The sequence below is a fragment of the Elaeis guineensis genome, chromosome 9 (assembly GCF_000442705.2).
Source record: "Elaeis guineensis isolate ETL-2024a chromosome 9, EG11, whole genome shotgun sequence".
In the NCBI taxonomy this organism is placed as follows: domain Eukaryota; kingdom Viridiplantae; phylum Streptophyta; class Magnoliopsida; order Arecales; family Arecaceae; genus Elaeis; species Elaeis guineensis.
This window is the reverse complement of record NC_026001.2, coordinates 5,352,579-5,424,667: the sequence shown is the minus strand read 5'-3', so window position 1 is coordinate 5,424,667 and position 72,089 is coordinate 5,352,579. Positions and strand designations below refer to the sequence as shown.

Sequence of the window (72,089 nt, the reverse complement as noted above, 5' to 3'; positions counted from 1 at the left end):
GATTGTGCCGTGCCTGGCCTACAGGCCGTGCTGTGCCTAGCCCATGGGCAGTGCCGTGCTTGGCCCATGGGCTATGCCACCGTAGGCCCTTATGGGCCGTGCTAGTCCTAGACCGCGGGCCGCAAACCCCAGCCCAGTCCGGCCCCTTCTAATAGGCCATGCTTGGCACGGCCCATTTCGTGTCGGACCGAGCCGTGTAAAGGGCGGCCTGGCTCGTTGCCTATGTCTATCCGCAGCCAAGTAAGTAGCTCTTTTCAGTATCCGGTGAGCAAGAACCACCTTGTTTTGGAAGACTAAGTTATTCCTGGAAAGCTACATCTAATAAGCGATGTAAACCATCCGACTCTCCTAAATAGAGGTCGTCATCTCAGTCATACTCTATTGAACCAAGCTCAGAAAGGGCTTCAGCCAAGAATCAACCCTCGCCTCCCAAAGTTCCCCGCTTGCACGCCTCCAGATCAGCCTCGCTCTAGAGTAGTATAGAATGGCATGCGCCGTGGACTTATCCTCCAGCCCCTACGCCTCCAAATCAGTCTCGCTCTAGAATGATTGATGCTTGGACTAACATTATATTAGGAGCTAGTGACATAAAGTGGCAGATACATAGATCAAGAAGAATTAATGATGCAAAGCCCCTGACAACCTGAGAAAATTAGCAAGCAAGCCCGATGATAAAGTCTATAAAGTCTTTTCTCCCCAAGTATATGGATCTATTTTGGAAGAAACCACAATCTACCTACTCGATATAGCACCAAATTGAGCATGTTTGGTTGGGGAAAGTTGTATTCTGGAATGAAAATGAAAATTAATGATCTCCATACTGACCATTTGGTTTAGAGAAGTATTTGATTCTAATGGGATCAGAACAGTAATTTTAATCACGAACCAAACATATAAGAGCAAATGATCAATTCCAATTTTCATACCAATTTATTTCGATTTTTATTCTAATTTCAATTTTAATCATGAACCAAATATACTTTTAATGTGATCCAAACACTCAAGTGAGGAAGTGCTTTTAAGCTACTATGAGATCTAAGTGCAGAGCGAGAGTAGTAGGTTTTTTTTAGTAGCCAGCAAAACAGATAATATATTTCAACCGATCAAAATTAGACTTGTTATGGACCTTGATCTTGAATATGGCCGAGATGAACAAGAATCGGCTACAACTAATCTGGAGGAACTTAGGGAGGGTGGTCCTAGATTTAGCAAGCCATTTCGATGCAGCGAAATGATTATTTTGAAAAAATAATCTCTCCCGTGACCATAGAAGGGTCCGTTAAAAAAATCTTAATCGTCAGAATTAGATTACACTCCAAATGACAACCGTTGGCTAACTTTGCATCATAAGCATGAAAATGCAATCCACACTAGCATGATCCGTATGCATGTTTTGTGACCGATTAGTCCTCCGATATATACGACCCTTTCTTTTTCTCTATAAATAGAAAGAAAAAAGGAATCTCTCAAAAGATCTCAGGATGATCCACTAATCTATCTTACTGTTCTCTAATTTTCAACTGACTGACTCACGCATCGAGAGATTCTCGCTAGAAAATCTTTCGATCATGAACCTTTTGTAAGTCTGACTCCCAGCACCCAAAGTCATCCTTTTCAATTTCTCATCTCTACCCGAGGATCCTTCTTTCTCATCTCAATCTTGAATATGGCCGAGATGAATAAGAATCGGCTACAACTGATCTGGAGGAATTTAAGGAGAGTGGTTCTAGATTTAGCAAGCCATCTCGGTGCAGCGAAATAATTATTTTGAAAAAATAATCTCTCCCGTGGCCATAGAAGGGTCCGTTAAGAAAATTTTAATCGTCAGAATTCGATTACACTCCAAATGACAACTGTTGGCTAACTCTGCGTCATAAATATGAAAATGCAATCCACACTAGCATGATCCGTATGCATGTTTTGAGACCGATTAGGTCTTTCAGTATATATGACTCTTACTTTTTCTCTATAAATAAAAAAAAAAAAAATCTCTCAAAAGACTTCAGGATGATCCACTAATCTATCTTACTGTTCTCTAATTTCCAACTTACTAACTCGTGCATCGAAAGATTCTCACTAAAAAATTTTCCGATGATGAACTTTTTGTAAGTCCGACTCCCAACACCCAAAGTCATCCTTTTCAATTTCTCATCTCTACCCGAGGATCCTTCTTTCTCATTTTCTTTTGAGGAGTCTTCGGCCAAGTAGTCCATCGTCCAGCTTTCGTCCAATAAGATTAGCTCTGACCTCCAACAAACTCAACCATGTCATAACGTTTTGCTGAGATGCGCCAGAAGCTAAATTTAATGACCAGGTGCATCTTAAATCTGATTCAAACATCTCCCAAAGGGCCTTAGACGGCATCTCCAGCCGCCGACTACTTGTTTAATATTTTAAAAACCAGAGATGAACGGCAGATCTAAATGGTCCGGGGACACGTGACCCTGCCATTTTACCGAGTCCGCTGTCCGCGTTGCCCAACCGCTGATCCAGAAGCCGTGAACGCCTATCTCAAGTTACAAGGAAAAATGTTATAAAATGGAGCATGCCAGGAGGAACGCTGTTGGGAAATGGATTTAGTGTTTTTCTACCTTACCTTCTCCAACACTCACCGTGATCTTAGATGCTAAGAAAACTGCTAGATTGTCTCCTTGTGGCTCGGAACCAGACATATTGATTCGTCTTCTTCTCCTTCCGCCGAATTTATTACGGCAAGTTGATTTTGTGCAAGACAGTCAACCTGACATATAAGAAAACTTAACCAGCAATGTCTCTCTCTTTTTTTTTTGTTCTTATATGTCGCTAAAAAGTATGCGACAGATACAAGACTTATCTTAAATCTTGGACTTGCTTATAGGCGTGAACAAAATGCAAGCTGGCTAGCATGTAAAATGCTATTTGGATGCTAAAACTTATGTGTATAATATTAAGAAAAGGACCCAAAGCTTGGAGAAATCTTGACTCATTATTATTTTTTATTTTTCTTCCCTTTTTTTGTTTTTTTCTTTTTTTTTTAATTTTTTTAATATTTTTTTTAATAAAATTATGAGGCAGCATCTGGCTACATCCATTCCCTCAAGAGAGAGAGAGAGAGAGAGAGAGAGAGAGAGAGGATATGTACGGTGCTAATTATTTCTGCCGCTATTCTAGCATGTCACACTTTCTGATCCCAATAGCGGGTCTTTGTTTTGTGCACCACGGAATAAGACTACTTCGTACGGTAATCTATTCATAGGCTACTCTGGAACGAGAGCAGCCATCTAATTAAGGTAGAACCGGATTTTCGGTGCCACAGATGCTGTTCATATTTTAAAATATTTATTCAAAAAATAATTATATCATATTTATCTAAATTATTTAAATATTTTTAAATTTATTATTTTTTTAATATTTTAATATACGCGCAGTCATCTATTTTTTTATAGATATCTCCTAAGCATGCACAGCATCCTGTGGTATTTTTTAAGTACCACAGAGGATCCATTTTTAATTAAGATATAAAATATCCCGCAGATCGGACATGCATAACTCCTCCTATCTCTAGATCCAGTCTTTGGAGTACTCTACGATAAATAATGCAATCCAGTTTGCTGCACTATTGACCTCCACGATAAATAATGCAATCCACTGCCAAGCAGGTAGCTCTCTCCAGTATTCGATGAGCAGGAACCACCTTGTTTTGGAAAACTAAGCTGTTTTTGAAAAGATAGATTTGTTAAGCGATATAAACCATCCGACTCCCTCAAATAAAGGTCATCCTCTTAGTCATACCCTGTTTGAACCAAACTCAGAAAAGGCTTCAGCCAAGACACCCCTTGTCTCCCAAGATTGTCCGCCTGCGTGCCTCCAGATCAGCCTCGCTCTAGGACAGTGCAGAAGGGTATGCATCATGAACTCATCCTCCAGCCCTTATGCCTCTAGATCAGTCTCACTCTAGGATGACCGATGCTTGGACTAACATTATATTAGGAGATAATGACATAAAGTAGCAAATACATAGATCAAGAAAAATTAATGGCATAAATCCCCTGACAACCTGAGAAAATTAGCAAACAAGCCCGATGATAAAGCCTATAAAGTCTTTTTTTCCCAAGCATATGGATCTATTTTGGAAGAAACCACGTAATCTCCCTACTCGGTATGGCACCAAATTGAGCATGTTTGGTTGGGGAAACTTGTATTCTAGGATGAAAATGAAAATTAATGATCTCCATACTCTCCGTTTGGTTTAGAGAAGTCATTTGATTCTAATGGGATCAAGATAGTAATTTTAATCACGAACCAAACATATAAGAGAAAATAATCAATTCTAATTTTTATATCAATTTATTTTGATTTTTATTTTAATTTCGATTTTAATCATGAATCAAATATACTCTTAACGTGATTCAAACACTCAAGTGAGGAAGTGCTTTTAAGCTACTATGAGATCTAAATGCAGGGCGAGAGCAGTAGTTTTTTTCTAATAGCTAGCAAAATAGATAACATGTTTCAACCGATTAAAGTTAGACTTATTATGGACCTCGACCTTAGATATAGCCCGGATGAATAAGGAACGGCTACAACTGATCTGGAGGAACCTAGGGAGGCTGTTCCTGGATTTGGCAAGCCTTCTCGATGCAGCGAAATGATTATTTTGAAAAAATAATCCCTTCCGTGACCATAGAAGGGCCAGATAAAAAAATCTTAATCATCAGAATTCGATTACACTCCAAATGACAACTGTTGGCTAACTCCGCATTGTAAACTTAGAAATGCAATCCACACTAGCACGATCCGTCTGCATGTTTTGAGACCGATTAGTCTTCTGACGTATACGATTTTTATTTTTTCTTTATAAATAGAAAGAAAAAAATAAATCTCCCGAAAGGTCTCAAGATGATCCATTAATCCATCTTATTGTTCTCTAATTTTCAGCTGATTTATGCATGAAAAAGTCTCCACTAAAAAATCTTCCTGTTGCGGCCAATCGCCTCGTCGTCTGATCGTCAGGAAGCGTGCACCTGCAAAATGAAGTCCGCACTGACCGGAGGCGGCTCCGACGGGGACCCTCCGACGGTCAAGTCAGAGAGGTGACTGGGCAACAGTGAAATGTAGACAGAGGGCTCTTATCGAGAGAGAGAGAGAGAGAGGAGCGAGCCTGTGTTTTTGGAAGAGACGGAGCGGATCGATCCCTCGCATTGTTGCCTTCCTCGGTTTAAATAGTGGAGCACGATATGGCGCCGTCATTAATGGCGCGGACAAGTGAGGAACTGTCAACTCACTGTGGACTGTCAGAGTTGCCGTGAAAATGTCACGTCGCCGTGCGGCTGTCAAATCACCAGGGTTGACAATGCCCTCGGCGGGACAATGCCCCTAGGTAGCCGTGCCGTATGTTGCCGTCAGAGCTGACAAGGTCTGGCGGCTGTACGGCGGTCGGAGGAGTCGGCCGACCCTAGGTCGGTGGCCAACTGAGTGGCGTCGGGCACCTCCGTTGGTCGGTGAGCCTTTCGTGAGTCGGCCATCGGACCTCCAGGTTCAGTCGGTCGGGGAAAGGTGCGCCCGACGTATCTTCAGTCGGTCGTGAGCCGATAATTAGCCGGTGATGGCATCCGTCAGTCGGTCGCCCCGACCGACGATCGGTCGGTCGGAGTCGTCCGTCGGTCGGGCTGCCAGTCGGTCGGGCCGCCAGTCGGTCGGGCCGCCAGTCGGTCGGTCGGGCCGTTAGTCGGTCGGTCGGGCCGCCAGTCGGTCGGGCCGCCAGTCGGTCGGTGGGTATCCCCCAACAGTTGCCCCCCTCCACTCCTAAGTCGGGTGGTGAGCTGGCCGATGCTTTCGTTCGGGCAGCAATCCCGGACGACTGGGAGTGGATTCGTCGTATGCATAGATCCGACCGTACTCCTGGCTGATCCGATGTCAGACGCCTCATAAATGCCGAGCGATCCGGACGTCTAGTCGGTGTCAGAAGTCATGTCGGCGTCAGACGTCAGACGTCGCGTCTTGTCGTCGTCAGACGTTACGTCGGTGTCAGAAGATCGGGCGCCGGACGATACGGCGTCAGACGACCGAATATTCGGCACCGATCGCGGGAGTATGGGCCGCTGTCTGGCATCCCATCGAGAACGTGAATCGGTGCAGGCGCATAAATGCGGAACCGCACCCCTGCGTGCCGCGTGTCGAGGGTAGTTGGCCGGCGCCCCCCGCATTTAATGTGGGCGGTGCGGCCGTCCCGGGACGGGGCGTGCCGAATCTTCCGCCAACCGACGGGCGCCACGCGTCGTGAATCTGCGGGTCTTCGGTCGGCGCGGAAGCATCTCGGCCGTCGGTCGGCCCTATATATATAGGACCTCCCGGACCCATGACCCACATTTGCCATTTTGCTGGAGAAACTCTGTCCGGGCGATTTCTCAGTCGTCGCGGGCAGAGCTTTCTTGTTTCCGGAGAGATTCATCTGGTTCGTGGTCCCATCTTCTTCTTCTTCCTCTTCTTCTCTTCATTCGGTTCCGGTGCAATGACCAGGAAACTGACTCAGGAGCTCGGTCGGGGAATCCGACCGACGACTCCCGATCGGCTCCGGAAGATGAGGCCTCCTCGCTTTCGGGGCCGAATGTCGATCGGCTTCGGGAGCAATATCGCATCCCGGAGCAGTTTCGGCTCTCTGCTCCAGGGGCCGGCGGTCGGGTTAACAGCCCTCCGCCCGGCGATCTGGCGCTGTATGTCGAAGACCTTCGCGCGGGTCTTCGGCTTCCAATTTCGGAGTTTGTCCGGAATTTATTAGATTATTACGGACTCTGTCCGGCGCAACTGGCGCCGAACTCTGTCCGTCTGATCATCTCCTTCGCGTTGTTGTGTCAGCTCTTGCCGACCAACCCTCGCATTTCACTCTTCCGGGCATTCTTTGTGCTCCGACCCCACCCTAAAGCCCGAGGGTGGTGGCTCTTCAACCCCCGGAAGGGTCTTGCCTTCATCACCGATCTTCCATCATCCATTCATAGGTGGAAGAATCAGTTCTTTTTTGTTTCCTCCTCATCTCCTTGGGGCTTCCCTTCCCGCTGGGGTGTGCCCCGAACCAAAGCCAACGACAACAGCCGGGTGGAAGCGGACGACCGGGAGGACTTCCACCGACTGAAAGACATGTCGGTCCCGAAGCAGAGGGAGCTTGTTACCGAACAAGCTCTCTATGATGCCGGCTTGAGTCTGGTCCCCCGAATAGGTATCGCTCGATCCCCCGGTCTTTCTTTTTGTTCGGCTCTTGGTCCGGTCCTTAACATTTTTGTCGGTATTGCAGGGACACCACCAAGGATGCGACCGACAGACGTCGAGATTCGGCGGTTCGCGATGAGGAAGAGGCCAGCATCGGGGGCCGGTCCTTCGCGCCCCCCGAAGAAACCTGCTCCAGCCGCACCGACCGTCGAGGCATCGGTGACCGACCAGTCGGAGCCGGTAATAGCCCTCGCGGCTCCGATGGTCCACATGGAGGAGAGGCCGACTGAGGAGGCGGTCGAGGGAACATCGGCGGCTTCGCCGGTGCGGGTGGAGCCGGATGACGTTCGGGAAACCGAGCATTGTCCGGCGGCGTCCGTTGGCGCAACGAGGGGCGCTGGGTCGAACTCAAGCGTCCCCTCGCTGCCGGTGCCGTCGATCGGGGCAGTCGATCGGGGGAAAGCCCCGATGGAGCCCGCGGAGGAGGATAGATCGGGGAGCCGCTCAGTGCCTCCCAGCGCACATTACCCCGAGGGTGCGTCGGCGTTGGCCGACCACAACCTTGCGAGGAGGTTGTGCCAGGGGATCCTCCTCTCAGCCGACGTAGAGTCGTTGAGGTCTCGGCAGGTGATCGAGATGCTGTCGCGGTTCTACCCGACCATGGTGGAGGTAAGCTTCGCATCATCTTTTCTTTCCCTTAGAAAATTTTTCTTGTTATGTGATCCTGACGAAGCTTTTTCCATCGGCAGCTGATCTTCACGATGTCAGAACTGGAGGCCGGGTACCGAAGGTTTGGCAATGTCCGGCCAGCCTTCAAGGAGAGGTCGGCGGCGGCCGAAGCCGAGAGGGCGATGCTGGCCGACCAGCTTCAACAATCGGCCGATCGGGAGGCCAAGTTAGTTGATGAGGTCTCCCGGCTTGGGTCCGAACTTTGGTCGGCCAAGAAGGAGGCCAGACATAAGGGTCGGGCCGTGCGTCGTCTTCGACGCGAACGGGACGGCGCCACCGCCGAACTCCAAGGGGAACGCGAGCAACTTCGGATCAGCCTGGAGAAGCTCGCCGAAGCCGAAGAGGAGCTATCCATCGCCCAGATCGACGCCGAAATGGCGAAGGTTGAGGCGGAGTCGGCGAGGGAGTCGCTCGCCCGTGCGGAGGACGAGGCAAGGTCGGCGAAAGAGTCGGCCGATCGGGCGGTGGAAGACTTCCGGGCCTCCGACCAATACCGGGAGGAGATGCTCGAGTCGGGCTTCGCCTCATACCGGGTCGGGTTCGAGGACGGTCGGGACGCCGTCCATGCCTTGTACCCGGAGCTGGACGTCAGCCGCGTCGTCCCGCCGTTAGCCGAGGAGGAAGGAGCCGAAGGGGAAGGAACCGAGGAGATGGCCGACCAGCCGTCGGGAGGCGTCATCGTGGCAGAGGAAACCGTCCCGGAGCAGGCGCCGACCGATATCCCCTCGCCGACCGAAGCCCCTCGTTCAGCCGCCGGCCCAGCACCGCTTATGGCCGACACACCGGTCATCCCCGATCCTCCGTCGGTCGAGGAGATCGACTAAGACAGATGATCGGGCCCTGCCGACTACCTTCGCTGTACTTTTTTGTTTTCTGAAAATATATGTAATCGGGCTTCGACCCAACTTTGTACACTCCAAATGAAAACTTTGAATGAAAGTTTCTTCTACTTTCCCTTTGTCTCCTTCTTTCAGTTGAATGCCTCAGTGAGTAACTAACTTGTGTAAGTCGCTAACTCACGTAAGTCGGCAGGATGTTTGGCAACTTGTGCCGACCCGAAGGTAGGGTAGATCCGACTCTAGATCGGCTTCTGATAGCCAATGCTGATCGTCGGGCGCGTATGTTAAGTCGGGAGCCACGAAGGTAGAGTAAGTCCCGACTTAAGATCGGATTTTGATGGTCGAGATCTTCGGTCGGGCGTCCGCTAAGTCGGGATCCGACCGACCGTGATTATGGTTCGGCAGCCGGGTCCTCTGACTTGTTCAGTCGAAAGTCGCCCGGCGCATTCAGTCGGGGGAGCGCCGATAAGTCGGGCCTCGATACCCTTGTGTCGGGTACACCTCCACGCCTCGCGATATACGGTGGTAAGCCGCATATCCTCCGGCCGACTGTGGCTCGGTCGGCAAGTCGTAGCTGCGACTAAGGTCGCGTCGTGTGATAGACGGTGGTAAGCCGAATATCCCTCGACCGGCCGTAGCCTGGTCGGAAGTCGCGACGTCGGTCGCGTGGGCGTTTCGCCTTTCCTTGGTCGGGGCACGATCGGCACGTTAGCCGATGGTCTGGCCCGAGAGTTCGACCGTAGAAGGAGTTTTAACTCCCGTAATTGTAGATGCATCGGTCCTTGTCAGGGTCCGATGCGTTACCGACGATGAGGTCGTTGGTTTTAGGTGGATGCTAGGTCCACGTCAATACGTCGGGGCTTGACCTTGATGAGGACCGATCGCCAGTCGAAGAGTTAAAACTCCAAACTTTCAAACTGAACTTGTATTCCGACTGTTGAATTACAAAATTCACTGGTAATACAGCTTCAAGTTGTCGGCGTTCCAAGTCCGGAGAATGGGCTTCCCCTCAAGGGTCTCCAGCCGATAGGCCCTCGGCCCGTAGGTGTCTGCAACCTTGTAGGATCCTTCCCAGTTGGGAGCCAGCTTCCCTTGGTCCAAGGGCTTCGACACTTCTGCCTTCCTCAAGACCAGGTCGCCAGGCCTGAAAAGCTTCGGTCTGACCTTGGCGTTGTAATACCGGGCGACCCTCTGTCGGTATGAAGCCATTCGGATTTGAGCCTCGTCTCGTAGTTCGGGGAGGAGGTCTAGGTCGGCCCTCCGACTCTCGAAATTGTCCGACTCTTGGTACCGCTCGACCCTTGAAGATGGTAGGCCAATCTCGAGCGGGATCATGGCCTCTGTCCCGTAGGCCAACCTGAACGGCGACTCCCCGGTCGGGACGCGGGGGGTCGTTCGGTAAGCCCATAGAACAGAGCCCAGCTCATCGGCCCAGAGATCTTTGGCTTTGTTTAGTCGGGTCTTGAGTCCGTGGAGCAAGGTTCGGTTGGTCACCTCGACCTCGCCGTTGGACTGAGGGTGCCCGACCGAAGTCAATCGGTGCCGGATATGGAACCTGGCGCAGAAGTCTTTGAAGTCTTGGTTGTCGAATTGCCGTCCGTTGTCGGTAACGATGATGTGCGGCAATCCGAACCTGAAGATGATGAACTTTTGGATGAAGTCCTCCATCTTTCGCTCGGTGATCTGCGCCAAGGGCTCGGCCTCGACCCACTTCGTGAAGTAGTCGATGGCGACAACGATGAACTTCCTCTGGCCCGACGCTGGTGGGAACAGACCGAGAATGTCGACTCCCCACTGGGCGAAGGGCCACGGAGCGACAATGGGAGCGATTTGGCTGGCCGGTTGGTGCTGAATATTGGTATACTTTTGGCATGGCTCGTACCTCCGGACCAACTCTGCCGCATCCTTCTTCATGGTTGGCCAGTAGTAGCCTTGTCGCAGGACTTTGAAGGCTAGGGACTTGCCCCCCAAGTGGTTCCCGCAAATTCCTTCGTGAACCTCTCGGAGGGCGTAGTCGGCGTCGGTCGGCCCCAAACACCTGAGCAGGGGAAGGGAGAACGACCTCTTGTAGAGTCGGCCGTCCATGATCACGTATTGCGAGGCCGACCATCGGAGTCGTTTGGCCTCCGCGGGATCTTCGGGACTGATTCCGTCGGTCAGGTACCGGACGATCGGGTCCATCCAACTTGGTTCGGACGTTAACTGTTGCACTTCTTCGACCTGATCGATGCTCGGCTGCTGGAGGTTCTCCACGAACGTCCGACCCAAAGAGTCGTAGGCCGACGTTGCCAACCTGGAGAGTACGTCGGCGCGGGCGTTCTCCGACCTAGGGATGTGAGAAATTTCAAAATACTCGAGGCGTGCCATGAGGTCCTTCACTTTCTGAAGGTACTTGATCATGGTCGGATCTCGCACCTCGAATTCGCCCCTGACCTGTCCCACGATCAGCTGAGAGTCGGAGAATGTCCGGAGGCTGTCGATGCCCAGCTCCTTCGCCATCCTCAAGCCAGCGAGGAGTACCTCGTATTCGGCTTGATTGTTGGAGGCCTTGAAGTCGAACCGGAGGGCGTATTCGGTGACCACCCCATCCGAATTCGTGAGCAGGAGCCCGGCCCCGCTTCCCTGAGCGTTTGAGGCTCCGTCGATGTGGAGTACCCAGGTGGAGATCGGGTCTGGCTCGGAGACCACATCTCGTCCTGGGCCTTCAGCTCCCGACCCATGGTCGGTTGTCGGGCACTCGGCGATGAAGTCGGCCAAGACCTGAGCCTTCAGGGCAGGCCTCGGTCGGTACTGAATGTCGAACTCGCTGAGCTTCATCGCCCACTTGGCCAGTCATCCGGACGTGTCCGGTCGGTGCAAAATTGCCCTCAGGGGCTGGCTGGAGAGCACCACTATGGCATGGGCCTGGAAGTATGGTCGAAGTCGTTGCGCGGAGATGGTCAGGGCGAAAATCATCTTTTTCATTTTCGAGTATCTGGCTTCGGCCCCGTGGAGCACCTTGCTGGTGTAGTAGATGGGCTGATGAGTTCGGCACTCATTTTTCTGAACGAGCACCGAACTGATCGCCTCGGGAGATGTGGCCAAGTAGAGATACAAGGTCTCCCCGACCTGCGGCTTCACGAGCAACGGTGGGGAAGCCAAGTACTTTTTCAGGTCTTCGAAGGCCTGCTGGCACTCATCCGACCAAGAGAAACCGTTCGCTTGACGCAGAATCTTGAAGAACGGGAGGCACCTTTCAGCTGAACGAGAGATGAATCGGCTAAGAGCGACGATTCTTCCGTTCAGCTGTTGGACCTCCTTCTTGGTGTTCAGATGACGCATGTCGAGGATTGCCTTTATTTTCTCAGGGTTGGCCTCGATCCCTCTCTGAGAAACGAGGAATCCGAGGAACTTCCCTGTGGTCACCCCAAAAGCACACTTGGTCGGGTTGAGCTTCATTCGGTGTCGTCGAAGGGTGCAAAAGGTCTCTTCGAGATCCTGAACGTGGTCCGGGATCTGTGTGCTTTTCACCAGCATGTCGTCCACGTACACTTCCATGTTGCGCCCGATCTGGTCTTTGAAGACCTTATTGACGAGTCGCTGGTAGGTGGCGCCGGCGTTCTTCAGTCCGAAGGGCATCACCCGATAACAGTAGAGACCCTTGGGAGTCACGAACGCGGTGTGCTCCTCGTCTTCAGGCGCCATCCGGATCTGGTTGTACCCGGCGAAGGCATCCATGAAGCTGAGCAGTCGAAATCCGGACGTCGCATCCACCAGCTGGTCGATCTTCGGAAGTGGGAAGCTATCTTTTGGGCAGGCTCGGTTTAGGTCGGTATAGTCGATGCAGATCCTCCACTTCCCGTTGGCTTTCTTGACCATGACAACATTGGCGAGCCAATCGGGATACGTGGATTCTTGGATGAAGCCTGCTTCGAGTAGTTTGTCCACTTCTTCGTCGATGGCCCTCTGCCTCTCTGGGGCGAAGGACCTTTTCTTCTGCCTCACCGGCTTCATCGTCGGGTCGATGTTGAGTCGGTGGTTATTGTTTCTGGGGGGATGCCCGACATATCTGCTGCCGACCAAGCAAATATGTCGGCATTGGCCGTCAGCAGCTCCGTCAGTCGGCGTCGTTCGGTGTCGGACAATTGAGACCCGACCCAAACTTTCCTGTCGGGATTTTCTCCTATCGGGATCGCCTCGAGCTGCTCGGCCGGCGAACCTCGTTCTTCCTCCTCCCGCTGGTCCAGCTTGTCGATCGTCAGAGATCCCCTCGACTCGTCGTCCTGAGCGGAGATTTGGAAGCATCGTTGAGCGAGCTGTTGATCTCCGTGCATCTTCCCGATTCCGCTTTTGGTCGGGAACCGAACAAGGAGATGATACGTCGAGACGATCGCCTTGAGGGCATTCAGTCCGGATCGTCCAAGTATGGCATTGTAGGCCGAAGGAACTTGGACGACCGCGAAGGTGAGGGAGACCGTGCTTTGCCGTGGTTCGGTGCCGACCATCACGGGCAGGGTGATTTCTCCTTCTGTCGTGACGGCGTCTCCGGCAAAGCCGATCAAGGGCATGGAGACCCTCTTAAGTCGGTCAGTTGACAGTCGCATTCGGGAGAAGGTCGAGTAAAACAAAACATTTATCGAATTTCCATTATCAACGAAAATTCGTTTTACATCATAATTCGCTATTGTCGCCAACACAACAACAGCATCGTCGTGGAGAGTTTGGATGCCCCGAACGTCGTCCTCCGTGAAGGTGATTATGTCGTCCGGGCGCGGCCTTTTCATCGGCTCCCCTCCTGCAGACGTCCCCGAGCCCAGCCGCTTGGAGATCATGTTGATGACTCCGACCGTCGGCTGGTTGGTCGCCGCCTCTTCAGTCGGCTGGGGGCGTCGATCGGTAACTGGTTGGGTCGGCGGACCCTTCCAGAATTTGCCGAGGTACCCCCGTCGGATGAGAGCTTCAATCTCATCCCTCAACTGGATGCACCGCTCGGTGTCGTGGCCGTGGCTTCGGTGGAACCGGCAGTACTTCCGACAGTCGAGGCCTTTTGCCTTCAGAGGCGGAGGCCGTCGCAGGTATTCCTCCCCTCGATCTCCATCAGATCTGCGCACGGAGAGCGGAGAGAGGAGTGTAGGAGTCGTACCTGGGGCGTGCCGGCCTCGGAGTCTGCTGCCGGGTGGCTTTTGGATTTGTCGGGTTGGAGAGATCCGACTATGGGTCGGGGGCCTGCTTGGTTCGGCGGGCTCCCGACCCTTCCTCCGCTTCTCTTTCGGGCCTCTGGGCTCGGCCAAGCGTCGGTCGGACGCTCCTTCGTCCGCGCGCATATACTTGTATGCGCGCTCCAGTAGCTCGGCATAAGTTCGGGGGAGGGTCTTGTCCAGAGAATAGGTGAATCGGGACGCCCTCAGGCCCCGCTTCATGGCTGAGACAGCCATGTCTTTTTGAGGTCCCGGACCTCGAGCGTGGCCGCGTTGAATCGCGCCACGAAGTGTCGGAGCATCTCGTTTTCCCCTGCTTGAGGGAGAAAAGGCTGTCCGACGTTCGCGGCGGCTTTCGGCTGGTGCTGAAATGGGCCACGAACGAGTGCTCGAGCTGCCCAAAGAGTGGATACTTCCCGATCGGAGATCGGAGTACCAGGCCCTGGCAGCCTTGCGGAGTGTGGCGGGGAAGCCGATGCAAAAAAGAGCATCGGTTGCCCCTTGGATCGTCGTGAGAGCTTTATAGCTCTCGAGGTGGTCGACTGGGTCGGTGGAGCCGTCGTATGGCTCCACATGCGGCATTTTGAACCGACTGGGAATCGGCTCGTCGAGACCAGTCGGGAAGAGGTTGGGCGGTCTGGAAGTCGACGTCGTTGAAGACTTCTGGCCGTCCAGCTGCAACTGGGCGAGTCGGCGGTCGATTTCCTCAAACCGTTGCTCGTAGTCGCCCGCTCGTCGACGCTGGGAGACCCCAGGGTGGAGTCTCCGGAAGATTCTGAAAGGGAGGCCGACGGCGTGCGCGGCCGTTTCTCCTTCCTCGTCCGTTCCAACGGGGAAGGGAGGGCCGCTGGGACCGTCGTCGTCGGCCATGGTCGTCCTCCTCTTCTCCGTGGGAGCGCTGTTGGGGGTGCTCGCATGGAGGCGACAGGATCGGCGCGGACGTCGGCGGCTGCTCCTGGAAGGCATAGGTCGGGCCGCCGGTTGCTGCTGGAGGCTTTGACTGCGTCGGTCAGTACGGTCATCTGCCGTACGATGGCCGCAATCTGGGCCTCCGTGGTCACTGCAGGGCCGGAGAGCTAGGCTCCGCCGCCGGTGGGGGCGGGGAGGCCTCTTCCCGGTGGGAAGAGCCCTCACCGACCCAGTGATTCTCGATCGTTGAGCTCTTGTCTTTGTCATGCTGTCCCCTTCCTGGCGCGCCAATCTGTGGCGGCCAATCGCCTCGTCGTCCGATCGCCGGGGAGCGTGCACCTGCAAAATGAAGTCCGCACTGACCGAAGGCGGCTCCGACGGGGACCCTCCGACGGTCAAGTCAGAGAGGTGACTAGGCAACAGTGAAATGTAGACAGAGAGCTCTGAGAGAGAGAGAGAGAGAGGGAGGCGAGCCTGCGTTTTTGGGAGAGACGGAGCGGATCGATTGCACTGTTGCCTTCCCCGGTTTATATAGTGGAGCACGGTATGGCGCCGTCATTAATGGCGCGGACAAGTGAGGAACTGTCAACTCACTGTGGACTGGCAGGGTCGCCGTGAAAATGTCAGTCGCCGTGTGGCTGTCCAATCACCAGGGTTGACAATGCCCTCGGCGGGACAATGCCCCTAGGTAACCGCGCCGCATGTCCTGTCAGAGCTGACAAGGTCTGGCGGCTGTACGGCGGTTGGAGGAACCGACCGACCCAAAGTCGGTAGCCAGCTGAGTGGCGTCGGGCCCCTCCGTTGGTCGGCGAGCCTTCCATGAGTCGGCCATCGGACCTCTGGGTTCAGTCGGTCGGGGAAAGGTGCGCCCGACGTATCCTCAGTCGGTCATGAGCCGATAATTAGCCGGTGATGGCGTCCGTCAGTCGGTCGCCCCGACCGACGATCGGTCGGTCGGGCCGCCAGTCGGTCGGTCGATGGGTATCCCCCAACAAGTAGTTATGGGCTCTATAAATTTTGAAAGAATTTCGAGATATTTTTATATGATGTCTTATTTCTTACATACATGTATTCAAGTACATCTAATTTGAAATATATATATATATATATAGAGAGAGAGAGAGAGAGGAGGAGGAGGAGGGTGGGGAGAGATTAAAATATAATATAATATAATATTATATTATATTTTAATTTATTAAATTAATAATATATATTATAAATAAAAATATAATATTATTAAAAATATATATATATTGAATTAGATCGATGATTTTTGGATCCGAGTATTTTACTATCCTAGTTTAACTCAAAAAAATATCCTATAACAATTAAATTGGATTAGTTTACGCAATACGTACATCAAATATCACACACCCATGTTAATCGAGTGTTTGGTTGGATGACATCAAACCTTAATCCGCGTGAAAGGGTGAGCGCAGGGTGGTAGCCAGGAGATGCATATCAGCCTAATGTTAAAATAAAAGAGAAAAGGTTTTGAAAAAAAAAAAAAATTATCACAACGGAAAATCCGAACTGGCGGTCGGCAGCCGGTAATGTCATGACTCACGAGTCAGGGTGACGAATCAGATGACCGTCTCCTTTTTCTTTTTCGTGGCGGCAGATGAATGGGGCACCTGGGAGCCTTCTCTTTCCCTTTCTCTCTTCCTCGCTCTCGCCGTTTCTCTCTCGCCCAACTCTTCTCAGTCTGTCGCTCGCTGTATATAAAAATAACCAGATGATCCTCGACTCCGAATTTGGCCTTCTCATCAGAGCCGACTGAAGCATCAACCCTCTTTCGGCCCCAGTACATATTTAATTCCCCTTTCCCTCAATGGTTTCTATGATATCGGTTATTCGTTATCCTTTTTGTGCCCTATATAACTGTTACCGAAGCTTCTTTTTATTGATCTATTTCTTGCTATGAGGTTGTTCAAATTTTTTTTTTTGAAGTTCAAATTTTGTTCGAAATTAAGGGAGAGGTTGTACAAATACAATTCTTTCCTTTTCTGAAATCTTTACTTGGGGTAATAGAGTTTTTTATCGAGGATTTTGTACTCTCTTGCAAAATTTTTATATGAATAAGGGCTAAAGAGTAGCATCTATAGTCCCACCAAAACAAGAAATTCGCCAACCCATCAGACAATACTTCACACTCATGCCACTGCATCTCATGAATATCCATCTTGCAAAATTTTTAAACCAATAAAGGCTAAAGATGAGCATCTTAGTCCCACCGGAACAAGAAATTTGCAACCCATCATATGTAATTCACACACGTCATTGGACATGAATATCAATCTTTAGGGCTGGTTCTATGGATCCCTTTTTTCTGAGTGTTTCATTTTGAGGGCAACAACCAATTTTCATGTATTTTTTTAACCTTTATAACTTCCATCTATGTTCTTTTTAAGTATTCCTTTCTCTTTTGAAACTTCACGAATTTGAGCCCTATCCAATGGTGTAGCAAGTTAATCAATTTGCTAAACATTATTTTGTTGATGCAACTTCTAATCTTTTCAATGTCCTCATTTTGGGGTGTGTTTGGTTGGAGGGTGTTGGGCTCTAGAATGGGAATATGAATGAATGACTCCCACTCTAGCTTTGTGGTTGGAGGGAGTCCCATTCCCATTCTCATTGCCATTCCAGGGAGGAATGAGAATGCCCCAATCCTCAATGCTCAGTCCTGGCTCTCCTTCCGGCATTCAATCCCCCTCTACTAGGTTTAGTTAAAAATTTGATTTTTTCAAAAATACAATTGATTTTCTAAAAATTTACTTAAAAATAGATCATTCTGATCCTAATTCTGGTCACAAACCACACATGTCGGGGAATACAGCTATTCCAATTCTCATTCCAATCAATTCCAATTCCGATTCCAATTTTGGTCATGAACCAAATGCATCCTCGAAGGTTTCTCTTATCTACTATTATTATGTGTTCCTGCTCAACATTCTTGTGTCTTTTAAGTACATCTTATGTGCATGGCCCGTGTTATCTACAAAACTTTGACAAGCATGTACCCACTTTATCCACCCTTTTTTTTTGCATTCTATAGGATGCTTTTGCAACTGATGTGAAAAAAAAAAAATAATCATGTTCCGTATCTATTGTCACTTATCAGTATGGCATTGGCCTCCTTATGATGGTTGAGAATATTGTTATTTTTGTACAATAGCATGTTTCCAATATTTCCAGATCAAATCAATTGATGGTGCACTATTCATAAAAGTCTAAAGGCATTATATAATGCGTGTGTTTCTGGTTATTACTAGTGCAAAGAGGTTTAAGGCTAATTTCTAGACTGCTTCCAACGTTTTCCCTCTTATGTGTAGTGATTGCAATGCGTCTCTTTCCCTATTAATGCCACTAAACTCATTTGCAACTGGGAGATTAGGGAAAGTTTTGGCATGTAATCTTCAAAGATGGCATGCTAAGCATACATGCTAAGCATCAAATTATTTAAACTGTGCTTATATTACATATTTAAAATGCTGCTTTTTTTAAATAAGGTAATCCTGCACATTACATAAATTTATTTACAGGACACATAAACTTACTTATAGGACTTCTGATTATAATTTAATAACATTCTTCATTCATTTATCAACTGACAGTGGCAGCTATGAGTGATGACCCAATTCGTGCATGGATTCTCACAGAAGGAAAGGCCACACAGATTACGAGAATTAGTCCCATTGGGGGTGGCTGTGTCAGTCATGCAAGCCGATATGATACAGATTCTGGTCCTTTCTTTGTTAAGACAAACAGGCATGTGAAGTTTTATATATTCACTTAAAATATTTATTTACATTTCCTTCTTTTTTTTGTTAGGTAGGTGAAACTATAATCAAGCTCCCGGGAAAGAAAGTTTTGAAGTTATCAATTTGTGACCGTGCTGTTATTGTTGGTCCAAGATACTAGTTATAAATTCACCATCAATAGAAAATCAAATATATTGTGTGATACTTGGAAGAAATAAGGCTTTGTAAGTTGTCATATTTGTAGAGACAATTACAAACCCAATGTGCTATTTATATACCTTGAAAGTGAATTTTTAATGTTGAATGGACAGAACTTGGAGTCATATTTAGATATTGCAGGCTAATTCTCCTATAGCTGAACTTTGTAATTAGGCAAAATGCTTGTTTTTTCTTCCTTTTTTTTTGGGGGGGGGGGGGGGGGAGATGTTGAAAGTTAACATATTAAGAAGAGAAAGCATATTGGATACTGGAGAGTCTTGGTAGAATAGCAGAATTCAACAAATTCAAGAGTTCATGATGTCCTGTGAAACAGTAGTAATTTATTGTATATCCATTCAGAAAGTCATCCTTTTGATGGGAAATCTGATAGTAATAACATGAAGAATCGAGACTTATGTTAAAATGGATGGGAAAGACTGGTTGTATCATTATTTTCGTTTTATTTTTAAGGACTTATATCAAAGAAGCCAAAAGAGTATAATACAGAACAAGTGGAATGGGAATTATCTGAAATTCATGAGGCAGCCCACTTGGATTCAGTCTTGTCCTGTAAATTGCTCCATTTTTAGGTCATCTTTGGTATTGTTTAAGAAAAATGCGTTAGTGACTTATAAAGCAAAAAAAAGCACCTCTTAAGAAAAATAAGTGTTTAGCAGTATTATTTGAAAAATGCTTTTCCGAGAAGAAAAGTTCACAAGAGAACATACTTTTGGGAGAAACCAAAAACCTAAAAAGACTGGCTTTTATCATTATTTTTGTTTTATTTTTAATGACTTATGTCAAAGAAGCCAAAAGTTTATAATATAGAACAAGTGGAATGGGGATTATCAGAAATTCATGAGGCAGCCCATCCTGTAAATTGTTCTATTTTTATGGCATCTTGGGTATTGTTTAAGAAAAGTGCTTTTTTGACTTATAAAGCAAAGAAAGCCCTTCTTAAGAAAAATAAGTGTTTGGTAGTATTATTTGAAAAAAATGCTTTTACAAGAAGAAAACTTCAAATGAGAAAATACTTTTTGGAGAAGCCAAAAAACATAACTTCTGGCTTCTCCTCTTTTTAGATGGTAGAAGCAACACCAAGCATGTTTTTTGTGTGCATACAGCTACAAACTCATAATCTATTCACAACATTTCAAATGTTATCATTCATGTTTTTTCCTTGTTATTTTCTTTTCTTTAACCTTCCTAAAACTCAGATTAATGCTGTTCTCAAAGAATTCTCCTAGTGTTTCCATCAAAATAAAAGAGAATTCTTCTAGTGTTGAATGAGATGGGTATAGTTATATTTGTACATTCTAGGACATACATCCAACTTGCTCTAATACAGATCTGTTATCTCTCCCTAACCAGCTTATTATCCCATTTCTTTATGCTTGCCTAAATGATCATCACATGCTCATTATCCAAGATTGAGTTTTTAAATACAGTGGGTCAATAGTGAGTTATGGGTGTTTTGGATGCCATTCTATAGGCAACCATATATATGTGAAAACATTGCAAACATTCGTCAACTTTTTATGCTGTTAACTAGTATTTATTACCACATAATGTGTTTACTTCATGGCCCTTTCACTGGTATTTTGTTACATCAATCAATCTAACCAAGCCTCTTAAACTAAAATGAGGTTAATCTAGCAAAACTCAAAGGTGAGAACTCTCCATGAATGGATTGAGCAAATTATCTTATATAAACCTGAAAAAATTAAGATAGATTTTGCTTTGCTGATAAAATTTGTGGACTCGATTTGTTACTCTGGGTATCCCTAATTTGTTCACTAATAGTAACATTTGAATATGAACAAGCAAGGGGTAAAAAGAACAATTAAGTGTTGTAAACCATATTTAACAATATCCATAAAACCATAAGTTTTTGTACATCTGCATGCAAAATTAAGGCTTTCTGTTCTAAATATAATATCAGTTAATGGTTATTGAAGTTTCCGTGCTCTGAGTCTGAAATTATGGTTCCTCTGATAATTTTGTTGTGCTGGTTTATACATTAACAAGACCAGCTCAGTTTGACATATGAAACTTCAATCATATGTATTTTATACAGCCATATATACTTATTTATGACTAAAGCAATTCTTATTCAGCGAGCTGAGAAAGACCTCAGTTACGTTGCATTTTTGACTCAGAAAAATTGGACCATCAATGTTTGAAGGAGAGGCTCTTGGTTTAAATGTGATGTATGCCACCAAATCAATTCGTGTCCCAAAGCCGTATAAGGTAATTACACAATATCCAATTCTTGTTTCAGCACGCTCAGTTTCTTTCCCTGAAAGGCCTCTATCTGTAAAAGAAGTAACTTATTATGATTTGAACTTGCAGGTTGGACCTTTACCAACTGGTGGCTCCTATATTATCATGGAATTTATCAAGTTTGGATCTTCCAGGGGAAGTCAGGTGACACTAATTCATTATATTTAGAAGCTAGCATTGAAGATTGACTTTGTGTAATGACATATCTGTCCTCAGTCGGTTCTAGGAAGAAATCTTGCTGAAATGCATAAAGCTGGGAAGTCGGAGAAGGGCTTTGGGTTTGCTGTTGATAATACAATTGGCAGGTGAAACTTCTCTTGAACATTGTTTTCAACTGTTGTTCTTCCAATTCTCTGAAGATCTTGCCATTTGCATGCATAAAAATATCCCTTCATTAGCCTGCTTATTGTCAAAAAAGCTTACAAGTGGTCATGGACTGGTATTCTTCTTCTTGTCCTATAGAATATTGTGGTTTTGCATTCTCTTTTATACTTGGACTCTCTTACTTGTCTGCTTATACGCTTCCTCTGCCCAACGTGTTTAGCCTGCATGCAAAGTGGTTTTGCATGGTTCTTTTATCATATTTGTATCTAATCACAAGACCAATCATATTTTGTTAAATTTTGTTACCATGCTCTGACACCTTCAATTTTCTTGCTGCAGTACTCCCCAGATAAACACTTGGTCTTCAGATTGGATTGAGTTTTTTGCTGAGCACAGATTGGGCTATCAATTAAAGTTGGCACTGAAGCAATATGGGGATTCCAGTATGCATGAAAAAGGTGCTTCAGTTTTTGAGGCAACTTGCTTTTTCTTTTTTGTTTATTTTGGGTTTTTGTTAATAGTGATATGGTACATTATAAACACCTTGTTGGTATCCAAATATGTAGAAGACTTGTTTATGTTCTCTTCAATGAACCCCCTCCAATATCTATGTGTGGTAGACATGCTTTGGAAGTTTTACAAGTTAAATCCACAATGCACCCGCACATCCCAAATCCCATGATCCCCCAAGGCCATCACCCTACATAACCCTTTTGTTTTTAAGTAAAAACCGAACTGCGTATAAAAAAATAAAGAACTATCAACTATATTGGATCTAGGCACCATTTGTTTTCCAACTGGATTGACCCAGGTGGCCCATTAGATGTGGGGGCTATGCCCAAAGCCGCTGATTTGTAGTCGGGTTGATTTTGTGTTGACTGAGAATCAACCTGACTTTATGAAGACCCAAATGAAACCTATTTATTGCAGGTGGGTTTATGTGGGTTGGCAGGTACAAGTCAAATTTTGCCATCCATAGGATTTGCACAGGCAACTTCTTGAATAAGCCTGGCCCAAGTTGTTTCTTTTTGAACTTCATTTTGATATTTTTAGGTAGACTTTTTGATGTATTCTCTTTCAATTGCACTTTGACAGGTCAGAGGTTGATAAAGAATATGCGACAACTTTTTGAAGGTGTTGTGATTGAACCGTGCTTACTTCATGGAGACTTATGGAGTGGGAACATCGGTTGTGATGAGAATGGTGATCCCGTTATATTAGATCCAGCATGTTACTGTAAGTCTGAATCAAATATGTTCATACTACATGATGGTGGAACGTTTAGTTCTTTTATCTGATGATGAACTAAGTAGTAAATTAAGAGCTCCTATTTGAGAATTTTTTATCATAATTTTTTAAAAGAAATTGAATAATGGACTGTCAAAATGCGAAAAGAAATTTGTGTTGAAAGAAATATATTCAATTATAAACAATAATGGTGAATATATGTTAATTTTGTTATGGTCAGTGGTACATAACGCACACATGTATGCATACATGCATAGCAAGAGTATATAGAAGGACTTGCAATGATCCTACATAATCCCTACGTACAAATTGTTTTACTGGACTACCTTGCTGATGTTGAAATTTGGAGCCATTAAACTAACAAAATTATAGGCTGCATGCAAGGAAATATGGTTTGGAAGGATTTAGTTTCTTTTTACAATCTCAACTTTGTCATTGTATACAGATGGGCACAATGAGGCAGAATTTGGAATGTCATGGTGCGCTGGATTTGGTGGATCGTTTTATAATTCCTATTTTGAGGTATCATTCTCTGTTTCCTTTATGTATAAATCTTAGTAAAAAAAAAAACGACTTGGTGATTCCTTGAAAATGGAACTGGTACAGTGAAGTTTTATATAGGAATCAGGTGAGAACGTGTAAAGTTGACCGTGAATAATTGGGATCTGGCTTGTTGATTGTAAATTTGTCAGTAATATAAATTTTCAAGATAAATAAATAGGTGATGCTTCTTTAGTGTTCTTATATGCAAGATTCCCTTGGGGAGCCATTTTATGCAAGTCAGTAGGCTTAGATTTTTATAGTTATAGAAATTCTTAATTTGCCAGAGGGATGAACACAACAGTGGAATCCTTTCATTTTAAAAATAGTAGGAGCATGTGTATTATCATGTTGATGATTTTAACAAGTTAGAATGTATGCTGTCACCTGGAGATGCACAATCTTCACTTCGTACACCAATTAAAACCTGCATGTTTTAATATTTTTTTTTTTTCCTTTCCCACATGTGCTTTGCTTGCGAGCCTCCTATGTGCAATCATTTACACTTTTTTCTGGAGTTTAACTAACGTCTTTTCCGGGGTAATTTCTTTTTTCCTTTAATACAGGTTATGCCAAAACAACCTGGTTTTGAGAATAGGAGGGACTTGTACAAGCTGTATCATTACCTGAATCACTATAATTTATTTGGGTCAGGATATCGGTCCTCGGCTATGTCCATCATTAATGGCTACCTGCAGATGCTAAAAGCTTAGACATCCTCTATGATGTAAAAAAATCCTCACTCCATGTAAATTCTCTTGCAATCGTTGCATATCCCTTGTGGTAAACTTTCACCTTGTTGCCTGTATACCCGTGTATTGAACTCTATTGGCTTGGACAATGTACAAGTTAGATATGAAGCTTCTCACTGTGTTGGGATGTGATCTTCAGTCATATGGAAGAAGGTAAGTAAAGATAGGGTTGTTGAATGGTCGGAACACCTGAAAAGATCAAATACAGACCCAGAAAAGCTGGTAGAATATCTTAGTTTTGATCTGAATTCTGAATGTAGATTTCAAACTTGAATCATTAATGCAGGTGCCGAGATTTGTTTCCGCTTTCATATCCCTTCTTGGAGTTGGAAGTCAATGTCACAAATTGTATTGGATATGGGATCACACATCGTCTGTCCAGACTTACGGTCAGTGCAATTATTCCATTATTTCTCAAGTTGCTAGGTAATGCATTGGTCATCTAAAGCAGGTTGGGTTTGGGTGTCGAAAAACGGTTTTCTAAAAAAGATCACATTGGATTCATGGAGTGGGCTGTCTGTTTGAGTAGGTCTCTATCAATCCAATACTTTTCCAGTCTAAATCCTACGGGAGGGAAAAAAAAAAGAAAAGGGAAAAGGAGATTTTAGAAGAATATTTATTAGGCGGATCAACAGATTTGATTCCTGTAGAAATTTTTGTTTAATCTTATCGAATTTCCCAAATAGATCCTCTGTAAAAAGGATATTTAGGAAAGATTTCAGGTGCGAGCTCCTGAGAAGATTCGGAAGCGGCTTCGTTATCTCCTACCAACGAGGGAGGGGCTCATCATCCTAAATGAAATAGTGGGTTAGTGCATGAGTTATTAGGAGTCTTAAGGGCGCTGGCACGGCCATTTTGGGGTTTTAGTTCCTGTAGGCTTTAGAGGCAACAAGCTTGAAAGGTAGGTGGCCTCTCATAGAACTGGTTTCGATGACTAGTGGTGGCGATCGCCATGCTTCCCCACCGACCAAATGGTATGCCCGAGAGCCCATCGCGACAGGTGGCGGGGCAAACTGTTGCTTTCTTTGGGTTTTTAAGTTTGTGAATGCTTAAAAGCTTCCTTCTTCAGGAGGATATGGCACTATCCCTTCGCTGCTGTCCCTTTTATCCCTGCTACCCTGGATAACTCCATTTTTCAGCCTCACTCAATTTGATTGGATCGGATTCGATTTACGCTCATAGTAATTGCCGATCACATTGGTTTAGTTAGATTCTTATTCAACCTTTGTTTGTAATTCGCATCCTATCAGAGAGAGTTGTGGATCTCTAAACTTTTTGAATTTAACGTTCTCTTCACCCCATGCCCACCCACTATTGTAACAGAGAAAGAGCTGTCACCATCCGTTGGCGACATGCTTTACGCATCACTTTATTTTCGTCAAAAAGAAAATATTTTGTTCAACTTTGCTTAAAGGAACCAATAAGAGGAGCAGACCAGCTAAAAATAGGACGACATTTCTTGTTTTTTGCTATGCTTCCATGATGATTTGCTTGCAATCCAAGCTTTGCTCATTGCAGGCTTGCTCAAGCCAATCTACTGCAACTCCATCTTAAACTAATTTTGGTTGCGTGGTTGTTTGATAAGAAGTAGCTATGTTTGTTTGTTTGACATAAGGCCTTCACTTGATTGAATTGGGTGGGTTAAGGGGTAGCCCAAGGCCCATTCAACTCGTCAATGTCAGAACTCGGGCCGACCTTGAGTTCGTATGTCTAAACCAACCCAATGCAAGCGTATCTAAACTAAATTTGTTTTCAAGTTGGATGAGTGATAGTCCAAACTAGATTGTGTTGGATTAATCGGACTAGGGTAGGTTGTATAATTAATTTTAAGATTCAGACAAGATTCATTTTTTGGGCTAGCATGGCATTAGTTATGCAGCTCTATAACTACTAGTTTAAATATAACTAAGGTTGTTTCTGGATGCTGAAAACTCATTTATCCCTTGAATACATTCAACCTTTGGTATCAACTCCCTAATCAACCAAACAAAGAATGGTTAGTGCAACCAATTAACCATCTTTTTGGTTCTTTGACTAAATAAGTTTATCCACCCACCACATTTTAGATAGTGTTTGGCCGGTCATCGGAATATCTTTATATTATCCACCTTTTAACCAGCAGCCAAACGTGACCTAAATGAAACAAACAAACATCAGTCAGGTGAGGCCAAGTTGGGTTGGGTTTGTTCTCTATTCTAACTCAACTCGAGACCAGATGGTTATTTTGAAGCTAAAGCCCAACCCGAGTTCAGCCTGACCAGGGAGAACGGGTTGGCTTGTCTTTATTTGGATGAAACCCAACGTGAGGTGACACTTAATGCTCGCAGGGAGAGTGTACCGCTGGGCCGATTACGCTGGCCCCAGCCTTCTGTCATGCTTGCGTGCATACGGTAAGCAAGTCGACCTTTTTCCCTCTACTGTGCCCATTTGGACTCGCGTAGTACGGAAGTCGTCTCCGATTGCGGGCCAATCAACGCGGACTGGTGTGGGGCTCCCGCTGGAATCTACGTTCGAGCTCCGACCCGATGTCGGGGATTTGGACGTGCTAGCTGCCTCTTCGAGTGTTTCGGTTGCGGCCAGGACGAGAGCGAGTCTATGTGATGTGAAATGGGAAAGCAGACGTAAAGCCAATATTCAGGAATGGATTTAACTCGTGGCCCACATGGTTCTCTCGGTGATGTGTCCTAATTTAAGCTGACGCTAAACAAGGTGCTGCATATACCGTGGTCTCTCGATTACATGATATATATCATTTAATAAAAAAAAAAAAAAACCCCTTCTTGTAAGATTTTTCTTTCACATCTCCGTCCCATGTTTCATTTATTGGAAAATGTTTTCTTCATAGCATCTGCTCGACTCTTTCTTAAGATCGTCACTTCCTCGCCTCAAAATGGAGGCAAGTTGCAAGTAACAGGCTATGACAAATTGGTTTCCCCGTCACTATGACCGATACCAAGGGCACATGATGGACTGGTGATTATAGTTTGCTCTTTGTAATCTATAAGTGGAACAAGCCATGGCTATATATATTTATTGGGATAGATTCTCATCATTTAGCCAATCTCATAAAGTCATCTAGAGACCAACTTCATCAAAAGACCGATCTCACAAAGAGACCAACCTCACGAAGACATCCGGAGGTCGATCTCACGAGGAGGCCAACCTCACGAAGTCATCCGAAGGCCGACATCATGAGGAGGCCGAACATCATCACGAAAAGGCTGACATCATCACGAGGATGAAGTTATTCGGAGGCCGATTTCATCAAGAAGCCGAAGCCGATCTAATTAGAAGTCATTCGGAGGCTGACTTCATCAGGAACCTCACGAAGTCATTCGGAGGCTGACTTCATCAGGAAGCCGAAGCCGATCTAATCAGAAATCATTCAGAGGCCAACTTCATCTAGAGGTCGAGACTGACTTCATCAAGAGGCCGAGGCCGATCTAATCGAAGTCATCAGGAGGTCGTTCATCAGGAGGTCGAGGCCGACTTCATCAGAAATCATCCAGAGACCAACTTCATTAGGAGGCCGACCTCATGAGAAGATCGACATTATCATAAGGAGGTCGACCTCATAAGGAGGCCAATCTCACGAAATCATTCGGAGGTTGATCTTCCGAAAAGACTGACATCATCACGAGAAGGCCGACCTCACAAGAAGGCCAACCTCACGAAGTCATCTGGAGGCCGACTTCACGAGAAGGCCGACATCATCACGAGAAGGCTGACATCATCATGAAAAGGCTGACTTCACAAGGAGGCCAACCTTACGAAGTCATCAGGAGGTTGATCTAAAGAAATCATTCGGAGGCCGACTTCATTGAGAGGCCGAGGCCAACTTCATGAAGAGTTCGAGGCCGACCTCATCAGAAGTCATCAGAAGGCCAACTTTTTTCTCAGTGCCTTACCGATTACCCAAACTGATAACTGGGTCGCACCACTCAATAGACTTTTTCAACCAATTTTCTGACACGAGCATCAGCCAAATGATTGAACAACAGGCGTGGCCATCACGCCATCCTGATAGACCATATCGAGTCATGTCGCTCAGAAATCATATCCTAACCGTCTGGCTACGCACCATAATGAGATGTTATAAGGTCATTAATTATGCCGCATACATGATAAGGCTCATCGCTACGGCCGCCTGCGTGCCGAATAGAAGGCACACCCGCTGTCAGAGCCAAACGTTTATGCGGCGCCATACGACTGACAGGACATAATTGACGTGATCATCTGTCCTCTCATCATTCACTTTGCTCTCTCTATGAAAGAGGTAAGTGGAGACCCCTCTAGGTATGTTGGCCATCACAGTGCTAAAATTCTACTGTTCTTTTTATTATATTGAGTCACCTCGCTGACTTGAACGTCGGAAGGTCCTCGTCGGAACCATCTCCAATGGGACTTCCTTTGCAAGTCTTTCTTCCAGCATCGAGTGAAGACCACCACCATTGTTCACCAGCAACCTCTCGCTCTCGCCTTCAACCTTAACTGTGTGCACCTTCTCCAGTGATGGCACACCATCTCCCGACATCCCATCGGTCCACATTCAGGTGGAGCACCTAGCTGGCTCTAAGCCGACTACCCCCACCAAAGAAAGGCCACAATAGTTTGGCGCGTCAGGTAGGGGGGCAATCGAGCAGAAAAAAAAAATTTTCTCTCAAGAATCTCCATGGCCAAGATGAGAGCACAAAATGCCTCCATAATCTTTGCTCAATGCTCATCGCGGTGTGGTCCGGCGACTCACAGAGAGCCAAGCACTTCACGACTACCAATGACAGCAGACCACCAGCAGTTCGCTGCTCTCATGCAGTAGGTGAAAAATCTGATGGAGGTGTCCAAGGTCTCCAGCAACAGCAGCACCGATCGGAGGAGATCGCACTGCATAATGTGCCTTCCTGACACAGCCGCCAGACCTGATCTCCGACCCACTATTTGACTCAAGGCTCCCGTTCGATGAGTTCTTGACCCACCTGACGGTTACTACATCCTAACAACTGGTGCGCTCCATGTACTGGCTTCAGTGATTGCCAGTCTTCTTCTCCTCGACGAGCTTTACGAGAAGGCTGACTTCACGAGGAGGCCGACGTGGACTTCAATCGGAGGCCAACCTCATTAGGTCATCCAAAAATCAAAGTCATCTAGAGGATGACCTCATCAGGACATCCGAAAGCCGACTTCATATAGAAGTCGAGGAGAAAATCTGAGAAAAAACTCCGACAAGACCGGCAAATCTGAGGAGGAAATTCGACAAAATCCACCTTACCAGGAGGCCCCTATAAAATGGCTAAGCATCGAGACTCTGGAAGGTAGATGACTCAAAAAATCTATAAGATAACCATTTCGTCGTCGGCTAGTATTCGATGAAGCGTTAGTCGGCTGACACCCGATTGACGAAACTGGGGTGGGTCCATCAACCACGAGTGCGCCCCCAAGGGGCCACAACATCAGGTTGAACGTGAATGGGTCCGTCGATCGTAAGAGCATCTGCTAAGGCTCAAGGCCGCAGCGCCAGGTTGCATATGAGGCTTAGACGAAACAGAGCCGTGAGACACACGCGTGCGCCCATGCTGGTGGCTACAGCCCCACATGCGGCCAAGCCTATGTTGTCTAAGTGGACAATTTCTCGTATAAGAATGGGGCCGCACACGGTTTGTCCCGCTCGTTTCCTAAGCCACCATGATAAAACCCTAAGGCCCCCACAGCGGCGAGATGCTGTTCGCTCTATGCATGGCTAATCTCCTGTGCGTGTGGCTAGAGGGGACAATTCCTCCCTAGCGATGTTCTTTTTTTTCAAAGGGCAAAGCTGTGTGGCCCCATGTTGGCAATGCTGTTCGCATTTATGCATGGCTAAATCTCGTGCGGTGCCAAATCAGATAATGCCTCGACCTCAGGAAGGAGCTGGATCCGACCTCATGAGGTCGGGATTAACCCAACCCCGACCTCTGATGGTCGTCAAAATCCACCTTCAAATGATAAATCAATGATTCGGAAAGCTCCTCCAAATGATGATTATGTTCCAGCTCAACGGAACAACCTACAGCGAACAACTCGACCAAGTTCGTCTACAAAAATCGACTACATGACTTAGAAAGTTTTCCTAAAGTCTATACGTTCGGTTATCCTATACTTGATTTGCAACTTCCTAACCGACTACTTTACTTAGTCTTGCCGACTTCACTACTTAGTCATTTTTTTAGAAAGATAAGTAAGCAAGCGGAGAAAGAAAGCATACAAATAAATAAATCAGAAAAAAGAAGACAAGTAGGAAAAAGTGACTCAAAACAACACAATGATGAACTCCCTTCGTCCAATTAAAGCTATGCAATCGGGCTCGGGAGTTGGGAGGCAAGTGTTAGGATAGATCCTCATCACTTAGCCAACCTCATGAAGTCATCCAGAGGCCGACTTCATCAGGAGACCGACCTCACAAAGTCATCCGAAGGCCGACCTCATAAGGATGTTGATATCATCATAGGGAGGTCAACCTCACAAAGTCATCCGGAGGCCGACTTCATTAGGAGACCGAGGCCGACTTAATCAGAAGTCATCGAGAGACCGACTTCATCGGGAGGCCAAGACTGACTTTATTAGGAGGCCGAGGCCAACCTCATTAGAAGTCAGCTGGAGGTCGACTTCATCAGGAGATCGACCTCACAAGGAGGCCGATATCATCACGAGGAGGCCAACCTCATGAAGCTATCCGTAGGCCGACCTCACGAGGAGACCGACATCATCACGAGGAGGCCGACCTCACAAAGAGGCCAACCTCACAAAGTCATCTGAAGGCCGACTTTACGAGGAGGCTGATATCATCACGAGGAGGCCGATCTCGTAAAGAGACCAACCTCATGAAGTCATCCAAAGGCCGACCTCACGAAGTCATCCAGAGGTCGACCTCACAAGGAGGCCAACCTCACGAAGTCATCAGAAGTCATCCAGAGGCCGACTTCATCGAGAGGCCGAGACCGACTTCATCAGGAGATCGAGGCCGACTTCATCAGGAGTCATCAGAAGGCTGACTTCTTTCTCGATACCTTATCGATTATCCAAACTGATGACTGGATCGCACCATTCAATGGGCTCCTTCAACCGACTTTCTGATACAGACGTCAGCTGAACGGCCGAACGATAGGCATGGTGTCACGCCATTCTGACATGCCACATCAGGTCACATCGCTCAGACGTCATATCCTGACCATCTAGCTGCGCGCCATGATGGGATGTTACGAGGTCATTAATTACGCTGCACATGTGATAAGGCCCACCACCACGGCCACCCGCATGCCAAATAGAAGGCACATCCACTATCAGAGCTAAACGCCCATGCGGCACCATATGACTAACAGGATATGATTGACATGATCATCTCTGTCCTTTCATCATCCATCTTGCTTCTTCTATAAATAGAGGTAAGTGGAGACCCCTCCAGATATGTTGGCTAACACAATGCTAAAACTCTTCTGCTCTTTTCACTATATTGAGTCATTTCGCTGATTTGAGCGTCGGAAGATCCTCGTCAGAGCCACCTCCAGCAGGACTTTCTTTATAGATCTCTTTCTTCCGGCATCGAGTGGACTACTGTTATTGTTCACCAGCAACCTCTTGCTCTCGCCTTCGACTTTGACTGTGTGCACCTTCTCTTGCGATAGCACATCATCTCCCAATATTCCATCAGTCCGCATCCAGATGCAGCATCTAGTTGGCTCCAAGTCGACTATCTTTATCGGAGAAAGGCCGCAATAATATTTTTTTAAAATTTTTAAAATATATGTAATTATGCATGGTGGTTAAGTTTGATAGTATACATGATGTCAAAGCAACTGATGGATATGGAAAGACATTACATATGACTTTTGAAGCCGAGGAAACTACAATTGTGGATGGATTGTAAAAGCCAAAAGAACGAAGCATGGAACAGAGAGGCTTGGAAAATGCAGCTCAAAGTTCCCCTCCTATGTTGGAGTCACTAACAAGTAGAGTTTACTTGTCTGGACTCAATAGCATGCCACCATGTGGCAGTGGCTAACAAAGAGAGTTCACAATTTGAATTTGATTTCTTTTAGAGAGAGAGAGAGAGATTGATTTTGATTGCCAGCCAACCAGAATAACAGTAATTTATATTACCTTTTATCATATTGCACACTTTTTTAGATTACGGATTATAAATAGTAACTTAAAATAAATACTTGTTAGGTTTGGCATAAGTAGTAAATTATGATACAACATCTGGTTGAGCATGGGTTCACATAAGTAAATTTAACCAAATGAAATCCAAATAAATCTGATTTGACCCATAAAATTATTTTGAAATTTAATTCAAAAAAATTAGTCTTGAAACCCCAAATTACACTCGGTTTCCATTCTAGGTCTAAGTCTTAGATTTGAAGTTAATTTAGATCAAGTCTAGGTTATCCTAAACCAAATCCAATTCACTTGCAATCATAGATCTCCACATCTCTATAATTGCACAAAAGTGTTGTAGACAATGAGCATCCATAGTTTATATCTATGAACAATTTTCACTACATTATTATTATGAACTATGTTGCGATGTATTATCTTGATGACAAGCTAATCCAAATATCTCAAAAAAATAATATGCTTGTTTTATCCATTACACGAGCCTGACTTACTTTGATACACAAATGAAAAAATCAACTCAAAGTTTCTCTATCCCCGTCCAAAAAATATAAAGATACATATGGTTCAACTACTCTATCATTCAACTCAGGTAATTACTCAAAATGTTAAACTAAATACAGATCCTGTATATTAGTATATTTATATTTATATTTTATTTTTTCAATAAATATAAATATATATATAGATATTAAAAAGATATCAACACTAGTATCTGTGTGTCTTTTAAGTAAATATAGGTATAAATCAGATATGACACATATCCATGTTTGTTCAAAATAAAAAGGGATATACTTTGAAAAGTTATTAAATCTATATTTTAAATTAGATATCATTCATTTATGAATAATAAAATTAATATAAATGATACAACCATGAGAGATGAGAATGGGCTCTACCATCCAGATTGTGTATGATGCACAAATAACTAGCTAAGGGTCTGAGATATAGTTACTAAATTCATATAGAGACCAAAGTGATCAAGAGTTCAAGTCGTTAGTGTAACTTAATTTATATTAAAATACTAAAATTCAAAAATATTTAAAATAAAATATATAATATAAAAATACCAATAAATTTAGTAAAAACACCATCATTCTTTTTTAATTGCAAAATAAATAAAAGATAGTCGTGAATTATCTTTTTTTTTTTGTGAGCTTGAAAAAGAAAATATAGAAATGAATGGAAGAATATGTAAAAATTATTATTATTATTGTGTAAGTATGTTAACAAAAAAGTTTTGAAAGTATCATAAAGGATAAAATGATGTATATTATTTTTTAATTTTATCAAGAAAATTATTGATTTTTATAAAAATAATTAATTATTAAATATGCAATATGATAAGATATACCAAATAACTTTATCCAATGATTTTTCCAAGGTTTGAATACATAAAATAAACTATCATCATAAAATATAACTGGATGGTATAGCCTCGGGGTAGAGTGATTGGTGTCCAACTAACAAGTCATCGCATGCCCGGATTTGGATTCGGGAAATTTTTAAAATCTGAATTCTGTTAGACCCGTTTTCATCCCTACGAAAAAAAAAATAATATAACTAGAAGGCGGCTTAGAGACTTCACTTGCAAGTCTAAACCACAGAAAAAAAAAAAAAAAACTGCGGCCCGTGACAGTTGACATTATTTAGAGTACGTGATTCGATGGGTGATGGTGGGTAATAATATCTAAAGACAAAAAGGCGACCCGAGCCCCGTAACAGCTAATTGCTAGCGGGCACCCAAAGCGCGGGCCGCCCTGGGAGCAGCCCTCTGGCCCCTTTCACTGCCACCAAGCAGCTCAGTCCCGCGGAAACCCCACGCTTCTTACCGTCCTTTAAGATGTCCATCCCTTCCCCTCCCTCACCAACTTCCAGTCCAACTCTCCATCCATTCTCCACTCTCCATCCATTCTCTAGCCTCCATTATCCACTCCCTATTCCCCGCCTCATTCCACACAAACAAGCACATTTCTAACGCACGCAAAACCTCTTTCCTCCCATCCATTCCTTCTTCTCGACCATATCTTATCTTATCTTGTAAAACGATAAATATCTATATATTGTAAATATAGGATACAAAAATTACCTATCTATCTACCTATCTATCTCTATATATATCCGTATATGGCTGACCATCCCCCTTCACACGTGCATGGCGGCGACCGGCAAACTCCATCCCAACCACCTGAACGGCAGCCCGCTTTTGTACAGGGCGCCAATGCACCGCAGCCCGAGCCCCCTCCACCTTCCCCGACCCGTGGCCACATAGGAACCCACCGCCCGAGCTACCGCGGCGTGCGATCGCGGAGCGGCAAGTGGGTGTCGGAGATCCGCGAGCCCCGCAAGGCCAACCGCATCTGGCTCGGCACGTTCCCCACCGCCGAGATGGCGGCCGTCGCCTACGACGTCGCGGCGCACGCGCTTCGGGGTGCCGACGCGGTCCTCAACTTCCCCGACGATATCTCCTCCCGCCCGACTCCTGCGTCGGTCTCGCCGTCAGATATACGCGCTGCGGCCGCCGCAGCTGCCGCGGAGCTGCTGCCGAGGCCGGAGAGGCAGGAGGACGTGGCGGCGGCGGGGGATCGCGGGCTCCAGGGAGCAGCGAAGCGGGGGGAAGTAGCGGGTCTGGACAGAGAAAGGAGGGTGAGTTTATCGACGAGGAGGAGATCTTCGGCATGCCCAACCTGTTGGCAAACATGGCAGAGGGGATGCTCATGAGCCCGCCGAGGCTGAGCCCGACTGGTTCCGATGACTCGCCGGATGCTTCGGAGGGGGAGAGCCTATGGAGCTATCCATAAACTAGCAGGCCGATCGTTATAGATGGAGAGACTATATTTTGAGTGAGGAGGAACAAGGAGAGGAAAGAGGGGCAGCTGCGTTTTCTCATTAACAATCGCTGTAGACCTTTTTGGAGTGGCTGCTATGGTTTCAGTGCGTGAGAACTACTTGAGGTCTAATATTAGTGTATGAGCTGTTTGTGTCATTATATATGGTTGATGATGCTTTCCTGGTACCTGTAATAGTATTTATAAAATTAAGTATTACTTTTTCTACGGTAGGTATGTAGGGTTTTGGTGGAGAGCGTGGTTCTTAATTTCACTAGTGTGAAGAGGGAGCACATTTTTCCTATGCCATACAGGAGGATCGGATCGCGAAGTCTCCAACTCTAGGTCTACGTGAGAACTACCAGCTAAACTCGCAAATATATAGAATTCAACAAGATTGATATGAGAATATCTTTTTCCTTTTGAGAGAACTCACTAGTTTAGCCATTACGAACTGTTCGAACCTGGCTCCATTATTCTTCTTCTCTATCCTCACAACATATGGGACAAAATTTTTTGCAGATGGATGACGCAAGATCCTGGCTCAAGCTTATGAATTCACGTCGTATTAAATGGTCTGCCTGCAGATTATAGGCCATCGAGGTATGGATGATTGCAAATTCAAATTCTTTTTAACCCTTTTATAATATTCAGATGCTTGAATGCATAGAGGGAGAGGGTTAGAGCTCTCTCTCTCTCTCTCTCGGTGCGTCAATCACATACAGAGACACACATGCACATAGTTCTTCCCGCATTTCTTGCTTGATTAAATTCTCTAACAATCAACATAGGAAACACTTCAGGACCCAATGATGCGTGTGCAATAATCACGCTGGGCAAGGATATAGCAAGGACTTCCCAGTTATTGAATTGCAAATTGTTTTTGCTTTTCTTTCTTTCCTTTTAGGGTTTATCTATTGAATCACAAACTCCCGGCAAATTAATGGATGATGGCATTTTTACCACCAACATGAGAAAAATTAGCATTTATTTCCAGAAGGCCCTACCTATCATCATAGCCCTGCAAACTCATTTAATCATATGTTGCATTTCTGATCAAGTTGTCTGGAAGCCCATGGCTTTGGACGACCGTAATTAATTATACCTTTTTCGTGTTTAAGGTGTTCCCTGCCTCTATAAGTTCCACAAGGCCAAACCCTTTAAGTTTCCCCAAGGAATCTGTCTATAAGAGACAAATGTAGGACATTGTAGTCAGGCTACCCCATTTCCTGGTCAACTAATTGATTATTGGTTTTATCTGTCCCGTGGTATGAGGCAATAGGAGTGATTTTGTTCATCTGATTCGTTGCTATTGTGATGTTAGTTTTTCAATCTATTAAGTAATATACTCTTTAAGTCCATAAAAAACTACGTACCATAAAATTATCAATTACATTTCAAAATGAAATGATCAAAACTGGAGTTGTATCTAATTTTTTTTCTTTGAATTGACGACTTCATAAGAATAAAAGATGTTAGAAAAAAAATCATTGCCAATTAAATATTTTTATCTCGAATTAGAAAGCTAGCATTTGAAAGAGGTGAAAAACATATGATGAGCTTATTAGAGAATTAATTTGGCTTTGGAACAGACACAGCTCAATATTGGAACATCAAAACCCCCTAATTGCTCCCAGCCCTGATGAAGATGAGATTCAATCCATGAGTATGGACTCTGGTACAATCATCAGGAGATATTACCAGCATACCAGCTAATACCTTCAAAACTATGTGTTTCATGGCATGCTAAATTATTAACTAATTCAGAGGCCTGACAATTTGGTATCGGCTGTATCTCACGGGAATATATGGTCGTCTATAAGACAAACAATGGCTTGTTTATTTACATTATGCTGCCATTGCCATCATTTTTTTTACCCATGCAATTTATGCAAGAAGAAATTAAAAAAAGAATGGAACAATTTCCATGTCATTTAAGTCAATTTGAAAAGGAAGCCTTTTTAGGGCAGATATTTAAATCCCTTAAAAGGATTTAGACGTTCAAGATCTCTAAGACAACAATTGAATAAAGATTGGGAATGATTGAAGGTTATTGTTGTTGTTGTTGTTGTGCCAGTCATTATTATCATCATCAACATTTTGCAATCCAGATGGATACTGATTCATTTGGAGTTTTAATGGATTGATTGTAGATTGATACACATGATCATGAACAAAGAAAGAAAACTTAAAAACGGCTAAGATAGAGTATACAAAGAACAATTTTATAACCTAATTGTTTTATTACATATGTAAAATCTATAGTACCACAAAAATAATAGAAATTCAGAACTTACTTTTGGAAGAAAGGAAAAGAGAGAGAACTAAAAAGAAAATGCATTGGTATCTCTTGCCGAGTATACAGAATAAACAAATAGGGATGTCAGTGACAGTAAAGTGAGTTCAAATTTTGGGATGGAAAAGTTTTACGACGACCAAGATCAATTTGTAGGTAGTCCTAAAGAGTAAAGCAGAAATGGTGGGTCGAATGGTACTTGGACCGCCCTCATGAATCAAGCAGGTCAACCCAGCTGATCGGTCTGAATCATAAAACATCGATTATTGTCGAAGCTGTTACTGTTGCTTTATTATTATTTTTATTTTATCAATATATATTGCCTAATGCAGAAGTTGGTTTGGCATTGTTGCGTGAAGAATTCACTTCAGATCAACCTCATAGTGAAGGTAAAAACAGCAATAGATGTGCATATTTAAAGCACCCATAGACGGTAGATACCAGCTTTCAAAGCCCTTATTGCAGCACAACCTCCTCTTATCCAATGTCCAACCTAAACAAGCGGCTTCTATGAGAAAAATATTGAAGTATCTCATAATGCTTCTGAACACTTTCATAATGTTATTCAAGAGGAGAGTAACATTTCAAACTCATTTGCTTACTGCTGTTAAAAGGAGATAAACTATGATTATGAATGCTTAGAGCATGGAATTGTCCCGGCCTTGATGGTATTTTAGTCCCGACACACAGATGTAATATGTCTGTCCTTCACAGCTACAAAACCACTGGGTTTAGCTTGCTTCTTTTAACATTGTTCAGGGAATCCAAGACCTCCACACGTTTTCCGCTTAAAACACATACATCACATCCAAAGGGCAGATTTGTGCCTGCAAGACCTAAGATGTAGCTGATTGCATAAACTTTTTGATTAATATGAGCTGCTTACAAATTATTTTAGTGGGTGAGTTGGGGTCTCTTACAATAGTCATACCCTTCTGTTTGGCAACAAAGGGCTGTGGATATGAATATTTAGTGGTGCGTCTTCGGGGCGCTAGCTCCTTGTTTCAAATGATTGAAATCATAATTGAAATGATAAGAAGTTTAATTTGGACACTTAGTAAAACAAAAGCGATGAGAAAGGTTTTTCTATAATACATTTCCCGAATGCATCATTTATGAAACCCTAGGCTCTCATATTTTATAAATATATGCATTGCACATGCCTGTTCCAAAAGAATCACCTAACCTGCTATGGACCAATCGAGCCACTTTGAGTAGTTTGGATAAGCTTAATTAAGGAGTAAGATCCGGACTCAATTAAGTACCAAAACTTCAGAAGGTTGTAAATTTTAATTTGGAAAGAATTCATGCGACTAAAAATGAAGTTGATGTAGAAGTTAAAATTCAGCTTCTACTCAAAGTTAATAATTTTTTCAATTAATCTTATTTTTATTAGTTTATGTTCTTTCTTAAGTAGAGATCTATCCAATTCAATTTGGATTGAACTTTACTAGCATTAAAAAGAGCTGGTTTTCATTCTCATCTAACTAGAAGGGGAATTTGATTCAAATCAAAAGAATGTATTTCTATGAAACAGTAGAGAACTTACACCTTCTAATCTTTTAGTTAGAAGCAGAATCTGACACAAATAATTGAGGACAATCTCACTAGTATTAAAAAAAGGCATATATTATAATTTTGGAGAATGAAAATAGAAGGTGAAGTAAAGAGTGTGGACACTACTTTTAACTCACTATAGTTCTAACAAAAAAGTGAAAATAAAGAGCATAGACTCTGCTTTATATCTATGATATATAGCATAATTTGTGGATCGTGAAAAGAATGAAAGTAAAAGGCTTAAAGTCCCATTTTCCAAAATCCTTATTATTTATTATTTTACTTGAGATATTAGAGTTCAATAGTTTAATGGAATTTCTTTTTTTTCTCAAATGGAGCAAGTTGATGTTAGAGCCTAGGTTTCTACTCTATAGAGTCCCCATATAAGTTTCAAACAAATGAGTAGTATAAGCAAATGCGAAAAATCATTTTGTACTTGAAGTGTATGGAAAGACAAAAGAGGGGATGGCTTCTACCTCATCTGGTACCGACATAAAGTCTGATCTTACTTAATTGAAGGAGAAATATTGTACAACTCTCCAAGCTTGTGGCTCAATTGTTGCCTTTAGATTTATTACTTATGGCTGCTATCATATAATTGTCTCAATACTTAGGGATGATGAGAAATTTGTTCTACTGATACTGGAAGAGATATGGATACTTTATAGTAGAAGATGAATTCAAATTAGAAAATTAATTAAGAAGCTTAATCACCAAAAAAAAAAAAAAAAGCAAACACTACACTACCCCAAATCCCACTTTAAATTCATCAAGGGGCTTTAAATTTCTCAAACAGGGAGATCTAACTCACCATGAACAATCTAGCCACTTCAAATAGATTTGAACAAGCTTTGGAATCTAGAATTTAATTGAATACTGAAATTTGGGAAAGTACAATATTTAAACTAGAAGAATTCAACAATAGGACTGGAGTAGAAGTTGATTTAGGAGTCAAGAAGTTGAAAATTTTATAATATGCATATTATTTTTGATAATTTGTAACTTTTTTAACTGGAAGAAGAACCCTATTGGATTAGCAGTGGATTTTACTAGTATAAGATGAAAAAAAAATTAATTTATTTTAAGTACAAGAAGAATCTAACTCAAATAAGAAGGATCTTGCTAGTGTAAATAAAGAGCAAATGCCACAATTTGGAGAACATTGGTAAAGGAAATAAAAGCAAAAGGTATAGACTCTAAATTTCACCACTGGAATTTCAAAAAGAGACTGAAAGCATTGAGCTAAAACCTAGAAACCCGCTTTCTAAAATTTATAATGTTTATTATTTTATTTAAAAGATTCGAGTTCGACATTTCAAAAAAATTCCTTCCTCATCTGATTGGATCAATGCCACACTTTAGTTTTATCTGAAGTAAACAACTAATAAATGTCCTGATGATTATGGCACTAAATGGTCAAGATATTATTATGCTAAATAAATTAACTTGTTTCTTCTTTTTTTCTTTTTTTTTTTCAAGATGATATATATATGTGTGGGTGCAACCAAATGGAGGGGTCACATGCATGAGAATGTGCTAGCTAGAGATCACCTATATGAGTTCTGCACCAATCCAAGCACATTTAACTGCGAATTTTGCAGGCGTGAGTTCTATGAAAAAATAAATATCAACGGTTCTTGTAGAAAACAGTGACATGCACTATCCTCCATAGCCATACGCTGCCAACCTGGGAGTCATCATCATATACACTAGATCGTGAATGTAGTTTAATTGAGACACAAGACCAACGGAAGTGGACACACGTGTGGCAGGGCTTTCGGAACATTCAATGGACCTGGTTATTTTGAAACTATGAACAATCTTTGGAAGATTTTCTCTGGCCTACCAAAAGCTATTCCCAGCATGAAAAGCTAACGGCTACGTCACCCAGATCGATACCATTCGTTACGGCTACATGGTGGCTTGTAGGTGGAAAATCTATATATATACATATATATATATATATATATATATATATATATATATATATATATGATCTCAAGGCATATCCACGTAAAGAAGACAAGCTGAAAAAGAAACAGTGGGAAGTGACCTTTCGGGATATTTGAGACCACAAAGGGAAAGCAGTGGCTGGAAGTCGGCGGCCACACAGCAACGACAGCCGAAAGGGCTTGTCGCGTCCTCTCACAAAGAAAAGGTGGTCGGGATTTGAAAAGGAGGCAGCCGTCTTCGGGCCTTCGAGCGAGCGCACTGGGGCCCCCACAAGGTTCCTCCATTGGTTCGGTTGGTGGAGGGTGTCTTTCTTCTAGTTCTTTCCTTCCCGTTTTCCTTCAAACAGGTGCCATCTCTCCTCATTGAAAGATGAGAACAGGCATGGGGTTTCCAGAATAATAACTAATGCTACATCCCATCAGTTTATTGTGTCAATATGATTAAATCATGACATGTCACAATAGCATCACGTGAGCATGTAAATCAGTGACTTGGTTAGGTAATTTGGAAGGTGCTAGCTTGTATGTCACCTTGAGTTGCTAAGTAGAGATATTTGACCATTAGGGCAAGCCCCAATGAACACATGATGATAGTTTTTTAAGGGCTCTATTACATGGTTTTTTAAGGGCTCTATTACATCTACAAGTGTTGCCTACTATGCTGATACCGTCGTAATGATTGGTAATAAGCAGAAATTGCTACTATGAATGAGCGTCCTTTTTTTTTTCCCTAATTTGATGAGCTTAAACACTTGTCAAAGAGAAATCAAATTAGAAAATGATTTTCTCTACTCTCACTTCTTTTTGACTTCTCTTAAAAACTACTTGGAATAGCTGTGAGATTGCAAGTTTGCTCTCTCGGATTGTTCATGAATATATTACCAAGGAGAATTTAACACCTAGTCTTTCCTTTAATTGCTATTTCACTGTTGCAGTCCTTCACCTGGTCAGATACAAACAGGCTTGTTATGAATGTTTATATTCTCTTAGAAAAAGTACATAATTATACATATTTTATCCACATGACTTATCCAAAGATCAAGGAAAAATATAAAATAGTTACAAAAATATAATTTTCGGTGGACAAAGATCAATAATAAATCAAAGTCGACTGGAAGGGTGGATTGTAAATTATTCTATTCAATCCTATTAGCTTTGATCAGGATTTCACTAAAGGTCTGTTATGGTCCATCCACCTACTTGAAGTTTGCATGCACCATGAAAGATGCATGCTGAAAGTCCTGTGAAAGGCATGTTAATGTTTGGACATGGGCAAGGAAAGTGAGTAGTCTATGTTCATCTCCATGCAGGTGACAAGAATTAGTATAAATTACATTGGGTTGTTTTTAGGATGAATGAACAAAGTTTATGTTATAAGAGATCATTGTTTTAGAGATGATCTCTTTAGGCTTCGTTTACCAGAGGGGATAGTCCATTCTGTGGAATAAGTTATTTTTTAGTGTTTGGTGAGAGGGATAATTGGAGGAATGAGTAGGTGCATCAATTTTCATAATTATTTAAATTTTATCATAGGTGTAAAATCTCCTTCTTACTTTTTTGGTGTATTTAAAAAGTGGTATGTGCAAAATTGTGATTCGGAGGGATAAATTTTCCTAAAAAAATTCTATTCTGCAATTTTGGCAGAATAGAACTACCCAAATGAGTGGCCTCTAATTCAATTTAGGCTTTTCTGTGGCCTTCTGGAGCATTTGGCGGGATTACTCCTCATTTATCTCGTGCATCAAACACAGCCTTAAAGATTTAATGGGAGAAATGCCACAGCAATAATTTGAAAAAGCATAAGAATGCGAGATTATGTTGCATCAAATTGCTAATCTTTGGACAGGTTGATAGAAAATTTCGAAACAAGCAAGAACACACAAAGAAGTAGTATATGCCTAAGATACGTCATACGCATGCATAATGTGTTTCTAAACAATGCAACATCTTTATTTTGCAATGACAACCTTGATAAATTGACTAATATATTTTTCATAAAACAAGTAGAAGAAAACTGAATTATTATACACCTTAATATGTCATGGTTAAATAGAAAACTAGCCATGTGTTTCCAATGCTGGCTGCGGTAGTCTAATGGAAAATGATGATTTAAACTAGAATTTATAAATGAAGTACTAGATGCATATCTGTGTAAGGAATGTCACAGAAGTCCACAATAAAACTTTCTACTTCTCTTGAATTAGCCTACTATGAACGCCCTAGCCATAATCTTTTTCCTTTTGCGGCTCTAGGAAACAAGTGCTGCGTAAAGATGTTTTGGTAGTGACAATGATGTACATTGTTGATATGGCTCTTGCTGTAGAATAGCATATCAGCTAGGAGGCCTTTCTGTCCGACATCTTGATGCTAGCTGTCAAGGTCCTATCCTGCTGGCTTCCCTAGAATCATCACCCCTGCTATGGGACCAGTTTGCGACTAAAAGCTTTTGTAGGCAACATGACTATAATTAGTAGCATAACCAGTGCAAGTTGGTTGATATTATCATCAAATATACATTAAAAAGGATATTACAATGTACGAAATATGTCATCAAGATATGCTTACAACTCGAATAATCTGACAAGTCTTCTGCTTATAGCTTTGAATTCATCTTAATATTTAAGGGTTATAGAATAATAGGTTTTTCGAGCATGGGTTGGTTTGGATCATAGATTGTATTGGTATAGTTCTGTCCACTCTATCTAAAGTATAGACCACCATATGGTCAACTACAGGATCTGTTACTGATCAGAAGTCAATGTCAAGGAAGATTGTCTCTTTTTTTTTTTTTTAAATTAGTTGCTGTTTAAGATTTGATATCTGCTTCGCTCCCTCTCCCCTTTTTGCACATCACAAATGTCCGCAACATCATCGTTCAAAAGGAGATCGATATGATTCGGTTTAGACTTATTTAATTCTCTTTTGAGATATGTGTGAGAGACACTTTGAAGTGTGAGAACCCCAGCCGACTAGGAGTGGGCTTAAGGGTTCTGATGTGACATTGAGCAGGATCAGGATAAAATGGTTTAAAATATTTGGATCACCTTCTTCAAAAGAAGGGAAAAAAATAACAGTGAAAAAAGGCTTCGGGTTCCATTACAATGCTGGTGCCAGAGGGATGACATTTCACCTAATTTAATATTTAAATAAAGAATGTCAAATCAGTATTCGTCTACCTTAGAAGACGAATGCATCAAAGAGGACGAGAGGCAATTAACATTTTTTTCCGGAGTTATGATAAATATTACTTTGCAAGGATTTTTATTTTTTTTATGGTTATGGTGGAGGGCCTAAGTCCCAAGAACAAGTAAAGAAACATGACAGGCAAACAAAAGAAACACCCGCCATGTCAACCCTGGCTGCCATACCGGGAAGGAGTGGAAGCAAAGACATCAATGGAAACACGGCATTGCCAAGCGACGTAGCGAGAAGATCAGCTGGTTGGTTGGCTTCTCTGTGAGGGACTTTGGGGAAATGTTTTGTGCCTATATAGTTCAAAATTCACAAGAAATCAGAATTCATCGCATAAAAATTATATAATACACAAAAGTCATATAAAAAAAAAGAAACTTCATGCTATCCTAACAGCCTATTTTTGGCTTCAGCCAAACCTAACTTCTTCATCTTCAACCGCAAGAATGGTTAACCGCTCTCATTTGACACCAAACAAACAAAAATCCACAGAGCGATATAACGAAGGAGATGGTACAACGCATATTTCCGCAAAGGAGACAGTTCCACGTATCTTCTCTGAATTTTTTTTATGGCCGCTCATACTTTAGAAAAAGTAAGTTAATCGATTGATAAATCGGCTCGTCTGCCAATTCCTCATCGATCCGCCTCCTTCTTGCCTCATGAAATCCGACCTCTTATTCCCGCTGATAGAGTAGGAGTGCAGTTTCCCTGCTATTAGGTTTTTTTTCAATCTTCACCTCCTTGTGTATAATAAAAAGAAAAATACTGTAAAAAAAGGGACCACTTTTTCTTGGTATGTCCAAAATTGCACATCCTTAATTAAGCACCAACATTATTGATCAGAAAAGATGACCAGTATGGTTGGGAGCCGCTAGTACAATTCAAAATTCATTAACAGGGGTGTTGGGTGTCCAGCCCATGTGATTCCAATGAAGCGTCATTCAACCATTGTACTTTCCCATGTGGGCTTTCGTGTTGCCCTCGATGAGTGGTGATCATTATTATCCTATCAAGAAATTTTTTATGCATAAAACAAATATATATATATATATATATATATATATATATATATATATATATATATATATATATATATATATATATATATATATATATATATACAGCATCCAATCTCGTATATGAACCAATCAACACAAATGATACATATCATCTACACCACTCATCATGTACAAAATATTTCTCTTATTATCCTATTTCCAACCCCACCACTCATTCAGCCCACGAGATTAATGTCATCGCTTATCCAGCCTTGATAAAAAAAAAAAAATGAAAAAGAGAACTAAAAAAAAATAGACCCATCTAAAGCTAGGATGATAATGGATAAAATAATATCGATAAAAATAACTTTTTATAAACGGATTGTTCAGGCTATAAATTTCAGCACTAATAATCTTATCTCTATCTCTATCTGTCAGAAAAAATATATATGAATTTATTTTTAAATTTTAGATTTTATTTGTAATATTCCTTCTTAGTTTTATATAATTTTTATTAACTTTGAAAAAATAAGTGACAATATTAACATATATTTAACTAACTTATCTTCTATGTATGTCTATCCTTAATTTGGTGGTTAATAAAATTTAACTATCCCACTAATATTTGCATTTATATCCATATTATCAATATTCAATTTGTATCTGTATCCATGTACAACAATAATCGATACAAGTTTTAGCATTTGATAAATATCTTTAATAATATAAAATATGGTAACATACACAAGCTACTCTTCAACAATCCTAAGCAAAGACAATGGCCTCTAGCACACTGCCTTACTTTATAGGCTTTCGGTGAATGTTGGATGAGAGATAGGTGATAGGTAAGACATTGGAGAGCAATGTCTGGACCACAAAAGTAAATACAAAAGATGGTGTGGTTAAGAATCATCCAACATGATTCGTCAACATGACCGAACGGAAGACATTTTGACCCTTTGAATGCTTTAAACAGTTGTGGACCATGAGATGCAGATGAGTTACCCAAGTTGTCATATGATGCATTCGACTATTCCATGGCCGAATAAGATTATTCTACGGGTGTTGTTGAACGTTTTGCTCGGGTAACCCCTCGCTTGGAGGATAACTCCCCAAATGTCCCCCAAACAAACGCAGCCTAAAGGCCCAAGAGAGTCGCATCCTCTATGAAGCCCATCGAGAGCCTCTTTTGGGCATCAATGGTAGAAGCCAATCCAGAGACAGAGGCTCCACGGGTGCACCGCACCTTACGGTGCCACATGCACACCGCAAGGGATCCGCGCTCCTCCTACATGGCCTATCATGCCGCCACGCAACCAACATGGCCTAATATATCGCCGCATCATTAGAGAGGAACGGTGAGGACACTCCCTCCCCCTTCTTTCTGGAGCATGGATCCTATGCAGCGCAGCACAGCATAGCATGCATCGTGGTGACCATCCATCGCATGGTGATGGCCAGCGGAGAATGTGCACAAGGGAATGGGTCGTGCATACACGCAGAACAATGCACCATATGCTCTGGTGCATCGCGCACACCATAGAGGGAGCTCTTTTCTCGAATAATACAAAAAAAAAAACTTTTTTACCAAAATATATTCAAACCAAACTTATTTACCAAAATGATGTAAGAGGGAAAAACGCCATTTTGAATGGCGTTTTTCCCCTGCCACGTCACTCCCCATTTCCACGGTGGCATCGTCCCAAAAAAAAAAAAAAGAAGAAGAAACGCCATTTGGAATGGCGCTTTTAAAAACGCCATTCCAAATGGCGCTTTTAAAAACGCCATTTTGAATGGCGTTTTTAAAAACGCCATTCAAAATGGCGTTTTCCAATTTTCTCACCCAAAAATAAAGGAAAAAATCGTGAAAAAATGGAAAATTTTGTTTTTTAAAATTTGAAATTAGTAAATAAATTAAAAATTTTAATTTTGATTGAATTTTAAAATATAAAGATTTGAATTTGTAATTCATTAAAAAAATTAATTTAGATTTTTTATTTCAAATTTTTTTTAAAAGATGTCCAAAAAAATCTTAAGAAATTAAAAAAAAAATATCATAGAAAATAAAAAAAGAGAAAAAAATATGAAAGAAATAAAAATTTGAAATTAAATTGAAAAACATCGTTCGAAATACTTGTCTTCAAAATTTTTAAGAAAATTAAAAATTATAAAATTTTTAAAAATAAAAAAAAAGAATTATAATGTAAAAATAAAAAAGAATAAAATTTGAAAGATAAATTGAAATTAAAATATTATTTCAAATTACTTTCTCAAATAAAAAATAATAAATTAAAAAAAGATTCAAAAAAATTTTAAAAATAGGCTAAAAAAATTTTATAAAAATAAAATAAGTCTTTAAAAATGCCATTTTGTAAATTGAACTTTAGAAAAAATAATAATTTTTTAATTAAAAAAAAAGAATACGTAATAGAATGCTAAAAAGAAAAAAATGGAAGAGAAATGAAATTATAATTTCAAATGATAACTATTTTAAAATAAATAAAAAAAAGTATCATAGGAAAATAAAAAAATAACAATAAAATAAGAATTATAATTATAAATTTTAAAGAAATTTAATTTTAATTTAAATTAAAAATTATCATTTAAATTATTATTTTCATTATTTCATTTAATTTATTTATTAAAAGATTACAAATACATAATATAAAAAATTGTAAGAAAAGTAGATTTATATTTTTTAGTCGACTCCATGAATCGACTAATGGCTAAAAGAGTTTAACGGCACGCAAAATTTTTGACTGCGACACTCTGTGAGTCGATCCCTTCACTTTCTTTCTGGTAATTTTTATTTTTTAAATTTTTTAAATAGAGAAAGAGAGAGGAAGAGAGAGAGAGGAGGCAGCTCACCGTCGTGCTGTCGGAGGGAGAAAGAAGAAGAGGGAGAAGGAGAGAAGAAGGGGGGAAAGGAGAAAACGCCGTTTCCTTCGGTGTTTTTTTATTCTTTTTCTTTTTTCTAAATTTTTTAAATTTTTTTTCATAATTTGTTTAATTATTTTTTTTAATTTATTAAATTTTTTAATGAGGATAGTAATTTGAATGATAATTTTTAATTGAAATTAAAGATAATTTTTTGTTTTAAATTATAATTTCTATTTTATTACCATTTTTTATCTTTTATTTACTTTTTTTATGATATATTTTTTAATTTAATTTGTAATTTTTATAATTTAAAAATATAATATTTGTTTTCTTTCATTTTTATGATATATTATGTATTCTTTTCCTTTACTTAAATTTGTAAAGGAAGAAGGAGAAGATCGAGAAGGGAGAAGGAGAAGGGAGAAGGAGGGGAAAAAGGGGTTTGGGGAGGGGAGAGAATGACGTTTTCTCTTTTTTTTTATTTTTTATTTTTTTTAATATCTTTAGTTATCTATTTATAATTATTTAATAAATAAATTTAATTAAATAATAAAAATAATAATTAAAATGATATTTTCTAATTTAAATTAAAATTAATTTTTTTTAAAATTTATAATTATAATTCTTATTTTATTATTATTTTAATAATTTTTTTATGATATTTTCTTTAAAAATTATTTTAAAAATTTTATCATTTCAAATTATAATTTCAGTTTTCTTTTATTTTTATCTTTTTAGCATTCTATTACGTATTCTTTTTTTTTACTTAAAAATAGACTTATTTTTTCTAAAATTCAATTCAAAGAGCAACATTTGATATATTATTATTTACGTTATAATTTTTATAATCCTTTCAGCATAACATTTTCTCTCCTAATATTCTGAGACACGTTCGAGTATGTGTATCTATATGCACTAATCATAATATCCAATCATTTAAAATTAAATAATATAAAATAAAATCAACATTTAATATTATTCAATAGAATAAAAATGTCAAACGTAAAAAAAAAAATACAACAAATATGAAAAAATACTAAATACAAATACAATAAAGACTAAGTCCCACAAGAACGTCGCGGCGCCCATGATCGTCTGTCGGATCATCTACGGACTGAGAGACCCGTTCAACTCTCTCATCTGGATACACGGATGGATGCCTCTCAAAAAAGTATCATACTCATGTGGCCAACTGGTACCCGATGATGGCATCTGGGGGATGTACAAAGAAGAAGACGCTGCCATCTGTAGATGAAAAGGCGGTGGCATCTGTGCAGCATCAAATGATGACATATGCGGTGATGGCATATGTGAAGCATATGGTGACGGCGTATAACTCATATCTAGCGCCCGAACTGCTCCATACCAAAGCGCACAGGTATGTGCATCAACACCAATCGCCACAAATGTTCCGGAACCTGTTCTCTCCATCTCCCGCAGTATCTGAATCCGCTCGTCCTCATCAGTCGTAGATAAAGCACGACGAGCGTCCAACACGAGATCCGACATAGAATAAGTCTATAAAATAAAAATAGAACAGTTAGTATAAAACAATCAGTATAGTGTACAATATAAAACAAAAATATAACACAAATAACATGAAGTAATTTTCATAATCTTACCAAAAGACGTACAGTAGAACTCTCGCCCTCGTATCCAGAAACTGCATACTGAGACTGTCCAATGACTCGCACCATAATGCTAAAAAATCAAGTCATGTAGTCATCAGTATATGAACGACCTCTCAAAATATGATCACCATGAACAATAAGATCTCGACGTGCATCCCAAATATCGATGTACTGTGCATGTCTGATACGCCAGTCGATACGAACTCTCCCTCGTCGATCAATACGATGAAGTCCCTAACTGGTATCAAACTGCTCTGGACCCACAACCAATCGAGACGGGACCCACCGCCGGAAGAGACGGGGGCTGAGGACCGCCGTCGGGGCGCGGGAGCCCGCCGTGGCCATCGGGATGCGGGGCTCGCCCCCGGGAAGTACGGCCCGCCGGCATAACATTTTCTCTCCTAATATTCTGAGACACGTTCGAGTATGTGTATCCATATGCACAAAGGATAATATCCAATAATTTAAAATTAAATAATATAAAATGAAATCAATATTTAATATTATTCAATAGAATCAAAATGTTAAATATATCCAAAAAAAATAGTACAACAAAAATGTAAAAATACTAAATACAAATACAATAAAGACTAAGTCCCACAAGGACGTCGCGGCGCCCGTGGTCGCTTGGACCTTCTCAGGAAGGTCCTCGTCGGCTGCTCCTGCTGTGATGGCTCCTCTCCTATATCAGTGGAGGAGATCTGCTGATCATGCTGCTCAGGAATAACTGATGCTGTCGGATCATCTACGGACTGAGAGACCCGTTCAACTCTCTCATCTGGATACACGGATGGACCTGAAAAAAAAGTATCATACTCATGTGGCCAACTGGTACCCGGTGATGGCATCTGGGGGATGTAAGACGAAGAAGACGCTGCCATCTGTGGATGAAAAAGCGGTGGCATCTGTGCAGCATCGAATGATGACATATGCGGAATATGCGGTGATGGCATATGTGAAGCATATGGTGACGGCGTATAACTCATATCTGGCGTCCGAACTGCTCCATACCAAGGCGCACAGGTATGTGGATCAACACCAATCGCCCTCAATGCTCCGGAACCTGTTCTCTCCATCTCCCGCAGTATCTGAATCCGCTCGTCCTCATCAGTCGTAGATAAAGCACGACGAGTGTCCAATACGAGTTCGGACACAGAATCAGTCTATAACGTAGAAATAGAACAGTTAGTATAAAACAATCAGTATAGTGTACAATATAAAACAAAAATATAACACAAATAACATGAAGTAATTTTCGTAATCTTACCAAAAGACGTACAGTAGAACTCTCGCCCTCGTATCCAGAAACTGCATACTGAGACTGTCCAATGACTCGCACTGTAATGCTAAAAAACCAAGCCATGTAGTCATCAGTATATGAACGACCTCTCAAAATAGGATCACCATGAACAATGTGATCTCGACGTGCATCCCAAATATCGATGTACTGTGCATGTCTGATACGCCAGTCGATACGAGCTCTCCCTCGTCGATCAATACGATGAAGTCCCTGACTGGTATCAAACTGCTCTGGGATGCCCTGAATCTGACCAAACTGCCGCAGGACACGATCAGGAAGATGCCACTCTACCACATCAAAACAAATAAGCGGCACCCTAGCAGTCCATATGTCGTGTCCAACTGTACACATCTGCGGCAGTATAGCCAATATCCCATCTGTATATGGCTTCCACAAAAACTGATATAATATAATTAAAATAAAAAAAATTAATAAAAATTTAGATTATGAATACTGTAAATTGATATTTGTAAAAAATTTAAAATTTACCCGTCTAGATGTATCAACTAATGTATCCAACTGGCACCTATAAACCCGTGCCACTCTTGTCGATACGTGATGAACGTTGAATGCAACGTTCCATCTGTTTCACAATGTACTAATATTAAATAAATTTTAAAAAAAAAAATTTAAATAAAAATAATAATATTTCGATACCTGTATCCTAATGGACCGTCTAGTCTGAATGGAACATCAGGATCCTGCTGCTCTGATGGCATCTCGAGCAACTGTCGTCGTAATGGACTGATAGTCGGCATACGCTCCCATACCCAAATCTGCAAATTTCAAAAATTAAATAAATAATATATTCAATGTCATATATAATTAAATATTAAAAATAAAAAATTTTAATTCACATACCTGCAATAATACAAGATAACCGCCAATCTCGCTCTGATCAGCATAGGCCCCCCGACACATAGCTCGGTATAGACAAGCTAGTACTGCACTGCCCCAACTGAGTCGACGAGCGAAATCTAAATCCTCTAATAATGGCAGAAACATCAACTTCATCTTATTCGATGAAGTATCAGGTAACAGGACACCACCTAACAATCGCAGCACCTGACCCCTAACATACTGCTGCACCATCTCCTCCGGTGCATCATCCGCAATATGAAAATGACGATAACGATCATCCAAACACTCAATCCTGAGTCGTGAATGATCGAAAAAATGTGCGTCGGGCTCAAACCCTAACAATCGCAAGCACAAAGCCTGCCACTCCGGAATGGTAAGTGCGGGATCAACTCCGGTAACTGGATCTCCATCAACTGGTAGTCCAGTAAGGATGCTGACATCCTGTAAAGTGATGGTCGCCTCACCAAATGGAAGATGAAATGTGTGTGTCTCTGGACGCCATCTCTCAAGCAAAGCAGTAATAAGACCAACGTCCATCTGTATACGACCGATCCGATATACTCCATAAAATCCCAGATATCGTAAATAATCTAACACTCTACGTGGGATATCCTCTGTCCTCCAGAAATCTGCATCGGATCGTCGTAGACGAAGATGTCTGGACTCCTGTAATAAAATATAATAATTAGATAACGTATATGATTTTTAAAATGAAAATTTAAAGAGTAAAAAAGATTGTAATACTTACGCCGCCATTTAAAATAGTCTGCGATCGATGATGCTCCTGCAATGTAAGAATACTGCTGTCTCGAGGACCGGAATATCGTGGATCGTAAGCCATAATACGCTGCCTCAAGCAAAATTATCACAGATATATTAAAAAAAGTAAAACAATATTTTAAATTTTTTTTTTAAATATAATATTATCACACAATACAACTTAAACACAAAATTCAGTTCATCCCAACATATTACACACGTAAATTCAAATACAATCTCGCAGTAATTCATAAAACACTGACAAAAATAAATTTTCAAAGCTTTCAAATTCTTCCGCTGCTTGAAGTTGAAGTATGTTGAACTATCCTAGGACAGCGACGACGATCATGACCCTGTTCCCTACAAATACCACAGTGATTCTTATTTCTTATTTGCCTATCATCCATCTCATTTCGTAGTCTCGTTGACTTTGGTCTACCTTTCTGCTTCGGTCTCAAACGATGATGATCAGGCATGCATTTGAACATACGTGTATGCATCCAATAATCTTCATGTGGTAGTGGATTGAAATTACCGGTCCAAGCATTCATATATGCTGTAATTGTATATGCATCATCCACAAAACCACTAAAATGTACAGCAATTTCTTGACACACAGCTAAAACATGTGAACATGGATATTTATACGTGCTCCACTTTCCACATGAACAATTTCTTTCAGCTAATGTAACAGTATGAGAATTTCCTCCACCTCGTAGTCCTCCGCCTGCTCTTCTCGTAAGCACTTCATATATACCTCTTTGAAGGTTGAATGCTGTTACTCGGTGCTGGTTAGCCTTAACTTGATCTTCAGCAATTTTAATTGCAACATGAGGAGTAAAAAGATTATTTTGATTCTCCTCTACATATCTCAAGGCTTGAGCATGCCTCGTATTGAAATATTTGACAAGACGATAAAATGTCAGTTGAACACAAGCTGTAATTGGCACATTTCTAGCTCCTCGTAGAACACTGTTAAAAACCTCCGACAAATTTGTAGTTAAAACACCATAGCGTAGACCATCATCATGTGCCAATGTCCACTTCTCCTTTTCTATCTCGGACAACCAGCTCCAAGCTTCTTCATTCACTGTTCTAATTCTGCCCATGATAAAATTGAATTTACGAACTTGATGAGCACTTCCGGCTTGCCATACTGCTCTTTTCAGCTGCACATTTTTAAAATGTGTATTGAAATTACTGCAGATATGTCTTAAACAGTATCGATGATAGGCACGTGGTGGACTCCATCCAATAGACTCATCTGCGATGGCATTTAATATACCTGGATGCCTGTCAGAAATTAAGCATATTCCATTTCTATCTTTAACGATATGTGTTCTGAGCTGGAAAAGAAACCAACTCCAACTTGCAGTCGTTTCCTCATCGACAATTGCATATGCTAATGGAAATATCCCATTCTCTGCATCAATGCCTGTTGCAATTAACATCTTACCTTTAAATTTACCATACAAGTGCGTGCCATCAATGCTAATTACAGGACGGCAGTGCATAAAACCCTGAATAGATGGTTCGAAAGCCCAAAAAATATAATTTAAAACACGAACATTGGAATTCACAGATTGAAAAAAATCCCATGAAACAACTGTACCAGGATTTGCATTTTGAAGTGCAGCCATATAATAAGGTAATTTAGCATAAGATGGCTCCCATTCTCCATAAATATCAACCAATGCCTTATGCTTTTCACACCATGCTTTCCTGTATGATACTGTATATTGAAATTGATCATTAACGGCTGCCACAATAGCTTCAACTTTAACACCGGGATCTTTCTCAACAATATGTCGGACTAATGTGCTAATCATTTTTCCACTGACATGTTTGTGGTCTCGACTCAATCCCGTAAACAAACAAGTGTGAGGACCCTCATATTTTGTGATTTGAAAATATCCATGCTTTTTCAACAATGCAGCACGAAGCCTCCATTTACAATGCTGAACATTATCTGATGATGCGCATCGTACAGACCATAATTTCGAATGCGACTGAACTACATTGTATGTCCGATGCTTCATAATGTGATAAAGATCAACAGCTCTCCTTACATCATCTTTACTCTCAAACATTAAACCTTTAGAAAATTCAGTCATCGAAGAGTCCCAAAATTGATTGTCAGAATTCAATCTTCGACCAGCACTAACACAACCACCATCATCTAAATTTATATCATTAAAATATTGTGGAGGTTGGTGCAAATGAGATTGAGATTCTTCCACATTAATATTAGCTTGAACATCTTCATCATCATTCTCATCTTCATCATCATCGTCATTACTGCTACTGTCCTCATCCATCCAACTGTCTTCATCTTCATTTTCATCTGACTCAAAACCCAGACTATCAGAATTTATTCCTCCGACTACCCAATCATCATTTTCTATATGAGTGTCGTCTCCCGCACTTACCACTACTTGTACCAAAGGAGAAGTCACCATAGCAGAAGACACAGGAGAAGTCATCACAGCACTTGGAATAATTGGACAGCTAGGACCGGCAGTAATGAAATATTGTTCTGCAAAACCGGCCTCAACACTATCGGTTTGAACAGCTTGAGTTAAAAACCGACTATGATATCCAAAGCTTGGTACATCTGCTTTTTCAATATATAATTCTAAAAATCGACAATCTGAATATTTCAAAGGAAATGTCAGCATTTCTTCGACATCATCATCGTCATCAATTGGAACCAAGATATATTTACTCTGCATTAACTGTCCCGACAGATTAGGAGATCTCCATTTCAATTTTATTTCATATTTTTCTTTGTCTATAGGAATACTGCTGTATAAATGATCCAATAATTCTTGACGTGATAATGATGAAGATATTCTAATCATCCGATTTGCAGGGTGACTATACTGCACACCAGTTTGATTATTACTCTGTATCATGCCATCATAATACAATAAAACACGAACTCGAGTACTGGCCATTTTCTCAAAACAACCTACAATAAAATCAAAATTAAAATATTTAATATTATTAATTATTTTATTATTACCAAAATTTTACATGATACATGCATCATATCATCAACAAATAGGTACAGATAGATCCTATCCCATTCGGGAATTGCATTAATTCTATAGATTAATTACATTAATCAAACGATACGCAAAAAGGACCGAAAGAAATTTCGGCAGCATTTCCCCTTAGTTCTCCCCACACGACTCAAAATGTGTGAGGAGAACTAAAGAAAAATACTGTCCGAAATATCTCTCGAACCCTCCGCATATCATTCGAATAATGTAATTATCTATAGAATTAAATGCAATTCCCAAACTGTCCAAACTGGACAATCAATTGATCAATGTATGTATTTTACGATATCCATATAAAAATATATATGAAATATATATTTTATACGGATAACGTAGAATATTATACATTGATCAATTGACGGGTCTACGTTTTCATGAAATGCAATATATTTAAAAATTTAAAATACAATTAAATTTAATTAAATAAAGATAAAAATAAAATTAAATTAATGAGATAAAAAAAAATGAACGTCGGAATCCATGGACCCCACCGTCATCGCAACCGATCGCATCGGAGCCATCACCACGTGGGGCCCGCCTTCAGCGCACGCGGCCCCACCGACCGTCTGAGCCCACCGTCGAGACGCGGCCCGCCGTCAGGGCAAGCGGCCCCGCTGGAAGAGACGAGGTCGAGGACCGCCGTCGGGGTGCGGGCCCGCCTTGGCCACCGGGGCGCGGGGCCCACCGTCGACCGTCTGTGGCCAGCAACCGAAGAGAAGGGAGAGAGAGAAGAAGAGAGAGAAGAGGGCGCGGCCCACCGTCGGGACGCGGGCCCGCCGCCAGGATGTGGGCCCCGCCTTCGGGAGGGGCGCCCCGCCGCCGGCCGTCTGTGGCCGGCGGCCAAGGAGAAGGGAGAGAGAGAGGAAGAGAGAGAGGAGAGGGCCGGGGGCCACCGTCGGGATGCGGGACCCGCCGCCGGGACGCGGGACCGGCCGCCGGGACGCGCGGCCCACCGCCGGCCGTCTGTGGCCGGCGGCCAAGGAGAAGGGAGAGAGAGAGAGGAAGAGAGAGAGAGGAAGAGAGAGAGGAGGGGCCGGGGCCACCGCCGGGACGCGGGACCCACAGCCGGGGCGCGCGGCCCGCCGCCGGGGCGCGCGGCCCGACGCCGGGACGCGCGGCCCGCCGCCGGGACGCGCGGCTTGCCGCCGGCAGTCTGTGGCCGGCGGCCACGGAGAAGGGAGAGAGAGAGGAAGAGAGAGAGAAGAAGAGAGAGAGGAGGGGGCCGGGGGCCACCGCCGGGACGCGGGACCCGCCGCCGGGACTCGCGGCCCACCGCCGGCCGTCTGTGGCCGGCGGCCAAGGAGAAGGGAAAGAGAGAGAGGAAGAGAGAGAGGAGGGGGCCGGGGCCACCGCCGGGACGCGGGACCCACAGCCGGGGCGCGCGGCCCGCCGCCGGGACGCGCGGCCCGGCGCCGCCACTCTGTGGCCGGCGGCCACGGAGAAGGGAGAGAGAGAGGGAGAGAGGGAGAAGAAGAGACAGAGGAGGGGGCCGGGGGCCACCGCCGGGACGCGGGACCCGCCGTCGGGACGCGGGACCCGCCGCCGGGACGCGCGGCCCACCGCCGGCCGTCTGTGGCCGGCGGCCAAGGAGAAGGGAGAGAGAGAGAGGAAGAGAGAGAGAAGAAGAGAGAGAGGAGGGGACGGGGCCACCGTCGGGACGCGGGACCCACAGCCGGGGCGCGCGGCCCGCCGCCGGGACGCGCGGCCCGCCGCCGCCAGTCTGTGGCCGGCGGCCACGGAGAAGGGAGAGAGAGAGGAAGAGAGAGAGAGAGAGAGGAAGAGAGAGAGGAGAGGGGGCCGGGAGCCACCGCCGGGACGCGCGGCCCGCCGCCGGGACGCGCGGCCCGCCGCCAGGATGAGAGAAAGAGAGAGAGGGGAAGAGGGAGAGAGAAAGAGGAAGATGGAGAGAGAGGCGGGAAGAACTCACCGCCCCGAGACCTCGCCGCCGTGCCGCCGTGCCGCCGTGCCGTCGGAGAGACGCCGGAGAAGATCAGGAAGGGAGAAGGGAGAAGGGAGAAGAGGAGAAGGAGAAGGGAGAAGGAAGAAGGAGAGGGGGGAAAAGGGATCTGGGAGGGGAAAACGCCATTCTCTATGGCGTTTTCCCCCTTTTTTTTTTATTTCTCGTAATTAAAAAAATATTTTCTTATGAATATCTTATTCCATATTTTTTCTCAATTTTTAACTTTACACTGTATTTTTTTTTATCAAATTTTAATTCTAATTAAATTTTAATTTTTCCACCCATTTTTTTTCCTTCATTTAAATTATTTTTTTAAATTATAATATTTAATTTTACTTATTAATTAAAATATTATTTTTAATTTCAATTACAATTTTAATTCTTATTTCTTATTTTTTTAAGTCACATTGATAAAATACCCTAACAAAGAAATTGTAATTAATTTATTTTTATTTTATTCTTTTATGATATATTTTTTCTAATCTAATTTATAATTTCTATATTTTTAAATTTTATTTTTAATTTTTTTTTTATTTTTTATATTCTACTAGTATTTTTTTTTCTTTTATTTAAAATAATTTTTAAAAATTTATATTTAAATTAATTTTGTTATTTAAAATATAATTTTTAATTTCATTTACAATTATAATTCTTATTTCTTAAAATTAAAAATTATAAACTTTGTTCTTCAATTACAATTATAATTTCTATTTTTTTTCAATTCTTTATATTTTTATAATATTTTTTAACCCTACTTTTAAAAATTTTTTGAATCTTTTTAATAAATTTACTTTTTAATTTTCGAAAGTAATTTTAAATAATATATTTATTTCAATTAATATTTAAAATTTTATTTCTTTTAAATTTTGAATTATAATGCTTGTTCTTTGATTATTTATAAATTTCTATTTTTTTCAATTTTTTATCTTTTTATGAAATTTTTTTAGGTCATTTTCAAATTTTATTTGAAAATTTTTTAAATTTAATTAATTTTATTCTTATAAAATATATTTAAAAAATATTTTTATTTCAATTAAACATTACATTTTTTTTGGTTATAAATTTATATTTGTTATTTTTGGTGACTTTTTAAAAATTTTCACTTTTCAACTTTTTAACTTTTCATAATTTTTTAACTTTTTAATGTATTTTTTTATCAAAATTTATTTCAAATTTAATTTTTTTAAGTCACATTTATAAAATACCCTAACAAAAAAATTGTAATTAATTCAATTTAATTTTATTATTTTATGATATATTTTTTCTAATCTACTTTATAATTTCTATATTTTTATATTTTAATTTTAATTTTTTTCCACTTTTATCTTTTTTATATTCTATTAGTATTTTTTTTCTTTTATTTAAAAAATACTTTAAAAATTTATATTTAAATTTATTTAGTTATTTACAATAAAATTTTTAATTTCATTTACAATTATAATTCTTATTTCTTAAAATTAAAAATTATAAACTTTGTTATTCAATTTCAATTATAATTTCTATTTTCTTCAATTCTTTATGTTTTTATAAAATTTTTTAACCCTCTTCTTAAAAATTTTTGGAATCTTTTTAAAATAAATTAATTTTAATTTCCGAAAGTAATTTGAAATAATATTTTCATTTCTTTCATATTTCTTTCTCTTTTTTTTATTTTCTATGATAATTTTTTTTTCTTATAATTTTTTAAATTAATTATAAATTAAAATCTTTATATTTTATATTTCAATCCAAATTAATTTTTTAATTTATTTACTAATTCCAAAATTTAAAAAATAAAATTTTCCATTTTCCCACGATTTTTTGCGGGGGGAAAATTGAGAAACGCCATTTTGAATGGCGTTTTTAAAAACGCCATTCAAAATGGCGTTTTTAAAGACGCCATTCCAAATGGCGTTTTTCTATTTTTTTTTTTTTTCGGACAATGCCAACGTGGAAACAGGGGCTGACGTGGAAGGGGAAAAAACGCCATTCAAAATGGCGTTTTTACCTTTTGCATTAGTTTGGTAAATAAGTTTCGTTTTGATATATTTTGGTAAAAAAATTTTTTTTTCGCATTATTTGAGAAAAGAACTCCCATAGAGGAGTCGGTTTCTTCTTTTTCGGCTGTACGTGCTGCCACCTGCTTTGCGGATATTACCACCATCACCCCCTCTGCATGTGCCGTGAATGCTTCCACCAAATTTTTTAGGCCAAGCAAGGTTTGTGCCCTATATTCCACGCAACAGTTCTGCTGGTTTGGTGACATGTTACTGAAGATCATGTTAAATTTTCGGACCGTGCACGTGTGGGTTAAAATCCCACTCTCAACAACACATTTTTATCTTTTTTGGTGAGAAACAGCACATATACTTCAGTGGAAAATTAAGGAAGGAAGGAAAGAAAGTGAGAAATCCAAAATTATGTTGCCCAATAAAAGGATAATATGATGAGCCTCGTATTCGGTTCATGAAAGTTCACCGCTGAAGTCATTGTATATTAGAATCTTTTTACTTCTGAGAGCAACTTTATGCAAGTGATGAAATGGCATCACCATGCGTTCCCAAAGTGGTAACATGCTTACGGTATTTTGTATGGAGGTACGACTTATACATCAATCTGGCTTGACAAACTTTTGAGCTCTTTATTGCGTTTTATCACACCTGGGGACTTTGTCTGCAGATGTCGTGCTTGATACGCCCCAGGACTCGCACAGTGGAAAACCTATTTATGGAATTACAAGTACGCGGGAAATGGATTCTGGAATGAGGTGACACAGGATAAGAATTAGATCTTGCGTGGTGCTTTGAACAAAAATTCGACCCTCGGAAGCCAATTACCTAAGGAGGCACCATCATATTGGGATGAGATGAGGATTTGGTATTGTCTCAGAGCCAACTACAACTGACATGGTAGGCCGACCAATGAGAAATTGCTATATAGCCGCAAAGCAATCATCGAGGGTCTGCCATGCGGCGGATCTAAAGGATAAGCGAAGGATTCTTCAAATTTCAAATTCTCCTTCAATTGGCGATCGGCTCACGATCGCAAAAAGTTTCCTAATATGTGCGACGCGCGAACCATCCGCAGATCACAACATGCGCATCTCGCCCGAAGAACGCACTCGCATATTTGTCTGACAGCCAACGCATGCCCAATTGACTCGGCAACAGACGCCGGCTCTCGACTTTGTAAAGCACATCCCTGAAAGCCTTTCCAGTAAGTTCTTCTTAAACCTACCACCATGCTGCCTTTTTTCTTATCTCAAAACTCCTTTCTTTCTTGGGATTAGCGCATGATGCAGGCATTGGAGGGCCCTCCATTGAATACTCTTTGGTAAGTGGATTTTCGTGTTTTCTGTTCCAAGTAAGATCAGATGCAAGAGCACCGGATCAAATACAACTGATATCATCCACCTCTTCCACGGTAGCTTCAATACCGACAGTAATCCTAGACCGACCCTACAATCTGAGTGGATGACCCATCGAGCTCTCCAACTTTACAACTTCCTCGGCACCGACATCGGACCATATTTCAGTGGCAACAAGATCCTCAAAAATATTACCTTGGTTCCTTATTTTGTGCTTCGATCTTACAAGATGGTGCATAGGGATCACTAAGATATGTGCCGCAGATTCCCAAGATCAGATTGGGGTGGATGGACCGAATTATGCTGAGGCCATTGTGGCCGTCAAGTCTCTTGAGTTAAAGATTAGACTTGCAAAGAAATTTTCTTGCTATAGTTTTTTCGATGGAGAACTCTCTAATGCGTAGGTTAACTACGAATCTAAAAACAATAAAAAAAAAAATGAAAAAAAAATGAGAATACACAAGGGGCTCGGCAGACTTTTGAGAACCCCCCACCTCCTTTATCTATAGAGGGGCTTGATGGTCGTTTTCATAGCAATCGCACGTGGAGTGATCATGCCTCATCATTAAAATGTTGTCTAAATAGGATGCAACAACTAGCACATCCTTCAGCGATTTCAAGCTCATTATCCATATGATGGTGGTTGGATAATAATTTTGGATATAACTGCTATTGAGTATCGTGAGCTGACGTGATCATTATTTTGGGTCGTCTGTTCTCAAGATAACTCGGTCGATCATGATAATTTGGTCTATCCTCGAGAGAGGTTGAAGCGAAACAACGTATTCTCTGCATCAATATATATTTTGTTAGTTGGTTGTTGTTTACTGGGCTTGCATTATATAATTACAGTCTATTGGGCTTCGTCCACAAGAGAAATTATTGCTTGGATCATATGTAGGTAGACCATCCAAATCCAATGGTGGATAACACACCGCATTAACCCTTGTATTTCATAAAGTCCTGATTGCACGTTATCCACCATGCATATCCTTCAAGATTCGTGCTGCTGGTCTATCTGGGCATGGTCCGGGCAATAATTTCTCCACCCAAAATCATAGTATCAGGGGCGACAGTCAGCAACGCAAAACTCCAATGTGCCATGTGGTCGATTGGGTTTGGTGTAGCTTATGATTCTTTTGTTGGAACGCGCTCAACCAGATACTTAGTATAGTACGTGTCGGAAGATTGTGGACGTGTACATCGCATACATTGCTATCATGTATGCAATCATTTTGGACAAGTGGATTCCAGAGACAATGACGGGTGGATGTATTTCTTGGTGGGTTTGGGTTGTATCTCTCATATGAAGAATGATTGATCCTTCACGACGTTGACTGCTGGACCGTGCCATACACAGATCTCAAAACACTTAGAACCTTTTCCTTCGTATATCTGCATAGATCTCCAAACTACCATTGCATGATTCAATGGTGGATTTTTGCAAAAGGTGACTCTTCTATCGGGGGAAAGATAAAATCCGCATCCATTTACGGGGTAGTCTAAAACTTGAATATGAGATTTTTAACTGAAGGATCTCCTATCAATATTTCAAACAAAATATAATACTGGATGATATATATTAAGCAAATTAGTCATCTAACAATACAATCTTTAAGCAAATCAATACATAATTTTTAGAACATGATGTTCATCAATATACAGTACATGATCAAATAATATATATTTAGTAAATTAGTCATTTAGTAACTCGATATGTATCTACAAACAAATTGATACATAGTTTTCAGAATATCATGTTTATCAATATGTACTCTATGGTTAAGTGATCTATAGTTTTTGATTTTCTGATACATACTATAAACTTCTCTAATATACATCTCATAGTGATCCAATATGTACTTCCATCTAAATCGATAGATAGTTTTCAAAATATCTTTTTGCTAATGCACACTATGATCAGTTGATACATACTAAACAAATTGAATCATTTAACATGCCATACATATCTCTAGGTCAATTGATATATATTTTTTAAAATATGATATTAATTGGTACCAGTATGGAGATATTTAAGACACAGAAAGAAATTTAGAGGATGAGAAAGAAACTTACAAAGAGGAAGAAAGATCTCATAAATAGGAGAGATGGTTTGATAAGGAAGATAACGAATGGAGAGATTTGATAAGAAAAACAGAGGATACCACACATAATCTTTTTCTTTAGTTTTTTAATCATCAGACCCACATCTCCATTAGTAGAAGAAATTCTTGATTTTTGGGCTTATATTTTAGAATGGGTACTAGAAAAAAATTATGATGATATAGAAGGTCCGCCTATATTTTCTTTTTCGGTGCCCGCCCTTTATGATTTTTATTCTAAAATGAATGGGCATCGCCATTGAGTTAATGCAATAAGAATAACTGAAATGAATGTTGTTCATGCAAACTTTAGATCTGGGTAATAACAAATTTTGATTCCTTAAATTAGATCCAGTCTAGAAATCAAAATATTTGTAATGCCAATGGGTGTCCCTGTTCTAGATTATTTTTTAAAAAAAATGGTGAGTTAATTTTACTAGCAACATATTTATAGAACCAATCCTTGTTTGCCAATATCTTGTATTAGAATGTCATTCCATTTTTTTACAAACTTTTTTTTTATGCATTAGTTTTATCTTTCAAGGCCCTTCATCCAACTTGGATAAATTATTTCATAATTGGGATTATCTGCGGTCTTCATTGCATATATCTGAACCATTTCAAACTTACATGATGCAAATATGGACCACCTTTGATTGCCAATTTCTCACTCTTTTCTTCCTGACTTCACCATTTAACCACGTCGATGTTCCCTCATCCTTATTGCTTATCGAATATTTCTTGTTGCCTTTGTACTTGTGCATATTTTTGAAATTGAATTTTAATGCAAGTCATAAAAGTATGTGTAATTATCAAGCACCTCTGGAAACACTTCCCACTCTATTAACTAAATTTCAGATTTTTTTCAAACATTTCTCTATATATACAGATTCGTTTGAAATTTAATGTAACAAGACGCATATATTTTGCCATCAAATTAGGAATGGAATCTTTTTAAATTTTATTTTGTTGATATTATATTTTGACTATGTAAAAAGGCCGTTACTCAATTATGGTCTTGAAAATTTAAGATCCTAGAAGAGGTGAACTGAGACAAAACTATGGCTGAACTGGGCTCGGGTCGGCCCAGGTCTATCAGGCTAACTTAATTTCGGGCTTGACTTCGAAATAGATCCGAAATAGTTCAGGTCAGACTTGAGTCTCATTATAAAGTCCGTTTATCTTTCGGACTGGGCTCAATTGTACCTTTGGCTCGGCTCGGGCTCGAGCCCAAAATCCAATCCAATTTTAACAAATCCCAGTGCATAACACACCATGCGACCCCTTGTATTTCATCAATTTTTGATGGTACACTATCCATCATGCATATGCTCTGAGATTTGCCCTGGTCGAGTGACCGTCCCTAAGCCAGAATCTCCCTTGATCACCCCTAAGCCCTAGTCTCTCTTGATCGAGCCCAAGTCATCTTGACCTGCTACCTCGACCTCTCCGATGAGCTTTCGACAATGTTGGCGAGGCTTGCGCTAGTCTCGACCGCAACAACTGCTGCCCAGTTCTCACTGCCTAGCTCCTCACTACCCACATTCGGTCGGCTTTGGAGATCAGACCACCTCCGATGGAGGTGGCGGATGGGCCATTGATGCCGAACGACAACCAAAAGTGCGACATTGTGCTATGCTTTTATAGAATTTGCTTCCACCAGATTCAAATCAGTTCATCGAATACACTAGCCGTCTCCGATCTCTTGAGACTGGCGCTACCTTCGTCGAAATCTTCAACACCGATCAGGCCAAGCTCGAGCTCTAGAAGGTCATGGTCGTCACCAGAGACCCAACAGGCATCATCGTTGTCGTAGTCGTAATGAGTTAGGATTTAGAGATTTTTTAAAAAAAAATTTAAAAGATGGTGTGGGTCGTGAGCTAGCCAATCGAGTTCGGACCTGGTCCGATGAAAAAATTTTGGGCCTAAAATCAGTTCAAAATCTGAAAAAAAAAATTCGGATCAAGCACGGACAGAGATATGGCCCAGTCCGACCTGGCCCACTCTCAGCCCTAGATAAAACCAACCTTCTTCTATGTAAATGAAGCGGCTATCTAAGGACTTGAACCCAATCCATTACTTTTGTCGATTCAAGGCTTTGGCACCAAGTAATAACCCCAACATATTAACCATGTCACTATTATATCATAATTATATTAGTATACGTTTCAAGACTTTTACTTTATAATATCAATTAAATTATGTTTTTCTTGTGAATTGTCAAATCAAATGTATTAATAGTGTATAAATTTCATTCAAAAAAAAATTGCATTTTTTGAGTGTGAGCACAAAAAGCGGAAATACTCCTCCTTTGCTGGTTGTTTTTTTTTTTTGGGTACAAGAAAGGGACAAAGCCCAAGAAAACAGAAAAGATGCTGAAAATAAACTAGCGTCTGAAAAATACAGTCCCAGCAAAATCAGCAAAAACAACATTACGAATAGACTGCGGCAGTAGCGAAGTTGAGGCAAACTCTTGATGACGGTGAAAGCATGCGAGACGATCCGCTGGCTGCTTAGCTTCACGTAGGACATGAGAGATTTTGAAGGCATCCAATATCGAACATCAATGAATAATATCAGATAACAGAGATAGAGTAGGAGTGTTGTTCATGTAAAAACATTGTTTGTTGAGATGTGTCCTGATCCAATTGATGACAGTCGATAAGTCACCCTCCAGCCAAGAAGGTAAACCATTGTGGTCATGGCACGTCAAGTGGCTTGTAGTTCAGCCTCGGGCACGGATGAAGCAGAGGAAATACCAGAAGAACAATCCCATAATGATTCGGGATGATGTATCCAAGACCAGACCTGCCAGCCACCCAAGATGCGTCAAAGTTTATCTTGACAAGGTCACAGGGAGGGGGTACCCAAGACACAAAGGTAGGTGAGAATGAGAATGGGCTCGCAGAGCCGTCGGTAGCCCAGAGCTGTGAATCATTGGTCAAGGATGCACTATTCGCTATGGACGCAAATTCTAAAGCATGCCTGAGGGCCGAGGAAAATATGGTAGAGTAGTAATGCTGGGAACCTTGAAAAAGGTTGCTGTTCTTTGAGTTCCAAATGCACCAGAGTGTATAAGAGGTTATGGATTTCTGCTGATCGGAGATCATATTAGAAGCTAATAGAATCAATAATGTTCGCCAATGAGTTAACATGATGATGAGCAAGATGTGTTTGGTTTAAGGTTGTTGGGGAATACCCACCAACCGACCGACCAACGGCCGGAGGGACCGACCGACCGACCTACGGCCGGAGGGACCAACCGACCGACCGACGGCCGGAGAGACCGACCGACCGACCGACAGCCGGAGCGACCGACTGACGGGCGCCATCACCGGCCAATTAACGGCCCATCACCGACCGAGGAAGTGTCGGTCGGGCATACTTTTCCCGACCGACTGAACCTGGAAGTCCGATGGCCGACTCACGTAAGACTCGCCGACCAACAGAGGGGCCCGAATCTCCACCCGACGCCACTCAGCTGGCCCCCGACCTAGGATCGGTCGACTCCTCCGATCGCCATACAGCCGCCAGAGCTTGTCAGTTCTGACAGCAACATGCGGCACTACCACCTAGGGGCATTGTCCCGCCTAGGGCATTGTCAACCCTAGTGATTTGACAGCCCCACGGCGACATGACACTTTCACGGCAACTCTGACAGTCTACAGTGAGTTGACAATTCCTCAAATTGTCCGCGCCATTAATGATGGCGCCATACCGTGCTCCACTATATAAATCGGGGAAGGCAACAATGCAGGGGATCCCTCCACTTCTCGACTTCGAAACGACAGGCTCGCTCCTCTCTCTCTCTCTCTCTCTCGATTGAGCTCTCTGTCTTCATTTCACTGTTGCCCAGTCACCTCTCTGACTTGACCGTCGGAGGGTCCCCGCCGAAGCCGCCTCCGGTCAGTGTGGACTTCCCTTTTTACAGGCGCTCGTTCTCCGACAATCAGACGACGAGGTGATTGGCCGCAACAGATTGGCGCGCCAGGTAGGGGTACAATGACGAAGACAAGAGCCCAACGATCGAGGATCACCGGGTCAGCGAGGTGCTCTCCCCGCCGGGAAGAGGCCTCCCCGCCACCCTCAGCGGCGGAGCCAAGCTCTCCACACCCCGCGGTGACCACGGAGGCGTAGATCGCGGCCATCGTACGGTAGATGACCGTACTGACGGACGCGATCAAAAGCCTCCAGCAACAATCGGCGGCCCGTCCGATGCCCTCCAGGAGCAGCCGCCGACGCCCGCGCCGATCCCCATCGCCTCCGTGCGAGCGCCCGCAACAGCGCTCCCACGGAGAGGAGGAGGGACGGCCATGGCGCGATGACCGACGGTCCCAGCAGCCCTCTCCTTCCCTGCTGGAACGGGCGAGGAAGAAGAAGCGACCGCGAACACCGTCCGCCTCCCTATCGGAATCTTTCGGAGACTCCACTCCTGGGGTCTCCCAGCACCGACGGACGGACGACTACGAGCGCAGGTTCGAGGAAATCGACCGTCGGCTTGCGCAGTTGCAGGTGGACGGTCAGAAGTCTTCGAACGACGTCGACTTCCAGACTGCCCAACCTCTCTCCCGACTAGTTCTCGACGAACCGATTCCCAGTCGGTTCAAGATGCCGCACGTGGATCCATACGACGGCTCCACCGATCCAATCGACCACCTTGAGAGCTACAAAGCTCTCATGACGATCCAAGGGGCAACCGACGCTCTTTTTTGCATCGGCTTCCCCGTCACACTCCGCAAGGCTGTCAGGGCCTGGTACTCCAGTCTCCGATCGGGAAGTATCCACTCCTTCGGGCAGCTCGAGCACTCTTTCGTGGCCCACTTCAGCACCAGCCGGAAGCCGCCGCGAACATCGGACAGCCTTTTCTCCCTCAAACAGGAAGAAAATGAGACGCTCCGACACTTCGTGGCGCGATTCAACACGGCCACGCTTGAGGTCCGGGACCTCAACGAAGACATGGCTATCTCAGCCATGAAACGGGGGCTGAGGGCGTCCCGATTCACCTACTCTCTGGACAAGACCCTCCCCCGGACGTATGCCGAGCTACTGGAGCGCGCATACAAGTACATGCGCGCGGACGAAAGAGCTTCCGACCGACGCTCGGCCGAATCCAGAAGCCCGAAGGAGAAGCGGAGGAAAGGTCGGAAACCCGCCGAACCCAGCAGGCCCCCTACCGATAGTCGGGTCTCGCCACCCCGACGAAACCAAAAGTCACCCCGACAACAGACTCCAAGGCCGACACGCCCCAGGTATGATTCCTACACTCCTCTCTCCGCTCCTCGTGCGCAGATTCTAATGAAGATTGAGGGGGAAGAATACCTGCGACGGCCTCCGCCTCTGAAGGCAAAAGGCCTCGACCGTCGGAAGTACTGCCGATTTCACCGAGATCACGGCCACAACACCGAGCAGTGCATCCAGCTTAAGGATGAGATCGAAGCCCTCATCCGTCGGGGGTATCTCGGTAAATTTTGGAAGAAACCGCCGACCCAACCAGTTGCCAACCGACGACCCCAGCCGACTGAAGAAGCGGCGACTAATCAGCCGACGGCCGGGGTCATCAATATGATCTCAAAGCGGCTGGGCTCGGGGACATCTGCGAGAGGGGAGCCGACGAAAAAGCCGCGCCCGGACGACGTAATCACTTTTACGGAGGAAGACATTCGGGGCATCCAAACTCTCCACGACGATGCTGTTGCTGTTTCGGCAACAATAGCAAACTATGATGTAAAAAGAATTTTTGTTGATAATGGAAGTTCGACAAATATTTTGTTTTACTCGACCTTCTCCCGGATGCAACTGTCAACCGACCGACTTAAGAGGGTCTCTATGCCCTTGATCGGCTTTGCCGGGGACGCTGTCACGACGGAAGGAGAAATTACCCTGCCTGTGACGGCCGGCACCGAACCACGGCAAAGCACGGTCCACTTAACTTTTGCGGTCGTCCAAGTGCCTTCGGCCTACAACGCCATACTTGGACGGTCCGGACTAAATGCCCTCAAGGCAATCGTCTCGACGTACCATCTCCTCGTTCGGTTCCCGACCAAAAATGGGGTCGGGGAGATGCGCGGGGATCAACAGCTCGTCCGACAATGCTTCCAGATCTCCGCTCAAAACGATGAGTTGAGGGGCTCCCTGACGATCGACAAGATGGACCAGCGGGAGGAGGAAGAATGGGGTTCGCCGGCCGAGCAGCTCGTGTCGATCCCGATAGCGAAAAATCCTGACCGGAAGGTTTGGGTCGGGTCTCAATTGCCCGACCCCGAACGACGATGATTGACGGAGCTGCTGACGGCCAATGCCGACATATTTGCTTGGTCGACAGCGGATATGTCGGGCATCCCCCCAGAGACAATAACCCACCGACTCAACATCGACCCGACGATGAGGCCGGTGAGGCAGAAGAAAAGGTCCTTCGCTCCAGAGAGACAGAGGACCATCGACGAAGAAGTGGACAAGCTACTCGAAGCGGGCTTCATCCGAGAATCCACGTATCCCGATTGGCTCGCCAATATTGTCATGGTCAAAAAAGCCAACGGAAAGTGGAGGATTTGCATCGACTATACCGACCTGAACCGAGCCTGCCCAAAAGATAGCTTTCCACTTTCGAAGATCGACCAGCTGGTGGATGCGATGTCTGGATTTTGACTGCTTAACTTCATGGATGCCTTCGCCGGACACAACCAAATCCGGATGGCGCCTGAAGACGAGGAGCATATCGCCTTCGTGACTCCCAAGGGCCTCTACTGTTATCGGGTGATGCCCTTCGGACTGAAGAACGCCGGCGCCACCTACCAGCGACTTGTCAATAAGGTCTTTAAAGACCAGATCGGGTGCAACATGGAGGTGTACGTGGACGACATGCTGGTGAAAAGTACGTAGATCCCGGATCATGTTCGGGATCTCGAGGAGACCTTCCGCACTCTACGACGACATCGAATGAAGCTCAATCCGACCAAGTGCGCTTTTGGGGTGACCTAAGGGAAGTTCCTCGGATTCTTCATTTCTCAGAGAGAAATTGAGGCCAACCCTGAGAAAATAAAGGCGATCCTCGACATGCGTCATCCGAACACCAAGAAGGAGGTCCAACAGCTGAACGAAAAAATCGTCGCTCTTAGCCGATTCATTTCTCGATCAGCTGAAAGGTGCCTCCCGTTTTTCAAAACTTTGCACCAGACAAATGGTTTTTCTTGGTCGGATGAGTGCCAACGGATCTTCGAAGATCTGAAGAAGTACTTGGCTTCCCCACCGCTGCTCGTAAAGCCGCAGGTCGGGGAGATCTTGTATCTCTACTTGGCCACATCCTCTGAGGCGGTCAGTTCGGTGCTCGTCCAAGAAAATGAGAACCGAACCCATCAGCCTATCTACTATACCAGCAAGGTGCTCCACGGTGCTGAAGTCAGATATTCGGAGACAGAAAAGATGATTTTCACCCTGACCGTCTCCGCGCAACGACTCCGTCCATACTTCCAGGCTCATGCCATAGTGGTGCTCACCAACCAGCCCCTGAGGGCGATATTGCACCGACCGGATACATCTGGACGACTGACAAAGTGGGCGATGAAGCTCAGCGAGTTCAACATTCAGTACTGACCGCGGCCTACCTTGAAGGCTCAGGTCTTGGCCGACTTCATCGCCGAGTGCCCGACAACCGACCAAGGGTCGGGAGCTACGGACCCAGGATGAGACGCGGTCTCCGAGCCAGATCCGATCTCCACCTGGGTACTGCACATCGACGGAGCTTCAAATGCTCAGGGGAGCGGGGCCGGGCTCCTGCTCGCAAATTCAGATGGGGTGGTCACCGAGTACGCCCTCCGATTCGACTTCAAGGCCTCCAACAACCAAGCCGAATACGAAGCACTCCTCGCTGGCTTGAGGATGGCGAGGGAACTGGGCGTCGATAGCCTCCGGGCATTCTCCGACTCTCAACTGATCGTGGGGCAGGTCAAGGGCGAATTCGAGGCGCGAGATCCGACCATGGTCAGATACCTTCAGAAAGTGAAGGACCTCGTAGCACGCCTCAGGTATTTTAAAATTTCCCACATCCCTAGGTCGGAGAATGCCCGTGCCGACGCACTCTCCAGACTGGCGACTTCGGCTTTCGACTCTTTGGGTCGGACGTTCGTGGAGAACCTCGAGCACCCGAGTGTCGACCGGATCGACGAGGTGCTATAACTAACGTCCGAACCAAGCTGGATGGACCCGATCGTTCGGTATTTGACTGACGGGATCGGCCCCGAGGATCCCACGCAGGCCAAGCGGCTCCGATGGTCGGTCTCCCAATATGTAATCATGGACGGCCGACTCTACAAGAGGTCATTCTCCCTCCCCTTGCTTAGGTGTTTGGGACCGGCCGACGCCGACTATGCTCTCCGAGAAGTGCACGAAGGAATTTGCGGGAATCACTTGAGGGGCAAGTCTCTGGCCTACAAGGTCCTGCGACAAGGTTACTACTGGCCTACCATGAGGAAGGACGCAGTCGAGTTGGTCCGGAGGTGCGAACCTTGTCAGAAGTACGCCAACGTGCAACACCAACCGGCCAGCCAAATCGCTCCTATTGTCGCTCCATGGCCCTTCGCTCAGTGGGGGGTCGACATTCTCGGTCCTTTTCCTCCAGCGTCGGGTCAGAGAAAGTTCATAGTTGTCGCCATCGACTACTTCACCAAATGGATGGAGGCCGAACCCTTGGCGCAGATCACCGAGCGGAAGATGGAGGACTTTGTCCAAAAATCCATCATCCTCAGGTTCGGGTTGCCGCATACCATCATCACCGACAATGGACGATAATTCGACAACCAAGACTTCAGAGATTTCTGCGCAAGGTTCCACATCACGCACCGACTGACTTCAGTCGGACACCCACAGTCCAACGACGAAGTCGAGGTGACCAACCGGACCTTACTCCACGGACTCAAAATCCGACTGAATGAAGCCAAAGGCCTCTGGGTCGACGAGCTAGGCTCCGTTCTGTGGGCTTACCGAACGACCCCCCGCGTTCCGACCGGAGAGTCGTCTTTCAGCTTGGCCTATGGAATGGAGGCCATGATCCCGCTCGAGATTGGACTGCCGTCTTCAAGGGTCGAGCGGTACCAAAGTCGGACAACTCCGATTGTCGGAGAGCGACTAGACCTCCTCCCGAACTACGAAACGAGGCTCAAATTCGCATGGCTTCGTACCGACAGAAGGTTGCTCGGTATTACAACGCCAAAGTCAGACCAAAGCTCTTCAGGCCTGGCGACTTGGTCCTGAGGAAGGCAGAGGTCTCGAAGCCCCTGGAC

The 72,089-nt window shown here is 43.0% G+C and overlaps 3 protein-coding genes across 4 annotated transcripts; 2 read left to right on the top strand and 1 right to left on the bottom strand.

Annotated features, from left to right (window-relative positions):
• Positions 1–16,478: 16,478 nt before the first annotated feature.
• Positions 16,479–24,046, top strand: LOC105043388 (protein-ribulosamine 3-kinase, chloroplastic). Of its 2 annotated transcripts, none has more exons than XM_073243658.1 (9): positions 16,479–16,640; positions 18,451–18,604; positions 20,913–21,045; positions 21,148–21,222; positions 21,295–21,383; positions 21,742–21,860; positions 22,498–22,638; positions 23,096–23,172; positions 23,757–24,046. In XM_073243658.1, exons 3-9 carry the CDS (start codon positions 20,971–20,973, stop codon positions 23,901–23,903), a joined length of 723 nt encoding a protein of 240 aa, XP_073099759.1. In that variant the 5' UTR covers positions 16,479–16,640; positions 18,451–18,604; positions 20,913–20,970; the 3' UTR covers positions 23,904–24,046. The 2 variants fall into 2 exon arrangements, with proteins under 2 accessions (XP_073099759.1, XP_073099758.1); XM_073243657.1 differs by having other exon boundaries at positions 16,500–16,640; positions 20,955–21,045.
• Positions 24,047–33,948: 9,902 nt separating this feature from the next.
• On the top strand, positions 33,949–35,140 carry LOC140851779 (ethylene-responsive transcription factor ERF027-like). The gene is given in 2 exon segments (XM_073243933.1): positions 33,949–34,695; positions 34,698–35,140. Coding segments are annotated over 2 exon segments (672 nt in total). The 5' UTR covers positions 33,949–34,211; the 3' UTR covers positions 34,886–35,140.
• A 14,515-nt stretch (positions 35,141–49,655) lies between these two features.
• On the bottom strand, positions 49,656–52,243 carry LOC140851449 (serine/threonine-protein phosphatase 7 long form homolog). The gene is made up of 6 exons (XM_073242991.1): positions 51,583–52,243; positions 51,379–51,497; positions 51,211–51,304; positions 50,689–51,120; positions 50,238–50,584; positions 49,656–49,830 (listed from the first exon to the last, which is right to left on the bottom strand). Exons 1-6 carry the CDS (start codon positions 52,117–52,119, stop codon positions 49,656–49,658), a joined length of 1,704 nt encoding a protein of 567 aa, XP_073099092.1. The 5' UTR covers positions 52,120–52,243.
• Positions 52,244–72,089: the final 19,846 nt, after the last annotated feature.

Coding starts and splice junctions, on each gene's coding strand:
- LOC140851449 (XM_073242991.1), bottom strand. CDS start 52,119: ATGGACGTTGGTCTTATTACTGCTTTGCTTGAGAGATGGCGTCCAGAG. Junction 51,498..51,582: donor GTTATCTTGTATTATTGCAG/GTATGTGAATTA, acceptor TGAAATTTGCAG/ATTTGGGTATGGGAGCGTAT. Junction 49,831..50,237: donor GGTACCAGTTGGCCACATGA/GTATGATACTTT, acceptor AACGTGTCTCAG/AATATTAGGAGAGAAAATGT.
- LOC105043388 (XM_073243657.1), top strand. Junction 21,046..21,147: donor GTGTCCCAAAGCCGTATAAG/GTAATTACACAA, acceptor TTGAACTTGCAG/GTTGGACCTTTACCAACTGG. Junction 21,861..22,497: donor TTCCAGTATGCATGAAAAAG/GTGCTTCAGTTT, acceptor GCACTTTGACAG/GTCAGAGGTTGATAAAGAAT.